General features: G+C 31.7%; 6 protein-coding genes and 2 pseudogenes across 15 annotated transcripts; 3 read left to right on the top strand and 5 right to left on the bottom strand.

Annotated features, from left to right (window-relative positions):
- Positions 1-4,232: 4,232 nt before the first annotated feature.
- On the bottom strand, positions 4,233-7,951 carry LOC106395849 (indole-3-acetic acid-amido synthetase GH3.17-like). The gene is made up of 4 exons (XM_048762430.1): positions 7,513-7,951; positions 7,302-7,403; positions 5,803-6,641; positions 4,233-4,930 (listed from the first exon to the last, which is right to left on the bottom strand). Exons 1-4 carry the CDS (start codon positions 7,806-7,808, stop codon positions 4,341-4,343), a joined length of 1,827 nt encoding a protein of 608 aa, XP_048618387.1. The 5' UTR covers positions 7,809-7,951; the 3' UTR covers positions 4,233-4,340.
- Positions 7,952-25,161: 17,210 nt separating this feature from the next.
- On the top strand, positions 25,162-26,971 carry LOC106446148 (annotated as a pseudogene).
- On the bottom strand, positions 26,827-30,019 carry LOC106446147 (protein NEOXANTHIN-DEFICIENT 1-like). 10 transcript variants are annotated; one of them, XM_048762436.1, is made up of 12 exons: positions 29,730-29,995; positions 29,100-29,141; positions 28,920-28,998; positions 28,755-28,838; positions 28,591-28,654; positions 28,439-28,485; positions 28,239-28,293; positions 28,093-28,131; positions 27,662-27,830; positions 27,499-27,562; positions 27,335-27,415; positions 26,827-27,268 (listed from the first exon to the last, which is right to left on the bottom strand). In XM_048762436.1, the coding sequence occupies exons 3-12, from the start codon at positions 28,982-28,984 to the stop codon at positions 27,070-27,072; spliced, it is 867 nt and encodes a 288-aa protein (XP_048618393.1). In that variant the 5' UTR covers positions 28,985-28,998; positions 29,100-29,141; positions 29,730-29,995; the 3' UTR covers positions 26,827-27,069. The 10 variants fall into 10 exon arrangements, with proteins under 10 accessions (XP_048618393.1, XP_048618395.1, XP_048618397.1 ...); XM_048762438.1 differs by having other exon boundaries at positions 27,359-27,415; positions 28,734-28,838; positions 29,730-29,984; XM_048762440.1 differs by having other exon boundaries at positions 27,359-27,415; positions 29,730-29,976.
- A 3,856-nt stretch (positions 30,020-33,875) lies between these two features.
- On the top strand, positions 33,876-34,265 carry LOC106448319. The gene has a single exon (XM_013890222.2). It carries the CDS (start codon positions 33,876-33,878, stop codon positions 34,263-34,265), a length of 390 nt encoding a protein of 129 aa, XP_013745676.2.
- A 6,587-nt stretch (positions 34,266-40,852) lies between these two features.
- Positions 40,853-44,824, bottom strand: LOC106446146 (protein argonaute 2). Its single transcript, XM_013887832.3, has 3 exons — positions 44,261-44,824; positions 42,725-43,922; positions 40,853-42,586 (listed from the first exon to the last, which is right to left on the bottom strand). The coding sequence occupies exons 1-3, from the start codon at positions 44,703-44,705 to the stop codon at positions 41,125-41,127; spliced, it is 3,105 nt and encodes a 1,034-aa protein (XP_013743286.2). The 5' UTR covers positions 44,706-44,824; the 3' UTR covers positions 40,853-41,124.
- Positions 44,825-52,795: 7,971 nt separating this feature from the next.
- LOC106448318 lies at positions 52,796-54,328 on the bottom strand (annotated as a pseudogene).
- Positions 54,329-63,116: 8,788 nt separating this feature from the next.
- Positions 63,117-63,775, top strand: LOC106448317 (glutathione S-transferase T3-like). The gene is made up of 2 exons (XM_048764075.1): positions 63,117-63,391; positions 63,436-63,775. The coding sequence occupies exons 1-2, from the start codon at positions 63,117-63,119 to the stop codon at positions 63,773-63,775; spliced, it is 615 nt and encodes a 204-aa protein (XP_048620032.1).
- A 2,168-nt stretch (positions 63,776-65,943) lies between these two features.
- On the bottom strand, positions 65,944-71,367 carry BNACNNG38790D. The gene is made up of 4 exons (XM_013891354.3): positions 70,144-71,367; positions 69,960-70,010; positions 69,786-69,858; positions 65,944-66,222 (listed from the first exon to the last, which is right to left on the bottom strand). Exons 1-4 carry the CDS (start codon positions 70,842-70,844, stop codon positions 66,046-66,048), a joined length of 1,002 nt encoding a protein of 333 aa, XP_013746808.1. The 5' UTR covers positions 70,845-71,367; the 3' UTR covers positions 65,944-66,045.
- Between the last annotated feature and the right edge of the window lie 722 nt (positions 71,368-72,089).

The raw sequence follows: 72,089 nt of genomic DNA on the forward strand, positions 1-72,089 counted from the left end.
AGGTCAACATGGAAGAAATTTGCTCATAAATTCTTAAAAGTTCAGTTACAAAAAAAAAATTCTTAAAAGTTTCCAAATCATATAAAACCATTATTCTGCATAATTCAACTGATATTGGAAGAACTGTTTATAACAAAACTTTCTTGTGTGTTTTTTTTCAACTTAAAACGAATTATCGGTAAAACAACGGTGATTTCATTTACATAACTTTTTTTTTCTTTTTTTAACACAAAAATATACATAATTTATTTTCTAGGTTTAGAAAAAGAAGGTGAAACCGTTGACGAGAGAGTTGAGATTATGAAAAAGAATATGATGTAAGAAAGAAATGTGGATCTCAATGATGTGGTTGTGTGTTGGCTGGCAAATTAAACCATCACCATCTTCATGTGCATCCCTACGTCACTGTTCACCTCTCTATCCAATTATTTCAGTCTCCTCATTTTGATTACATCTATTTCTATACTAAAGTAAAAAAAATATTTTTAAAGAGAATTACGAAAGTTTATCTTTTAAAATATTATCCATTTAGTAGATTTTCTTATATTCAGTTTCTATTTAATTTACAATTCATATGAAAAATATTTTCACTTTCTTCTAGATTGTTGGCTTTTTATATATATATAATTATAATTTAGTTAAACTCTCTTTTATTCACCATCAAAAAATTTAAATGAACCCACTACACCAATCATATTGTTTTGTATTGTCGATGTTGTCGACTTGTAAATTGTAATATAACAAATACATATATGGAAGATTGATGGGAAAAAATAATATATAAGTCTTCTTTTTCCCCCATAGATGAGACTTTACGTAAAGGGTTTGGTACGAATTTAGTACTGTCAAGTATTATATTCTTACAAATCAATATCAGATTTTTTTCATATTTTCAAAAAACTTCATCAAATGAAAACGAAAGGGAGACAGAATAAAATAATAACAAGACACACAACAAGTATACATTCACAAGTATACGATGAATGGTCTCTGAGCTTTCCCTTATCTTTGGCTATCTTTGGGGAGCCAGCATTCTCTGATCACGCCTCCATCAGCCTGTCTCTCCAATCTGGTGATCCGAGGCAGAAGAAACCGTTTCGCTTTTTCAACTATCTTCTTCAAGATGTGGGCTTTATTCCTCTCGTGGCAGATCACTGGTTTTCCTATCAGGTTAATGGTCATTACATGTTCCGAGTTGTTAAAAAACTAAAAAGTCTGAAGCAGAAAATCAGAGAGTTTAGCAGGAATCATTACTCGGATATTGAAAAGAGGGTTAAAGAGGCATCTGAAGCACTTGCTACGGCTCAGGTGCGAACACTTAATGACCCATCTACCGAAAATGCAACCCTTGAGCTCTCACTTCAGGAGAAGTGGTTAATTCTCTCCAAGGCCGAGGAATATTTCTTTTTTCAGCGATCCAGAGTTACATGGTTGCAAGTTGGCGACCGTAACACCCCTTACTTCCACCGCATGGCAAACGCGAGACAAGCTATGAACCATATTCACTATTTGGAAGATGCTGCTGGTAATCGCTTTGAATCTCAAGCGGAGATTCTAAACCTTTGTGTCGAATATTTCTCTGACCTTCTTGGAAAGCCGGTTGACCCTCCTTTATTCATTCAAGACGACATCTCTGGCCTCTTCACGTTTTCTTGCTCTGAAGCTCAGCAGGATTGTTTGACCTCTCCCTTCTCTTGTGAAGAGATTAAGTCGGCATTCTTCTCACTGCCCCGTAACAAAGCGAGCGGGCCTGATGGATATTCTCCGGAGTTCTTTACTACTGCTTGGTCTATTGTCGGTGGTGAGGTATCTGCAGCAGTTTCTGAGTTCTTCTCTACTGGCTCTTTGTTGAAACAGCTAAATGCTACCAACCTGGCCCTCATCCCAAAAATCCCTAACGCCTCCAGGACCACTGACTTCCGCCCGATTTCATGCCTAAATACTATTTATAAGGTGATCTCTAAACTTCTCTCAGACAGGTTGAAAGGGATCATAGGTTTGGCAGTAGGTAATTCTCAATCGGCCTTCATTCCTGGGCGCTTGCTCTCTGAGAACGTGCTTCTGGCAACTGAGATTGTTCATGGTTACAACACAAACAATGTCGAGCCTAGTGGAATGTTGAAAGTGGATTTGAAGAAGGCCTTTGATTCCATTAGGTGGGACTTTGTTCTTGCAGCTCTAAAGGCTATCAACGTCCCTGACAGGTTTATCAATTGGGTCTCCACGTGCATATCCAGCGCCTCCTTCTCTGTTTCCGTTAATGGTCTTACGGGAGGCTTCTTTAAAAGTACTCAAGGTTTGCGCCAAGGGGATCCAATGTCCCCCTACCTCTTTGTGCTTGCCATGGAAGCTTTTTCTGGACTACTCCGATCTCGGTACAGATCAGGGTATATTTGTTATCACCCCAAAACCGAGGAACTGGAAATCTCTCACCTCATGTTCGCAGATGATGTTATGATATTTTTTGACGGTAGCGGCTCTTCCCTACATGGTATCAACGAGACCCTTGACGACTTTGCTGGATGGTCGGGGCTTCATATGAACAGAGAGAAGACACAGCTTTTTCATGCCGGGTTAAGCTTAGAAGAAACTACTGAACTTTCGGCTTACGGCTTCGCTACGGGCTCGCTGCCTATACGGTATCTGGGCTTACCGCTTATGCACCGCAAGCTGAGAATTTCAGAGTACTCGCCTCTCATCGACAAGCTCACCACCAAATTCAATTTCTGGGCCACCAAAACCCTCTCCTTCGCAGGACGTAATCTACTTATCAAGACGGTGATCACGGGGTTAGTCAACTTTTGGATATCTACCTTCTCGCTGCCTGAAGGTTGTATTCGCAAAATTGAGTCTCTCTGCTCGAGGTTCTTATGGTCAGGCTCAATAGATACACGGGGTCAGGTCAAAGTAGCTTGGAAAACGGTTTGTCTGCCTAAAGAAGAAGGAGGACTTGGTCTGCGTAACTTCAAGCGCTGGAACACTACGCTGCTGTTGAGGTTTGTCTGGCTCCTCTTCTCTGGTAGCGATTCTCTTTGGGTGGCATGGCACAAGCGGCATAATAATCTTCGCTCCCCACACCACTTCTGGACCCAGCAGGAAGCACAAAGCCATTCCTGGAATTGGCGCTGTTTGCTCCGTTTGAGGGACCTTGCTTCTCGTTTCTTATTCAGTGATGTTAAGAGCGGTAAAGATACAAGCTTCTGGTACGACAATTGGACCCCCTTGGGCCCTTTAATCTCTATTTTCGGCGAAGATGGAACCCGCAGGCTCAGGACCAGATCTGACGCCTCTGTGGCTGATGTCTGCAACTCTACAGGTTGGACACTCCCTCATCCTCGTTCTGAGGAGGAAGTAGCTCTACACACTTACCTCTCCTCGATCCCTGTTCCCTCACCGGAGTTGGGTACAGACCGTTACAGCTGGACGGTGGAAGGTGATTCCTGCAGCACATACTCTTCCTCTAAGACATGGGAGGTCCTTAGACCTAGAGGAACAAGACAGCCCAGCGCTAAGCACATCTGGTTTAGTGGGGCAACTCCGAAGCATGCTTTTCACATGTGGGTTACTAATTTAAATCGGCTTCCAACTAGAGATAGGTTGTCTGCTTGGGGTATGCAAGTCCCTATTAATTGCTGCATCTGCTCTCTTCACCCAGAATCTAGAGACCATATCATGCTCTCTTGTCCCTATTCGATTACTCTGTGGTCTGAGGTTGCTCGCAGGCTACGTTGCGTGGTCCCTAACTTCTACGACTGGGCTGAGCTTATTCGTTGGGCTTGTAGTACATGTCCTACCGCCCCTTCTGTGCTACGAATGCTTGTGGTGCAGACTCTTCTCTACACGGTTTGGCAGCAGCGCAACAATATGCTCTTCAACCAGACTTTGTCTCCCCCGCTTGTGGCGTTTAAAGACATCAACAGGCAGGTTGTTAACTCCATCACAGCACTGCGGACGAGGAAGAAATTCAGAGCCCTCATGCAGCTTTGGTTAATCTGATCTTATGTGTTGGCTCATAGGTCTTTTTTTGGGCTTCTTAGGAACTCCATGATGTCGCTTTGTATCAATCCCCTGTTTTTTACTTTCTTTTTGCCAGGGAATTGATTTTGTATAGGTTAACTACTTATGTAGACTAATCTTCATCATTTATGATATTTACATTCTTAGCAAAAAAAAAAGTATACATTCACAAAATGAGAGGACTTTGCTGAAAGTTTGTTACAAAAGAGACAAAAGAGAACAAACATTTAATAATATTAAAAAAAAACACCAATTAGCAACTTAAATAAATGAGGATCTTACTTAAAATCAAGACTGATATATTAAAAATAAAGAAAAAGAAACTAAGAATCTAAACCAAGTGGTTCCCATTGAGGAACTCTCTGACTGAAGAACCTCCCAATAACTCTGGAATCAAGAATCTCAAGAGCTCCTCCAGATTTAACACATCTTGGAGTCTTGTACTGATTCACCGAAGATCCTTGCGAGACACAAAAATCCATCAGCAAATCAAAAGTCCCCAAACTCACAACTCTTATCTCCAATGGCCCAATAGATTTATCTTTGTTCCTGCATCTCCTGTACACGTAATCCAAACGATCCTCAACCTCAGAACAGCATTTCTCCATTGTCTTGTCGTCTAGCTTTGGTGGGTCGTTGTTGTAACGTGGCTTTAGCTCCCAGAAGAGCACGTAATGCCCCGGGATCGATGACGTGTCCGCATAGCTAGTGTACTCCGTGAGCAAGAGGCTTGAAGGTTGTTGGAGATGGTTAAGTTTAGCTTGTGTCACCGCGTTTAATAGATCTTCCTCGCTTGTTTTGTCGGTATCTATGCTTAATACAACGTTTCTTCGTTCCACGAAACGAAATTGAGGCGCTTTGTTGTAGAAACCGGTCACTTTTAGAATATCACCCACTCTGTATCTGTATAAACCTAACAAGAAAAAACATTCCGATAAGTTACTTGTGTTACAAGTTTCTAGTTTTGTTAGGAATCCTATATAATATGAGACGTGGGATTAGGACCGAATCTAAGATTTAAAGGACCATAAATCTTTTTAGACTAAACTTGTAATACAAAAGAAACTTCGAGAATTTTAGGATCATGTGACTTATAATATATAACTCTTTAAATTTTAAGGGTTAACTAGATTTTGATCCGCGCTTTCAAAGCGCGGGTTTATTATTTTTTTTTTTTCAATAATCAAAATATTTAGTAAATGTCATATTTCATATATTTGTGTTTTATTTATAAAAGACTTAAACTTTTTATCTTTCTTTATAAATGATTATTTATGTTTAAAAATTAAACTTTATTTTTTTAATGAATTAAGTTGGTATAACACTGATAAATTAATTTTATTATGTGGTTAATATTTTTAATAAAAATAATTATATACTTTTAATAAAGATTTATTCTTTTCAATGAAAAAATCAATTTTTTTTATGAATGCTTAAATTAAATAATTAAGAATGGTTGAAAAAAAATTATTTGAACTTGGACCCAATGGCCCAAAAGAAAAAAAATGTGAGAATTGAATCTGATTTCTTAATCGGCCCAAATGGTCCAAGAGAGATCTGATGTGGACAATGGGTTGGATCCAAAAAAAGGTCCAATATAGATGTGTTATTAATATTACTTGATTGCCATTAATGAAACATGCAATGTTAGTAAAGAAAGGGCATGCTAAGGTAAAAAGAACAATATGATCCTGCTTTAATAGTATAGATGCGGCTAATGTTTCATCCGGTTGTGTTTAGAGCATAGATAATATACTGAGATTGTATTCATAGAGAGACACTAACCTGTGAACGTAGTAATGACAATTTCGTAGTATCGACCAACTTCCACATTAACAAGGTCGACAATAAGATCTTCCTTGATAGAATCATCATCTTCGGCGTTAGACTGCGAAGCAAAGTGAATCTCTTCATGAGATTTGTCATCAACAGGCAAGAACTCGAAGTATGCCATGTTAGGAAGAAGCGTATACGAAACATCCGAAGGATCACAAAGCGGATTAAGGTTGATACCAAAGTAACACTCAGAGGAAGCATACATGGTTGAAACCAAAGGTAAACCACCGCTATAAAACTCTAGTGTTGGAATGTATTGAGCCATCGAACCTGTCACAATCACCTCAACATACTTAGCCTTAGGCCATAGCCTCCTTAAAATCCCTTCCCATGACTTCTCAGCACACTCAGACTCAATTTCATCAGCCAGTTCTTGATTTGGTCCTTCAAGAATCAATAAAACCGAGTCTCTGCAGGCTGAGTCAGTGATCCAGCTGGTGATAGTACCGGTTCTAATGTCTGCGCAAAGCTCCTTGTAATGATCTTCCAAAAACTTGACCGCTCGAAGAAAGGCAGAGGCAAAGACAGCTCCAACTCTTAGGACATGAGATCGTTGGACTAAACCACAGAGAAGCTGACAGTACATGCTCTGTTTGCTGTCTTGACAGAGAATTGTCTGGTCAGGGCTTGTGTAGATGTTGTACTTATTGAATGGTCTGTTCCTGAAATGCTGACTTTTGTAGTAACTAGTCAACACAGGACGTGCCATTAGACCTGAAGGAGTCTTGATCTCAGGTTTTATGAAAAGAAGATACATCCCTTTTCCTTCACCTAGCCCATTCACATATCTGCAATTATACATGTAATACAATTTATTAACAAAAAGCTTTTCTTCACTGTTTCATTAGTTTGACTAAAGAAGACCAAACTTATTAATAACAAAAGACAAAATTTATCTATTAAATTATTTGCTATGATGTTTATACCCGAGGAGAGAGCCAAATAACCAGATAAAATAAGTATATTGTTTATAAACAAAAAGCAAAAATATGATAAATTTTTAATTTTCTGAATGATGTATTTTTGAACTATAATCAATAAAACATAGATTAACGTAAAAGAAAATCAAATCAGAAAAAAACTAAAATGCTTTAACTATAACAAATGTAAATCAACATTTAATTACTCGAAAACATATAATTACTTAGAGCATGATTATCGCAGAACTCAAAATGGATTTCTGCATGAAATCAGTGTGTGGGCCCCACGTTTTCTTTAAAAAAGAATCACCCCAATTACGGATGGCTCTTATCAGTTTCTTACGCTATTTTGCGGGTCCCACGACACTTGGCGGCTCGCGATTGGTTTTGTTTTAATTTTTTATTTTTTTTAATCAGATAAAACAAAAAAACAAAAAAACAAAATTTAGAAATCCAAAATAGGTTTCACCCTCTTAGTTTTATATTTTGACGTTAAGAATATAAAATAATAATAACTCATTTATTTACTTGTTCATGACAGGCACAAGCATGCTGTAGAAAAATGTTTTCCTGTCCAATTCTTTAGCTGTAGAAGGCATCAACTTCGGCTTTCCTGCAGAAGTCCCCGAGCTGCATCCAATAATATATAGTCAAATATATATTAAATGTGACCAAATAATCATTTTTTTGTAACCTATGGTCGAATTTAAACTATATGTTCCATATTAATTATATTTACCTAGTGAGGAGCTCTGTGATGGGTTGAACGGAGACGATATCAGAGGATTCTCCATCGGCGATTCGTTGAATGAAAGGCTTTATATCGTCGTAATTTACCACAGGGACTTTGTTCTTGAAACTTTGTTGATTCTTGTCGGATTCTCCATCAAGAAATGCTCGGAGATATTGAGTTCCAGAATTTTGAGAGAGTATTTCGTGGAGAACTTGTTCTTGAATGGCTTCTGCATTTGAGGTTAGATCCTCGAGAAGCTTGAGACCAGCCTCTGTATCATTTGGGTCGTAACTGGGTATCATTTTTTTATGTCTGAAAGCAGACACAAACAAAGCCTATGTTGCAATGATGAGTTCAGAGAAGAAAAGAGAGACTTTATTTATTTTTTTGCTAAGAGATATCGCTTCTTCTCTATTCTTGAAGGTTGGTTTAGTGGTATGAGGAGAAGGGAGAGAACATGGTTATATAATAAATTGGGAAATGATGAAATAATTATTAAAAAAATATATTTGGGAGGTCCTACAACACACATGGCCTTGTCTAGTTAGAATGAAGCTATTGTTGGTCAACATTACCTGTGCAGGCTTTCCTCTTATTTTATGTGTTATTTTGTTTATTATCATCTTTGTTTATATGTTGGTTAATCCTCCAATCAAGCTCTTTCTTTATGATCCGTTGAATAATTATCATTTCAATCATATTCACAAGATTTGCATATGTCTGCCAAAAGATATACTCACTTGGTCTTCACTTAACTCATCTAGTAATGATATTATTGGCTCTTAGATTTTATCTAGGAGCTTGCATCCCTTTATAAACTCACATGCATATTTAAAGATCAAACACAAATTTAAAGAAAATTAGATATAAATAGAAGTATGATAACTTCAGCTAACAGATTATTCATATTGGCTATGTAATTCTCTTTAACTCTTCCATTTACATGTAGTTTTTAACATGTATTATAGCAATGTCATTGCTAAGGATTACACGAACTCTTTTGGAATTTCACATACATCTATGTTCGTATAAATGTGTACATATAGTCATATATAAATTAATTAATTAACCTTTTATGTGCGATAATTGGACTCCATATAGCAATAAAAAGAATCTTAAGTTTGACTTATGGTAATCAAGATTAAGAGAGAGAAGGACTGTTAAATCTCTTGGATGATAAAGTCATCATGTAGGTGATGCAGATCCAAATGCATAAGAGAGGTTGTTACGTTGATAGACATAATATAAATTGATCAATTGACTAATTAACCACTATGAAAATTACAGCATAAAATAACATGCATCAACTTAATTCAATTGGAAAATCTATAAATAACGTGGAAATTTTGGATTAGGTTAATGTATATATGTCTTATGGTGACGAGTAAACAGATGTGAACAGAGGGAAGAGGCGTGAGAGATGATGGAGAAGATGATATTTTTTCTCGTGAACAAAATTTCATTCAAATACGCTATGTCATACATTTTAGGCATGTTCCGTCAATTCCTATGCTTTAGGCTTTTTTATATTGCCATCTTTGTATTAAATCTACAATATATAGCATATAGGCTTAATATACCCTCTAGGTCCTCTACCACTTTAATTTTGAAAATAACTTTTAAGAATTGATGATATCTACAGGCAATGAGTTTTTATATTATGTATCAACCACATTAACGGCAAAAATGATTTTGTGCTACTGTAGATCAATTATGTATTAACGTATCATTTCATTTGATGTTTCGAAACATATCTTACCCATAAATAATTTAAATTGTTCTCCGAAAAGCATACATTTTGGATCTTGAATCCGCGGAATGTTACAATATATGTCTTACACGTTTATTCGCCTAAATTGAAAGTTAAGAAAAATATATTTATTATTTCTTAATTTTGAACTGGAAACCATAAACTTAACCCTAATCTCCTTGGTTGGTTGTGTTTACTACAAAAATAAAAAATCAATACAGTTTATATTATAAATTTCACTTCAAATAGCATGATCTATAAAGCTGTGTATATAATTTTTTTGTTAAAACTATTCCACTCACAGACATGAAAGAGCGACATTAGTTAAAGTTGTCATATTTCATTCCACAAATATATAGACCGGTCCACGAAGCTTTGGAGAGATGCAGGGAATGCGAGATCAGCTTAAAAAGACATGCACTCTTTCGAATATTTTCGAACTTTAATATTTTGTTTTCGTGAAGTGAGAAAACTCTTTTGATATTGCTGGCAAAAAAAATCTCTTCATATTTTGCTGACCCCCCCCCCCCCCCCCCAGTTTTTTAATTGTCTTTTAAAATAAAATGTGTTCCTCAAACGTAACACCCTCCTTTTTCTTTTATTATGCTAATTTAGGAGGACAAATTATCTGAAATGCTGATTTGATAAGGATCACTGCTTTGGAAGTACTAATTAATATTCTTCTTATTAGTTAGTATGAAAGTGGTAGCTTAGGAAATTAACATTTTAAATGATATATCGTCCTCGATGTATTTCTTCGTGGAACAGTAACTACTTTATATATTTTTATACATATATCCGGATTGGTCATTTCAGTAGTTTTTTAACAGGAAAACTATTTTTATTTTATCGTTCCAACTTCCAATTCTTTATTAGGATATATCATATACGTCAACCGATTCTAAGCATTTTTATTGGAAACATCAGTCACAGTAGAAGTTAAAGGATCAAACGTTGGCTATAACGTAAGTCATCTATACACACGCACAAAAGTATATTATCAGTTTTCTCAAGTCAACAATGAGCTAAAAAGCTTAAGTTAGCTGAAGTTCTGGTTCTAAATAGTAGGTATGGTGGAAATATGTTTGGTATGTGCGTACAGTTAAGACAAATAGAAAAAAACTTACAATTGAAATTTTACTTTTAAATTCGCCAAAATGGTTGACATGATTTTACTGAAAACCTAGAGTATGTAGAAAATGTTGTAGTTGCTATTTTTTTAGTTTTCGGATAACAAGGTCCTGGATGTTGCAGATTAAATTTCTCCAACTTTATTGTATGCTGCAGGTTATCTATCAAATGTAAATTAATCGATTATTTTTCAAGAACAAGGTTATAGTTTCCCTTTTTAAAAATAGGGTTAGAATTTACCAAAAAGTTTGACGTAACCAAAAAAATTAAAATATATATACTTGCATTTGAAAACATATGAATTTAGAAACTGTAATTGAAATTCTTAAAAATAAAGAAAATACTGTTTTAAGAATATACATCTGTTGTCGACAGCTTGTATAAGTATATATGTATATGTATATTTAGATATTGGAAATAAGAGAAAATAATTGTGTATAAACATGGCAAAAAAAAAAAAAACAATCAAACAGTGTAATGGGACAAAAAATTAGGTCAAAGTTACGAGCATCGCAATTATTGCTCTTAGGGTGGACTACTTCAAACCAATACGCACAACACAAATACTTCTCATGGGCTGGGATAACGTATCTAAATTGAAATCAAATCGTGCATGACGACGTGAATTAATTACTCCAGATACACGACAAAACCTTATGAGAAAATAAGTAAAATAAAGTGAATTAAATTTAAAATATTTTTTTTCAGAACAGTAATTGAAATTCTAAATTTAACGAAACCAGTTCTGAGTACTCCACCTGTTTCAGTAAGATACATATTTTTAAAAGAAAAAAAAAATATGTTAAAAATATATTAAAAACATATTTTCAATACATGTTTTATAAATTAAAAATGATTAATTGTACATTTCGAAAGATATAATTGTATTTATTAAATTTTTCTTAGTTAAAAATGTTGGAAATAGATAATCACAAAAACAAATTATACATTTATAGCTGAAATTTAATATATATGAAAACTCTAATACGTGTATCATTTTAAAACAAAAAGTATTGTTTTTGAGTTACATACACAAATTAGATATCCAGAATTTTAACTATCCGCGATTCGATTTGTCCGGACCAACACTTTAATTACTGATTTGTTATGTCACTATGATGGATATTCAGTGTCAAGATATATGAATAATATATATTTATATAATCGGTATTCGATACAAATAACAATAAAATAAAAAATCAAATAAGTCAAAAAGTTTAAATTTTAGTATAAAAAAATTTGTTAGTTTAATAAAATTTAGCAACTAAATAATTAATTTTGTTAATAAAACATATTTAAATTTTGTAACGTTAAAACTATTATACAATGTTATATATAATTATTTATACACATATATACATATATCGGAGCATTACAACGTGTTTTTGTAGCCACGTGTCATTACTAAAATAATTTTTAGAATTCTTAGAAAAATTAGTTGGTCCATATTAATATAAATTAAATTTTTTTTATCAAACTAACTATCAAATTGATTAGTAGTGTACAAAGAAATAGTTTCAATCATTTACTTAAATAAAAGCTATGAAATTACCTAATATGATTAGCATATATATGACAATGAATGATTATGAATAATACATATTTGATAACAATTTTTGTATCTTCTCTCTTTTTTGTTTAATTTTATATTATTAAAGAAATTAAACAATCACATTAAACATATAATAAAAAATTACATATTTTTTATATGTTATATTTTGAATTTTTTAAGACTGCTATAACTTGGTAAAAATAGTAAAATCTCACATTGAAAATTTTGTGATTAATGGTTTAATTTTTTTTTGTTCAAGCAATATACAACTAAATCATATGAATGCGAAGTCTCATTAATATATATTCATATATATATATATATATATTAATATCATTTAAATTAAATTATATACTATATAAAATATAAAAATATGTTAATTCAAAATTTAAATTGAAAAAATTATTGGGATCATAAAATTTTAATTTTGAAATTTGTATTAATAAATCTCACGCTAAAAGAAGTTTTGTGATTAATGGTTTAAATTTTTGTTATAGCAAATATACAAATGTTAATCAAATCATATTAGTAGGAAGTGTCAATAATAAATATTTATATTAAAATAATTAAAATGAGTTGTAATACGTTAACTTTTCAACAACGATGATACATTTAAGATTGTACAGATGCAAAATGTTAAAACCATTTAATCAATACAAATATTAGTATAAAAACTCACTCCGCGCATGCGCGCAGGTTATCATCAAGTTCCCTATTAAAAATTATAACATATATTTTGTAATAATTACAAAAGAGGTTTGATTATGTGTCACTTAATTATGATGTCAATTTGGCTTACAAGACATCATAAGAATCAATTGAATAATACTTAGGTCCAAAATCCAATTGTTAAAGAACATTATATTAACCCAAAATATAAAAAGCGTGTATTCTTTCCTTAAATAAAAGCAACAGTGTTACCTAATATGATTAACATACATATATATATATATCAATTATTGATTATGAATAGTAAAAATTTGATAACAATTTTTGTATCCTTCCTCATTTTCAGTAAAGTTTATATTATTAAAAGAAAATAAACAATCACATTAACCATATAATAAAAAAATTTAGATTTTTTTCTTATATGTTATAGTTTGAAATTTTTAAAACGACTTTAAATCACAAAAAATGTTAAAATCCCTTTGAAAATTTTGTGATCAATGGCTTAATTTTTTTGTTATAACAAGATACAAAGGATCATAAAATCGTATTAATATGATTTTTAATTATTAGATATTCATATTAAATAATATATATATATCTATTTAATATCGTTTTAATTAATCTATGTACCCATTTAAAAAAAATACATAAATATATTTTTGAAATTTGTTTTGAAAGCGTATTGAGACTAATATTTTAACTTTAAAATTTGCATCGAAAATATCACATCGATAACTTTGAGATTAATGGTTTAAATTGTTTGTTACATCAAATATACAAATGTTAATAAAAACATATGATTAGAAAGTCTCAATAATAAATATTTATATTAAAATATTCTATATATTTATGTCAATATCATTGAAATATAATTATATATCATATAAAATAAATAAAATGATTATTTTGATTTATTTACCATTAATATATTGTAAATAAACAAGAAGTATTATGTTGATTTATATGATTACTCTAATTTCCTATATATTAATTGAGAAACAATTCATTACTCTAGCAAGTGTGAGATTTTATTAATTAATATTGTTCGAAAATCTTACAAGAGATCAATACAACTAAGATTTATTTAGAAGCTATTAAAATCACCTAGCGAGAACATGGATTGCACAACAAATTTGTTTTCCTAATCCTAACCCCTTTTCTATTCGTCAAAACACCGACAAAAAATATTTGGAAGTGTCGATTGACAATCTGAAATGGTAACATTTATAAGTTCATCTCATTGTTTTCCTTAAATGGGCATAGAACAGTTTTTAATGATTAACTAAATTGGTCACATACATAGTAAAATGTGTTTTAGTTTAAAAATTGTTGCATACCCAAAATCAATAGGAACTATCATCATTTTTTGTTTAAAATTTTGTCACAATAAAAATTTAGAGTTGCGCGAAAAAATCCAATCCAAAAAATCGAACCAAAGCCGATCCAAAAAATAGTTGAAATTTTATCCAAAATTTGTTAGATATCCGAATGGGTTCAAAATTTTGGTATTTAGAGAACCAAAACCGAACCCGATCCGAATGAAATGTTTCGGGTATCCGAATATATCCGAACAAGATTTATATAATTAAATATATTAATTAGTTTTAAATTTAATATTTAAAAGAATATACAAAAAATATAACATTTAAATATAACATTTTTTAAGTTGTCCAAAATACTTGAAAAAATATATAAATAGTTATAAGTACATGTTTAAAATAGCTAAACGATACTTAAAATACCTAAAATACTTTAAATATCTATTGATTTTTTATCCAAATATTTAAGCTAGAACAATTTTTATGTTAAGTTTAAGTATTTTTGCATACATTATTCAAATTTTATGTTATATATTATTTTTATTTTTAAACTTTGAAAAATTTAAAGTATTTATGAACTTTAATTTTTGAAAACAATTTAAATAGGTTATCTGAACCCAAACCCGAACCAGACCCGCAAAAATCCGAACCAAACCAAACCGCAAGGATCCAAACCGAACCGAACCAAATGGTATTCGAATGCCCACCTCAAATCAAATGTAAAAAGGTTATTGAAAGCAAAATGTATATTATTTATAATATTTAGGTACAATTTATTTTTTTAAAATTTACTCCGCGCAGGGCACGGATTATCATCTGGTTACATAATTATGTCTTTCTCAAAATTCAATATAATACAAATCATATAAAAATTTATTAGGCTATTTCAAATCTGAAAATCTATCAATAGTATCTCAACTAAAAAATTATTGGGTTAAGCTTCTCAAATTTGAGATACGTAAATAATTTGTTTTATTACTTTTTATTTTGTATTAATTTTGCAGAACCCATTGAAAGTGGATTATCTTCTATGTTTTTTTGCTAGGACTTGTAAACATAAGTATGGCTGTTCAAAGCACTAAAACCTAACCGAAATATAAAAAATGGTTTAAATATAAAAAATGGTTTGGATTTGGTAATACCAAACATACCGAATTGATGTTATTTTGAGAAACCGCAATATATAGATATGGTTTGGTATATAAACCAATCAAACCGAATAAACTAATTAATTAAAATATAATAGAATAATTACATGTAAATTATATAATAGTAATAAATAATATATGCATAATTTCATTTATTGATATGATCTCCATGTTTAAAATGTTGATTTTAGTAATTTAATATTTTGTTTGAAGTTAAAATTTATTTTTCATTTTATCAAATTAAAAAAAAATTTACTTTCTGTTGACAAATTTATGTGCTAATATTTAGTTATTTGATAAAATTATATATTATTATTTTTCTTATTTTAATTTTATAAAAATATTATTATTATTAACTTAATATATTTACTAATTATTTTAAATAGTAAATAAAAATAGTCTATTTAAAACCAAAATATCTTCATGTTTTATTAAAACCAATATCTAATCATATAAGTAAAATTCACAAAATTTAGTAAGAATAAATGTATTTATGGTTTTTAGTATAGAACCGAATAAACTGAAAACCGGCGGTATATAAACTGAACCAAACCAAAATATATATAGTTTAATATGATGGATTAGCTTTTAACACATGACATATGAGGTAAAATTTGCCAAGACGTACTGAGGGTTAGACATTAATGTATTTATAACTAAACTGTACATAAATCATGAGAGTTGGTGAGTTTATGAATCACGGAAAATATGCTTTTAATTAGTAACATATTCGTACTAGTGTCGCAATTTGGTTTTTTTTTTTCCATCAGTGTGTGTGCAAGTTGTAAATAGAAAGAGAAAAGATAATCAAAGAGGATAATTGGATAGCAAAGTATATATATTAGAAATTTTGAAAAGTAAATGAGATTTTCCAAATCGTTAAACTATACTTTGTTTCCCTTCAAGAAACAAAAATATATTTAGAAATTCACAAAAAGGTATGTTGCACTATTTTCTTTCAAAAGTATCTTCCTACTTTCCTTCAACATTAATCAACAAAGTATCTTCTTTTCTTAATATTTTACACCCAAAAAAACATTAAATAACAAATAAACTGGTAATGCCCTAAAAGGGGGATTAAATAAAACGGACTAATAATTGTTAAATGTTACTATATTATATAATGCTTTTTTTGGCTGCTAGTGGTCACACGAAAATTTTATAAACCATATTCCTAGTCCATATCACGAAGAGTAATACTTTAATTAGGCCACTCCTAAGATTGTTATTCCATCCGCTTAATTTTATTGATAAAACGTAGATAAATGTTTATTAATAGAATCTTACTTATTTGTTAGTTGATAAACAAAAATCATGCATAGATATTTATTTTAGTTTATATTTTGTATGAAAGACAAAACAATATACAGTAGAACCTCTATAAATTACTAATGTTGAGACTTTGAAATTTTTGTAATTTATAGAAATATTAATTTACAAAAATTTCTTTATTTATATTTTTTATTTTAAGATATACTAGATCTTGATTCGCGCAACCGCGCGGATGTTTGATTTTATTTTTATATACGTAAAAAGAATTTTACATTGTTAATGAAAAATATTTTTAACATTAACCATATTTTCAAACGTTCAAACAAAATAATGTTATAGTCAACATGCATGGTCTAAAATAAACGTTTATGGCTTTTTCACAAACACAAACATATATCACAACATAAAGTTGTACCTTTTATTCATAAATTTAGATCGAAAACTAAACTATGCAGTTATAACACAAACGTATATCACAAAATAAAGTTGCACCTTCTATTTATAAATTAAAATTTTAATTAAATATTCTGATATAAATTTCAATAATCCTAATTAAAATAGTATAAGGGTGGTTCATAATTCTTTCCAATTCCAAAATTTTAGCACCCCTTTCAAACTAATAAAATAAATTTTATAAATTAGCAAAATATAGAAAAAATATTTGGGATTATAGTTTCTTTTAGAATAAATTTGTTAAATAAAAATGGTCTCACACTGTTATTGTTTATTCTCAGAGCTTGACCCGTTACCATCTGAATATTTGTTTTAACTTAAATTCATTTTTTGTACTAAATGGTATAATATATATTTGATAATTTAAATGTATTACATAATTGTTTATATAACATTACAATTTTATTTATTACTTTGAATAGTTATATTTTTTTTTTAATCTTCTATTATATCAAATTGTATCATATAAGCAAATAAAATATTTATAATGAACTGGACTTATATATATGAATACATTATACCAATAATTTATCAATAGTTTATTTTATATTTTATTTATATATTATATAAATTTATTATGATATGTGGTTTTTTACTTATAGTTTATTGCTAATGAATATTTAAAAATATTTAATATGTTAATACGAAATATATTGGGAAATCTATCTTTGTTTTTTTTTTTGGTCAAAGGATTACAAACTAGAATTGAACCATAAAGAGAGTACAATGATCTTTTCCAATCCTAACACAGAAATTGACATTTTACCAAGATCCATTGCTAATACCATGCTAAGAATAATCCAAGCTTTTCTAAGGATCGTCAAGAGGAATTCACGCACAACAAATGGTGAAGACGGGCAGCAACACTGATGACGATAGCTTGAAAACAAAACATGGCATCGTCTGGAAAAGATGAGTGAATCTCCATCTAGAACTGATGCAGTCCAAAATGACCTGGAAGAACTATTTTGGATTCTTTTCCTGCAAAACATCGATCAAAACCATGTCTAGAGTAAATTTTACTTCACACTGCTTGCTCTTCTGTTATCCACAATAGTGGCTTGAGTAGAACGCAGCTAGAACATGAAGAAGAATCGTAGCCAGAAACATGACAATATCCTTAAAAAGGAGAGGGATCTACCATACAGCATAGTACGGATTGAGATAACACAGCCCGGATATAACAAGAGCACATTTGACCAACACATCTAAGAAAGCCGAGAACCAAGGAGAACAAAACAGGAACAAGGATAACCAGAGGACAAGAGGGCTAGCCACGACCGTCGATCGAACAGATCCGGACCTCCATCATCACACCAGAGGGGATCTGGTCATGATAAGAAGAAACAGCCTCATCCGCTTCAAAAACGCTTTTCCACAACAACTTATACCGAACAGAGACAGCTATAGAATCACACAAACAAAAGAGAGAGAGTAAAAATTAGGCTTCTCCGGTGCCGACAAAGGACGATCGACACCGGAGAAAAAACGAAGAACACTGTTGGCGGCAAGGTTTTTTTTTTGTCAGAAGCAATAGTTTAACCAATATGTACCAATCTATCTTTGTTAAGATTCAATTAAAGAAATCTATTATTCAAATTAGGAAAGACATTAGATGATTAAATATATTATGTAAATTAAGAAAAGACAATCAGATTTAAATATAGTTTCAATAAGGGATATTTATATTTTGTACTTCTCTTTTAATAATATATATATATATATAGTTTACAAATGAAAAAGATATGGCAATGCAGTTATTAACTTCCACAGAATTCGTTGTCAAAAAAAAACCTCCACAAAATTAACGTGGGCTATAAGATTGTGATCTTAGTTTAAATGATTTGTGTTTGTCTTATCTAAATTTTGACCCGGGAGGAACTAATTAATATACCAGTTTTTAATTGGAGTTCTTAATCCGGTTTAGCATTGGATATCTCGGACGGTACAATAAAGTTTCGGATTATTTATCAATATGTTTGTATTTACTGATTTTAAATATAGATCGGGTTAATTTCTGCAATTATTTATCAATATGGTTGTATTTATTGGTTTGTATGGTTCGACAACACATAATAGTGTATTTATAAATTAATTTTTGAACCAGTTCTTATGATAACAGATTAATTGCAACGGAGTCAACCGCATTTGTCGTCGGTATAGTCAAGTTTTAGAGTATTTCCAAAAGAAACTCTATAATTCCAAATATAGAGTTTTTTGCTCTTTAAAAAGAAACTTCAAAATATAGAGTTTCAAATTTGAAGTTTCATCTTTTTATTTACATTTTGGTCCTTACAACTATACATCATATTTATAATTTTTAAATATTTTTTGTTTATTGTTTTAATCCTTAAAACTTTTATATCTCATAAATATTTCAAATTTGTTTTATAAATTTAAGTTTTACACATGAAATTAAATAAAAAATTTAAAACAAGATTTATAATATTTTAAAACTAGAATTAAACAACAAAAATATTACAAAAAAAAACATAATAAAAACTTATTAAAAAGAGACATGAAAACATAATTATTACTCAAATTTAAATATTATAACAGCACTAATAGTCTGGTAAATTTGCTCCAGAACCTCCCAAATCTCCAAAATATTGCCCAAACAAATTTTGTGTAACCGAAGATGATTGTTGTTGTTGCTCTTGACGCCTTTTTCATACGATTCTTTCTTGTTCAGATCGAATGTATTCATGAATATTAAAATCATCGATAGAAACTAAATTTTTAGCAATATTTTATTTTCCTCTTTTACTTCTTTAAAAGCTAACTTTTTTGCTACATTTTCCAGTTGTAATTCAATCATCTCATGACCTTTTTCCGTGCTTGTTGTACTTTCGTTTAAAAGATCAAGGATTTTTTCGTTTGATGATATCAAACTATCAGCGGGTATATTATGAGGATATCCGATTTCAGCAATTTTTGGCTCGTAATCAACAAATAAAAAATAAAGAGAATCATTTCTTACTTCGAAATGCACTAGTTGATCATATATGGGAGCATTACGGAAATAATTTTATGGAATGATGTAGTATTTGCTTGAAGTTTAATATTTAATTATGTACTTTTATTTATAATTTTATATTTTAGTGTAAGATTTTTAATTAATATTTCTGTAATATTTATATATATGTACTAGTTATTTATAGAAGTTTTATGAATTTACATCAACTATGACAAATATAAAGACCATAGTGTAAAATATAAATAATTTTGAAGTTATCTTTGAAGTTTTACTTTTGGAGACGAACACATTGAAACTTCAAATATAGAGTTTTGGAAACTTCAAAATAGAGTTTTTTTTTGGAGATGCTCTTAAGGTAATTTAGTTTTATTTAAAATGAAAAATATTAACCCAGTGGCAAACACTGGTAAATATTAAGAAAAACTCATGGCTAAGTTCAAAATGTACTTCCCCTTTAATAGATTAGATTTATTCTAAGATAAAACAAAATATTTGATTTTAGCGTGTAGATATTAATTGTTATTTTTAAAATTTTGATATTTATATTAATTTTATTATATTATTTGGTGTATATAATATATACTTAAATGTAGTTTTAGATATAATATTACTAAATATCATCAAAATATATTAAGTGCTAAAAATATAAAAATAATATTATTGTGAATATAAAACAAACAATATAGTAATAGGTTATTACTTATATAAAATATATAAATTATTAATTTATAATTTTAATGGGACCATATATTTAGAGTTTAACAAACATGACCAGGAAGTAAAGATCTTTAGAGTTTACATACTTCACAGGCAGAGCCGGTTCTGGATAGAAGCATCTCATTCAATGACTTAGCAAATTAATTACGTGTTTAGTATACAAAAAAAAATTTGATTACGTGCCGAAATTTCTTGAACTCTCAGTCATTATAACTCATTCACATAAGTTTGTTGTACTTGTACTCAATGAAACTCTATCTTGACAGCTTGAACGCAATAGTTTTATGTAGTTTGTTTGTACTTATAAATATATGTATATTTATTCCTTAAATGTACTTATGGAAATATATACCTTAGATCTTGAGGATTCCACATCATCATTCGGAATGTCGTGTATCTATTAGAGCTCAACCATTAATGGGTTGTTAAACAAATTCTAGAGAGAAACTTATATGGAGTAGGCAACTTAATTTAGTTGTGTACCACATTAACAAAGTGGTATACGTTGCTTGGAACTGAAGAGACATGAGCAATGATAGTAGTATAAGTTAAAACTGAATGAAATAGTTCCACTGATTAATATAAGCACATCACTAATCCCAAAGTATATAAGATTATTTTTTGTCTAAAGAGTTGTTTGATTTTTGGCAAACGCATTGCGAGCGAAAAGTAACTACATACTAAATTGTTGGTTAGGACATTTGTTCAGGGATTTGCTTAGATTTGGTCTTTAGAGGTCTTTTATCGCTCAGATTAACATAATGTAAAATACAAAAGAAAGTGTGTATACGAGGGCACATGTAGTCTTGAAATGAGGAGAGGAAACAGGAACAAAAAGGGTATACCAAAGAGTAATATTATTCAACTCATATTAATCATAGTAATTAGCTCAAGTGTATGATGAAAAGACGAGACATGCGTATATTTTGAGGAAGAGACTGTGGGAGAAAAAAATTATAGATGAGTAATCGAATTTGTTTATTTTACTTGAAGACATGCACATATCAAAACCGAAAACAAATCAGAGAAAATTGCTACAAAAAATCAAACAATATACTCTTTTTAATAAGTTGGTGTGTTTAGTTAAAAATATATGTATCGGATTCTAAAACTAAGATATTGTCAAAAATACACGACTTTTAAGAATCATCATGTGATGTTACTATGATCTAGAAACATGAATATATAAAGCTAAATATAATTATGTTAGAAATTTCGATGTTACTATTCTAAAATTTCAATTAAAAAGAAAAGCCTTTCGGATCTCCACGTTTATCAAAAAAAAAACTTTAAGTTTAATTTTGTAAGAAACTTATGCTTGATTTTTCCCAATTGGCTGAATACAGTTACTTTTATTTGTCACTAATTATCGACTCTTGCTTGAATACTAGCTCTATTATTAAAAAAAAAATGTTAGAACCTTCAGATAAATCGAACACTAAATGTGTTGTTTATGACACTTACAAGTGATTCAAATAAAAATCTAATCGGCCGGGTCAAACAAAGTTCCGACAAGCAGACTTATAAAAATGTTCCATAATTTTAAGCAAAAAAAAAAATGTTCCACAATGCATAAACCAATTAATTTTTCTTAGGGGGTAGTGACCAATAATTAGTCGGGCAGTGTTTTATAAAAAGAATGTGGCATAAGTTTAAGGTTATTTAGTCGTTTGGCAAGGCGCTACATCATGGAAAGATAAGAAAAAGGTAAAACTAATACGTTTATCTCCTTATATTAAAATCGTATGATTACTTTGTCGTCTAACTAGACACACATAAGTATAAAATAGTAATCTAGATTAGGGTGCATGTGAAAAAATAATAATTTGGTTGACGAAAATATGTTTCGGTGGCCTTTTAACATCTCAAAACAACAAATGAATTAACATTACATAATTAGACAAAACAAACAAACATTGTATTAATTTCTATTTGTAGAGCGCTTAACTTTTGTCATAATGCAAAAAGTTAGGCAAGAGGACTTTCCGCACTCTAGACTTCTTGGACTTTGGCACATCAGTTTACAACCACAACAACTTTTAACATTATAGGCAAAATGACTTTCTTCTAATTAAACAAACCAAATCTCCCTTTGTGAAATCCACAAACCATCATTTCTTTTCTAAATTCAATTCACTATTATACTTAATATATTCAATTTAATCAAAACCAATATTTCGATCTGGTTCTTAACTTTTATTATTGTGAAAGTGTATTTTTTTTCAAATTCCCAATGTTTCTGCATATCATATGAGCATTTTCCAACTAATTAATATTATCTTCCACAGAGTTTAAGATATGCTGATTAAATTTAGCTTATCACAATTTTGACATAACTCGGATCCTTATTACAGTTTTAACTTTTTATAATCAAAGATAATTTAAACCATATATCGTATAAAGACGGAAAACTCTATAATATGGTTTTCTCTCAAATGACATTGCATTATAGATCTATGATCTTTAGCCTTGATATTTTTCTAGGACAAGTGAATGACCTTTGGTGACTTTTTTTTACATATGAAAGTTGATTTATGATGACTTTTATTTGTAGAATAACAACTTTTAAAAAATATCACAATGCTTTACGAATATAATTGCCACAATAGCCTTATCTCAAATTAGACTACTTCATGAGACATGAGCTAACCTCCAAGCTATCGCATGTTGGTTGATTAGCACAACATTTGTGATGTCATCAATTGGTACTAGAATCATGTTGATTCTTTACATATTAAGATGATCGTTGGATCCACCCCACCTTAGGAGAGTAATAATAATATAACAACTATCTGGTTGTCTATTCAGCGGAAGGGCCCAAACTTTTGGCCCAATATAGAGCTCAACATTTTGTCGTTCCATTATTAACGAAGCCACATACACGTCGTGTTTATGGCCAAGAAACGATTCGGCTTTTCTCAGAGCATCATTAATAGAGGATTTTTTGGGTAAGATTTTTATCGGAATATAAGCGATCGTTTCTTAACTTTTAACTAAAAGTCAAAGAACACTTCGTTAATCATGTTCTTACTAATGACTAATGTAAAAAATAAATAATACTCCTTCTATTTCTAGGAAATCCATTTTGAAGAAAAAAATGTTTCAAAAAATATTATTTCCATTCCGAAAAAATTCACGATAAAATAATTATTTCAAAAAGTTGTAATTCTATATTTTTAATGTATTATTTAATGGTTACTGTAAACTTCAGAAAACATAATTCTATTTGAAATTGGTTAAAAATATGAAAAATAACTAACTTCAAAAAATAATATAGTGACCGTTAAAAATTACTAATATATATCTTATATATTAAAATAGAAGTCACAACCTTGATTCATGTGTGACTTTTTTAAAAATGGACTCTCACTAGAAATCAGTTATCATATTCATTTATTACTAATAATATTGATTAATAATATATCATTCCTAATATAACATCGACTCCTAAGAATCCGGATTGGTTAACAAACTCACTTTGATTCATGTGTGATATTTTTATTTGGATCATCATTTAAATTTTTTATTAAATGTATTTCCTTAATGCTAGTATATAATCTTTTAACTACTTAAATCATAATATAATTTGATATCTTTTAATTTAAAATATAAATATATATATATATATATATATATATATGTTTTTTAAACAAATGTGTTGAAAAACATTATAACAATATCTTAATTATCAAAAATTGTATATAAATATTTTCACTAATTTTGTAATTAGTAATGAAATTAATGTTATTATACATTAATATATATATATATATATATATACTCAGTTATCTTTTATAAACATTATATCTAACTAATTTTACTATTTTATAGTTATATCTGTCATTTTAAAATAAAACATTGTATTTAACTAAATATGATAAAATTATTTTAAACTGATAAATTAATATATTTTATTTTCACAAACATTAAAAATTTATGCTAGAAATATAATATGTTGGTAGAACGGGTTAACATTAGTAAATTAGATAATTTATGTATAAAATTAACTTATCTTAAAATTATATATATATATATATAGTTATTATCTTAAATGAATAAACATAAAAAATATTGATAAAAAAAATCTAACGCTTTGAATTACGGGTCAGGATCATAATAATTGAATAAAAAATAATTTAAAAATATATATAATAAAAAATATCAAATATATGTGATGTTTACCGCATGAAAACTGTCAAATTGTTATATTTAAAATAATTATATATAAATATTTAAATATATAAGTAACTTAAAAAATATATTCTAATTATGTAAAATATATATAAACATGAAAATTAATATCCACACGGTTGTACGAGTCCAAATCTAGTAAATATTTTAAAATATATTTATTTTTGAAGTAATCCAGTTGAGTATACACACTTGGGGAAAAAGCGAAACGTCTGTTTACCTTTTTCTACCCTTCCAATCAAATTGATTTTTTTGGTTTCCCCTTTCTCAGAATATTTTTCCTAAAAGTTTTGCGTTTTTATTTTTCTGCTTAGAGAACAGTGCAGGTGGGAAGATCAGAAGTTTTGCGTCTTTGAATCGATCAGGTAAAATCCATTGTGTCATCTCCGTTTCTCTTCTTCTGAACATTTTGCTTAGAATGAAACTATCTTTATTGAGCTTAGTCACTCTTTTTTTTTTTTTTTTGTGTAGTGAGGATGCATAATCATAATGATGCAGTGAAGGATGATGAAGCGGTTAAAGTTGGGAACTGTTTTGTGGAAAATGTTCAATCTTTTCAAGAAGAAGCTGCTAAATTTCCTTATGTTGGTGATAAAGTTAAAACTTAGATGGAATCAACTTCTCCCTTATCACATCTTCTTATCTATGGGTTTCATGGAATCTACATGATGTTGCTCTCTCTCTCTCTACTATCTTCTTTTTGGTTCAATCACTGTGCAGGAACCTCTCTCTAGTTTAGCTGCAGAGTACCAAGCAGGGAGTCCCATTCTGCTCGAGAAGATCAAGGTTGTCTTTCTTCTTCCTTATTTGTTTGCTTTATATATGTTTGTTTTGTAGATATTAGACAATCAGTATATTGCAATCAGACGAACTAGAGGCGATGGAAATTGCTTCTTTCGAAGCTTCATGTTCTCTTACCTTGTATGTTCTTATCTCTAATTGTTGCTTCTATCTCTATCTAAAGTTGTTGTTCTTCTTCTTCTTCTTCTTTTTGTTTATTAGGAGCATATTTTGGAATCACAAGATGGTGCTGAAGTTGATCGTATCAAGGTCAATGTTGAGAAATGTAGAAAGACTCTTAGATTTTACTTTTGAGGACTTCTTTGCGGTAAAGAAAACGACCAAACCTTGTTTTGATGATCATTTAGAAACGTTCAATCTCATTAATCTTATTGATACAGTTGTTCCTCGAGCAACTAGATGACATTCTCCTAGGAAGTGACGAGTCTATAAGGTAGAGAGAACTGTTATTTTATGAAATGGTTAGACGTCTCTTCTCATAGTATATCATCCTTTTTCCTCATTACAGCTACGAAGAGCTGGTTTACAGAAGTAGAGATCAGTCTGTCTCTGACTACAGTAAGCCACTCTAAAAAATCTTTGATGACGTATAGATCCAACCAAACGTAGTTTTTGACTGATTCTGATTTGTGTCTCAGTTGTAATGTTCTTCAGGTTTGTTACTGCTGGTGAAATACGAACTCGTGCAGAGTTTTTCGAACCTTTTATAACAGGACTATCAAACTCAACAGTGGATCAGGTTCGTACACACACTTATAATAGAAAGCTTTGAATCCTCTCCCTAATAGTTTTTTTTAATCGTAGTTCTGCAAGATATCGGTTGAATCGATGGGAGAAGAGAGTGACCATATCCACATAACGGCTTTGTCAGACGCGCTTGATGTTGCAATTCGGGTTGTGTATCTTGACCGTAGCTCGTGTGATAGTGGAGGTGTCACTGTGAACCATCATGACTTTGTTCCTGTGGGCACTAATGAGAAACAAGAAGAAGCTTCTGCTCCTTTTATAACCTTGTTGTATCGTCCAGGCCATTACGATATCCTCTACCCCAAGCCATCTTCTAAGGTATAAACACTTGATCACCATATAGCCTTCTCTTCCTTTAGATTTTTACCTGGTTTTAAGTTAATGGTTGTGTTGTTACAGGTATTGGACAATGTGGAGAAAATGATCGTTTGACATCATAAACTGGTTAGAAGATGTTTACAAAATTGGAGGTAATATGGATGAAACACCATGGAACAACCAACAATTGCATCATCTCTTTACTCCTTGATTATGATCAAAAAACCTTTTTTTTGCAACATCAGAGAATGGACTTTTTTGTTTTGCTGTTGATATTCATCAAAGTCTTCTTTCATAGTATATCAAACTGAACCAAATGGTTTGTCAAATAATCAAAAACAGAGGTCTAAGTTGTTTTGATGACTTGATTTAATGTCTCTAAACTGAATTTGAATATATTCTTGATAGAGAGACAAAGCTTTTGGACCATTATTGGTCTTGTGTTACTATAAAAGAAATCAGAACTCCCCCAAATATTGTAGGAAGTGTATGTTCTTCAAATTTGAGTGGTTGTGTGTTTACACTGAAGGGTGAACTACAACTGGAGCTTCTACTTGCATTGTTAAGTCTTTAAACTGAAGAGCTATGATTGGTTTTGATAGCATCACTGCTACACTTAACCGCCTTTCATTTTCAAGCGACTCTTGTGATGTGTGATTCTTATCTGCCTCATCTTCCAAAGGCTTTGATACTACCGCAGGACTCACAGGCCTCACCCTGCAAAAGATTTCAATATATCTTCCTTCTAATAAACGTTGTCTGCTATGTTATTAAGAGATTGACCTTAAGTAGTAGCAGAAGCATAACCTGCAGTGGATGTGGCAAGAGTATTTGAGCAGGTTTGGGTTGAACTTTGTATTGCCACTGACATATTATTTGACATTCTTGATGAGCTTACTGAGCCAAGAAGTCTCCCATGGAAACAATCAAATGAACCAAACTTTTACCTAAAACTCGGAAGCGACATTTTGATTGCTGGTCCCATCCATTTTCCTAGTTTGGTCTCTGATTCTGAGGTAGCCAGTTAGACCATTACTTAGATATCAAAACATGAAATGAGTTTTCTCATTACACAGATGCAAAAGTTAGACCAACAAGCAAAGAACTCACCGTTTGATCTAATTTGGATGTTGCAGATATTTGCAGAAGCAGCACTATCAACTTCACTAACTTTAACCTCCATCAAATCCTCAGGGTGAGACAGAGTAGTTCCCAACCCAAATGTGTCTAAGAAACCAAAAGCTCTTTCCCTTTTTCTCTTTGGAACTGCAGTGATTTTCTGCTCCCAACCAAAAAAAAAAATTTAATTTTACTCAAAGCAGATCATCTTGTTTTACACATGTTTCATCCCATTCTCCAAGAGTTCAGGAAGAATTATTTTGGTAGTTAATGATTGCAATGTCTCTACTTTATGTAGACAAGATTTTATCTTGTTTTCATCATTTGGTTTGGTAGTTAAAAAAAAAAGAAAACTTATTGGGAGCCTAATCAGTAATTATTACAAGGTAAATCACTTTTAAGACCAAAGTATAGGCACTAACTTTAGAAAATCTTGCAACTTGGCTTGGGAGTCCTACTTCCTGCAACACCACCATGTTATTTTTATAATAAAATGCATTATTATCCTCCAGTCTCTCAAAACATTCCATTGATATAGAGCAAAGAGAACAAAGTAAGACCCACCTACCTTGCGTCCGTGATGACAAGCCTCGTTGCTGTTCACAAGCACCCTCGCCGCCCATCTAAAGGGATATAAGAGAAGGAACGATCACTTAATAAACTCATGTGTTTGATAAGCATGAATTAACTAACAGAATATTCCCAATCACTTGAGTCAAATTTTGCTTTACTAAAGAATGGTTGGAGGAAGGAGAAGAATGAACATACGCGCATGATGTAGGAGGGTTCCATACAATCCCTGCAATCATGACAAGCTGTGAAACAAAAACAAAAAGCAAGAGAGAGAGTCGATTAAAGAATGTTGTGGGATGATAAAGTTTGAGTAAGTAGGAAGTTGTAAAGGAAAGGCAAGAAGAGACCTCATCGAAGACACCAGCGGGACTATCATCGTAGCTAGCCAGGAAAAACCCTCCAAGAGTGTACCTGTATAAAAAAAATCACATAAGAAAGACATTTGTTTAATTATTTTTGAAAAAGATCATTTAAGCAAGAAAGGAACAACCCTGTAGAAGCTTGTTTATACCCAAAAGCTTCAACAAGTCGAAACTCCTTGGGGATGAATGCTCGAGCAGTGGAAGCCTTCACAAGATGAATCTGGTACAACGCACTGAAAGCAAAAAAAGAAGCCAAGTTAAAAGCAACGAAGAGACATTTTTGAAAAGCTACCCAATTAAAAGAGGTTACTTGCCTTCCTTTGAATATCCATGGAGGTTTAGCATAACCAGAAGAAACATTCCTTTCTTCAACCTCCATGAAAGTGATGCAATCTACGCCACAAAAGAGAAAGAAAAAAAAACATACCTTAGGAGACAAGTTATGACAAAACCTGAGTGTAAATGGAACTTGCACATATCAAAGAGTTCTTAACTAATTAGCAAATATCCAAAAGTGACATCAAAGCATCAACAATCTGCACACCATATTCAAACAATAAAGCTACAGCAAATACGGTACATATAAAACATGGCAGATAAAACCCAATCAAACCCAAATTGCCAACTTTTTTTTACATGTAAGATCTAATTTGGTAATATTTTCATTTGTAAGAAAAATCTAGAAAATGAAAACCCAGAAAAGGAAACAAGCACTATGCTCAATAAAAATGTAAAGATGAGGACACAAATTCAAAATGTCTCCTCTTTAGAATTAAAAGAGAGAATAAACAAAAAAGGGTTGAGGCAAGTGGGTTTATTTAACCGTTTATTTACTTTAAAAAGTGGATTTTTCCAAAGATATTTTCTTATACAATTAGCAAGAAAAAAAATAGCAAAACCATTGGCGGAATCTCTTATGAAACAGAGTGTAACCCAGAAACTGTTGCATTCATTTGTAAACAGAACCATCAAAACTAAATCCAGCGATTGCCTAAAAAATCTATAACCATGTAAGATGAGTAACACAAGAAGATTCACAGAAACTGCTACCATTACAAATGGTAATTCAAACAAAATTATAGAAAAGAAACTAAAAAATGTTAACTAATGAAACAAATCCAAACCGCGTTCCAAAGCCTTCGGCAGAATGAAATCTTGATGAAGATTCAGATGGAGCGAAGGTTTCGGTGTGTAGTTGAGCCGAGTTATTTAAGAAAAAATAAAAACTTTCATGGAAATAAAAATGTGGATTTTCCCTTATCTGAATTAAAATAATAACAATAAAAAAAGAAGAACCGACAGAGATTTATGTGAGTGAAGGTTCTCGTTGGTAATAAGGAGAAGCGATTGAGAAGTGGATAGGCTTTGGTTCTTCTTGGACCAATCAGTGAGACTTTTGTCTCTCTTTCTTTTCTAAGCTTTTATCTTATTTCGCGCCAATCCGAAGTTAACATCATCTCCCACCTTCTTTCACTTGCTATCGTTTTAATGATTGCCCTCATTTGTCTATAAATTAAAGAGCAAATTAGCTCAATATACTGAAAAGATTGAAAATACCAAGGATGTGACAACTATGTGTCTGTGGAGGAAGGCATAACATTGGGGGAGTTAGGGTACTTGATTAATTAGGGTAAAAGTTTAAGGTATGGGGTGCAATTTCTCTAAATTAAACTTGGCATAGTTTTTTTTTTGAGAAAGAGCTTAAAAAACTTGGCATAGTTAGTTGTTTTTTTTTTTGCTTAACTATAATTTTTATTAACCAAATATGTGAATACAAATATTTTAACTTCACGGAGATTTAAAATCCACATACAACACCGAGATATAGTATCACCCATGAATACTTAGAAGGATCATATGCTATCCAATCGAAACGGCATTGTATTTTTCACCACAACGAAAACAAATTTATCCCACGAGTCGAAATAAACTGTCTCTTGCACCATCTAATTCTACCACACGAGACAGAGACATACAAACCTAAACACAATAAAATCTACACAAGATGACTTCATAAGACCATAGCATTGTCTTAAGATATGTATATTAATATAGAAAACTCTTTTATATCTTCCTTATTATATTTGAAAATCAAATGCAAAAGTAATATATAAATTTGAAACATATATTGTAAGTTAATTATTAATTATTTTATCAATTATAAATTTGGTTCTTAAAATTACAAGTACATTTTAATCTTTTATATAATTAATCCCCATCTAAAGTGTACGCATCAACAAAAAAAACATAAAATTGTATTCACAATTTTTTAATATATAATAATATATAGTCATTGATTTTTATTTAATATTAACTGAAATAAGATATTAATATGAAATAACATTTAAATTAATATATAAAATCTAAATATTATTACATCGAAAATATTAAAATATGTTTATATAAAATAATATATAGAGTTATATTTTTAGTCAAAAATTTTCTTCTAGGGTTAGTTATATACTATATATCAGAATGTGGATTAATTCTATAATAATTATATTTGGATATAATCTAATGATTATTACTTTATTTTACTATTGTATACATTTTAGATGAAGAGAAAACTCCTTAACTATATATAAAATTATAGCTAGTTGGCTTATAAATATAGCACCAAAATATTTTTGAACATTAATATATCACCAAACTTTACTCCAAATCCAAGTCAAAATAGAGCAATCTCTTTACTATTATTTGAGGAGCATTCTAAATAATAAACCTTTGCCTCATGTGTTATTATCAAGATTGTCATTACTTATGTGTCATCATGAGAGCTTTTCTCATAGCATTTAGTGAATAACCCTTGCTTGTCTAGACTAATTACATATAGTGTCATTGGACATTTAAGTTTCATGTTTATGCATAGTATAATTGGTTTTGATGGATTATACATATATCTCTTATTTTCATGCGAGTTTTAAAAATGTATTTATTGCTTTCATGCTTATATCTTCTCATTTTTTCTTGGCTGTATCTTTTTTTGCAACCTAACAATACTAGTCAACTGTATTGTAATCATTATCGCATTGTAAACAAGTTTTTATTTCATATATTTCTTATTGGATGATTTACATTCTACAAAATATAATATTGGTGTATGAGTTTTATATGGAGTGATAACACATTTCGTAGTTTGAAAAAAATAGGACCATATATTGATCGACGTTGTAGAAAGTTGCTATATTTCTAATAAAGTATAGTTTACTACATAAATATAATGCATAATCTAACTTTTTTTTTAATGGTATACGTACTATGTAAGCGTATAGTTTAAATATTATATATAATATAATGCATAATCTAATTCTTTTTAATCTTCTATGTACTAGGTGGTGCCCAAACAAATTTAGTGACTATATATATGGCAATTTTTCAATGCAATTTAATAATATTTGCCCTATATTTCAAATCATTGAATGTATAAATTAATTGCCATATATATTGGGCATTCGAAAAATTATTTCTTGATTCACACTAGAACGCGGAAGACATTGAATGCCATATATATTGGGAAAATATTATTAAATTTATTTACTTTCCATTATATATTCACAAATTAGCATTCGAAAAATTATTATAGGAAAGTTTTGACTCAGACCAGTATTCGTATAGAAATTAGAACAATTTGTGCTACAATTATTTATTAATTTAAAGTCTTATACAAATTCTATTCAATTCATTAGATTAAGCACCAAGATTCTGAAATTAAGGACTCAACCCATCAAAACACGTCAATCTGGTTATATTCGATCAAGTTAATTTACAAAGTTAATTTTGTTTCCTATATTTTGATTTCTTAATTATATTACTTTCCATAATTTTAAGATTGGCAGCTAAAAGTTAGGGATTAATTCGATTTGATTTAGGTGAGATAATACTCTTTTCTCTCTAATTTTTCATAAGCAAAACCCTATAAGTGATCCCTGTATATAACATTAGACTGAAATTCATCCACATCAAAACCTACTATTTTTCTACATACAAAAAAAAATTCATGAATTTCGTCTTTGATTTTGCTTACATTGTTTTTTATCATGATAAGGTCGATTAAAGAATGTGATTAACAATGATGGGTTTCAAAAATTATTTTTGAACCTAACGATGTTCCAGAAATCGATGTTTTCAGAAAGAGGTATAACATTTCGTTTACTGAATTTGGTAAATATATGTGTTTAGTTTGGTAAGTTGATACTTTGTTATGGCTTTCTATAGAATTGCAAACCACGAGTTCTGAAGACACTTCTAACAGTAGTTGTGGTTTTATCAATTTTTTATTTGTTTCTTTATAAATTTGTTTCTTTCATATTTTATTATTCTGTTGCATATGTTTCATTTTATTTTATATTCATAATTTATATTATGAAAACAATAATGCTCTTGCTTTTTTTTTCATCTTAAATTCATAATAAATTTATATAAGTCATTACTTACTCTTTTAGATGTATTTCCATAAAATATAATTAAAATATCCAATAAATTAGTCTATATAGTTTTAAAGTTATAATATCTTTTAATCTATATATCACTCCGCGCAAGGCGCGGGCTACCACCTAGTTATATAGTAAAAATCAATTTATTTGCTACCAAATCTAGTAGAGTAGAATATTTCCTTACAATACAAAAATTTGACTTTATAAAGAAGTAAGATGTCATCATAACTAATCAGAAAAATCCAAAACAAACAATAAAAATCCTCATATCATAAGAGAACAAATGGATTGCAAAAGATCTTTACATGCTTTCATTGTGGTATCTTCATTGTGGTATCAATCATCACTATGTTCTTGATTTCAGGTCAGTCAACCTACAAATGATATCAATTATTATATTCACTAAAGAAGCGTCATATATCATTTTTTTTTTTAATTTACAACCTTATATATATATATATTCAATTGTTTTATATATTTCATAGAATAAATTAGTTTTATTTTATTCAATTGTGTAAGATTTTTGTTTCATATGGACATCTGAAACAAAATGAATAAACGCGTGATATTAATAACCCAAAAGAAACTAATACAAAAAGAATCAGTTAAATCTCATTTCTTACCTACACATTCCAAAACATTCCTTGAAGAACTGTGTATATTTTTGTTGAGACTATCCAGGACATGTAGATGCTGATGGTGACTCTTGCAAGTATAGTCCTGGACATATAAGGTGATGCACAACTAATACAAGGTGTGCCTCGGTATGGCTTCATTTCTTGGTTGGCCATAAGGGATAGGCTCGCGACAGGCCACCGCACTCGGCAATGGGGCCAGATGCAGTGTTGTGTCTATTGTGGGGAGGCAGATGAGACAAGGGACCACCTGTTCTTCGCTTGCCCATACACTTTCACACTGTGGTTAAATGTAGTTGGCAATCTGTTTGGTCCAGACCCGGATTCTGACTGGAAAATCACGTTACAGAGAATGCTTGGGGGCACTTATGAGCGCCTTACCTACATACTTTTGAGGCTCGTGTGGCAGACCACGATCTACTTCATATGGAGGGAACGCAATGATCGACGACATAATGGGACTGTGAAGTCTGTGGCTCAGCTTGCTCGATTGATCAAGAAATCAATGAAGAACAGAATCTCCTCCACGAGGTACTACTTGAAGCCAAGACTGCAGGGACTAATGCAGAGATGGTTTCAGGCTCATTCTTAATCTTTTTCCTTAAAAATCTTAGTAGTAGATTCATACGAACTCATTCTTTGTACATATAAATTTTCCCAAAGATGATCAATAAATTTAAAATTCCATAAAAAAAAAAGTATAGTCCTGGACCATGTACAAAACAATGCAACTTTGTTTGCTCAAGATTTGGCTTTAAATATGGAGGAGACTGTGAGGGTACCATATGTTGCTGCAAGAGTGATCTACAAAGCTCAGCACCAAATTAGTTCCCTTTAGACTTCTTCCCTCATTCTGTTGATGTAATCTTAATAATATATTTTGTTATATTGGAATGATGCATGAGATGATTAGAATAATATATAATCTTGTGAAACTTAAAATTAAAACTCAGAATAAATTTATGTGAAATTTAAGTATCATATGTATTAGTTCATATGAGAAATCACAAAAATATATAAACCTACACAGACGGTAAATATATTTTTCTCGGAATGTAACTTAATTATATAGGTATATAATATACTCATTCATAGAAAATGAATTATAATATAATCATATATATATATATATACATATTATTCGAAGTAATTTGATTCAATGGTTTAGATTCATAAGAACATCTCTAATGTATTAAAGAATTAAATTTGTAGATGTTTTGTGATTATTTCTAGCTAGAAAAATGCAGCCACAAATTTTTTGTAGTTGATTTGTGACTAATTTCAAATTTTCTGGTAGTGGGTAGAGTCTTTGTGGATGGAATGATGGAACTGTAGCATTCATATTTTGTCTAGCGTGATTCTTTGAGGACTCATTTTGTAGAAACTGTTATTAAAGAGTTATTTGGATTTTTTCTAAATTTTCACCAAGTATATTTATCAAAATTTATGGATTTTTGCTTATAAATAAATTTGGATTCTCGAAATTTTATGGTGTATTTGATTATATAATACAAAATTAGTTTTGTTACAAAGAATGGAAAGACGAATAAAATGATAGAAAAGGAACTATAAAATAGATAGAAAAAATGATTTTAGAGTAAATGCAGAGGGGTATTTTTGAGAAATTAATATAAAATGCAAATAATTTATCACATATTTATGATGTTTTATTTCTCAGTTAATTACAATTCTCATTTGTTATTTTGTAGCTATTTGACTCATGAATATAAATTTTGAACATTAATAGATCACAAAATTTTACTACAAAACAAAATCAGTATAGAACAATTACTCATTTACTACCAAATCTAGAAGACTAATTATTTTTAACAGATAAATATTCAAAATTTTGCTTTTGCAACTAAAAACTACTTTAAAATTTGAGAAATTATCATGAAGAATTGCTCATTTAAATAAAACTCCAACACAAACAATAAAATCACAATATCATAAGAAAACAAATGGATTGCAAAAGATCAGTTATTATCATTGTCATTTATTAGAGGCTTTTCTAATGTACATCCAATCAATCCATATATTCAGTTGTTTATAATTTTTGTAGAAGAAGAAAAATCAGTTCTTTAACCAAGCGAGGACGGCCCAGTAGTTTTGAGGGAGCTTTGGCCCCAATACGGACCTGAGTTCGAATCCCGCTGGCCACCAACGATTAAAATGAGGTGAAAAAGGCGGCCCTCCAGGATGCTTTCTGCGGAGGTGTACTTAGGCGCTAGTCGGGTTCTTTCCGGGGTGTCCGGATTACCTGGATGATCAAAAACAAAAATCAGTTCTTTTTTACAATTGTGTAAGATTGTTGCTTCACATGGTCATCCAATAAACACGTGATATTAATAACAAAAATTTCAATTGTGTCTCGTTTCCAACATTTACAAAACATTCCTTGAAGAACTGAGTATATCTAACTTGTCTTGTGACTATGCAGGTCACGTACATGCTGATGGTAACTCGTGCAAGTATAGTCCCGGACCTTGTACAAAACAATGCAACTTTGTGTGTTCAGGCTTCGGCTTTAAATATGGAGGACATTGCAAGGGGACCAAATGTTGCTGCAAAAGAGTAGCTTCCGATCTACAAAGCCCAACATTAAACTAGACCTCCTTTATACTTCTTCGCTCAGTCTGTTTGATTGACTCTTAAAATTCTGTTTTCATCTTGTTATCAGTTTGATTGACTCTTAAAATTCTGTTTTCATCTTGTTATCATTCGATGATACATGAGATGACGAAAATTATATATAACTCTGTGAAACTTAAAATTTAAAAATCCAGTTCTCAACTAGCACAGCACAAAAACATCATTAAAATTTTAAAATAAATTTAGATGACATAGACAGTAAATCTAATTTTCAGTAACTTATATAGTTATATATAAGACTAAATGGAACTTGGTGGTAATTTAGTGGTTGAAGTGTTCATATTTGTTTCTGGTAAAATTTGTATCATCCTACTGCGTGATTTCAAATATTCAGTAATCCTTGATCGTATGTATAAGTAGGTGTGTGATTTCATTATTTCAACCTTCATTGACCAAGCATGTAGACGCTTTCTCTTCACTGGGAACAAAATCCAATTCTATGAACCTCAAAAAAAAATTAATCAGAGATTCGGTTTGATTTTTTTAGAACAATTAAGGTCGCTTGCATAATAGCATCTCCAAAACACACTGTATAACTTCAAATACATAGTCTTTTGTTCTTCAAAGAAGAACTTTAAAACATCCAATTTGAAGTTTCATCTGTTTATTTATATTTTGGTCCTTACAATTACACATCACATTCATGATTTTAAAATATTTTCTTGTTTATCGTTTTTATCCTTAAAAATTGTATATCTCATAAATATTTCAAATTTTTTTAATTTAAGTTTTAGGCATAAAATTAAATAAAAATTTAAAACTAAGATTTCTAATATTTTAAAACTAGAATTAGACAACAAGAATATTACAAAAAGAACTTAATTTTTTTTATTCAAACGTACATGAAGACATAATTATCACATAAATTTAAATATTACAACTACACTAATTATATGGGAGCATCACGGAAATAATTTTATGAAATAATGTGGCATTTTGGTTGTAGTTTAATATTTAATTATGTATTTCTATTTATAATTTTATATTTTAGTGTAAGATTTTATTAATTAATATTATTGTATCATTTTTATATATGTTTTAGTTATTTATAAAAGTTTTATGAATTTACATTAATTATGAAAAATATAAGGACCATAGTATAAAATACAAATAATAACGAAATTATAATTGAAGTTTTGATTTTAGAGAAAAACAGTTTTTTTTTTGTCATCTGAGAAGAAAAGAACACTTTCAAGCTTCAAATTTAGAGTTTTTCAAAGTTCAAAATATAGAGTTTTTTTGGAGATGCTGTTAGAAAATCTCTTAGAGACATTCTATAACTTTAAATATTTAGTTTTTTTGCTCTACAAAAAAAAATTTGAAGTTTCATAATTTTGTTTGCATTTTGGTGTTTACAATTACACATCACATTCATGATTCTAAAATATTTTTTTCGTTTATAGTTTTAATCCTTAAAAATTGTATTATTCATAAATATTTCAAATTTATTTTATAAATTTAAGTTTTAAACATAAAATTAAATAAAAAAATTAAAAGAAGATTTCTAATATTTTAAAACTAGAATTAGACAACAAGAATATTACAAAATAACATAATAAAAAAAACTTTTTTAAAAAGTACATGAAGACTTAAGTTTTACACAAATTTAAATATTACAACAACAACAATTATATGGGAGCATTACGGAAATAATTTTATGGATAATATGGTATTTTTCTTGTATTTTAATTATGTAATTATATTTATAATTTTATATTTTAGAGTAAGATTTTATTAATTAATATTTTTCTATCATTTTTATATATCTGCTAATTATTTTATAGTTTTATGAATTTATATTAATTATTATAAATATAAGGAGTATAGTGTAAACACACAAATAATATTGAAGTTAAGTTTGAAGTTTTAATTTTGGAGAAGAACACTTTGAAGTTTCAAATATATAGTTTGCGAACTTCAAAATAGAGAGTTTTTTTTGGAGTAAATCATTTCTAAAAGACACTCTATAACTTCAAATATTTAGTTTTTTACTCTAAAAAAAGGTATTTATTCACACTACACAAAACTTGAAATTTCACTACACAAAACTTCAAATTTGAAGTTTCATTTTTTGTTTGCATTTTGGTTCTTACAATTATACATCACATTTATAGTTTTTGAAAAAAAATATTGTTTATCATTTAATTCTTAAAAATTGTATTACTCATAAATATTTTAAATTTGTTTTATAAATTTAATTTTTACACATAAAAGTAATTAAAAGGTTTAAAAGAATATTTCTAATATATTTAAACTAGAATTAGACAATAAAAATATTACAAAAGAAACTTGCGAAATTGCCACAAATACCACATTCATAGTACCACTTTTACCCTTACTTTTAATGAAGGGTAAAAGACACTTATACCCCTAGTGTTAACTAATCTAAACTTAGGGTTTAGAGTTGAGGGCTGATTTAGGGTTTCTGGAATGTGAAATTTAGGATTCTAATAAATATATAAATAAATACTTAAAAAATATAAAAAATTTTTAAAAATAGTTGCAAACATAATTTTTGATTTTCAAAAAGCAATTTTGAAAAAAATTCCAAAAAATCGAAAAAACAAATTCAAAAAAAAAATTATAGAAAAGTTCGAATTTGAAAAAGTATAATTTTTTTTTTATTTAAATAATGATTTATTATATATATAGAGAGAACATGGGTATAAGAGTCTTTTGCCACTTAATGAAGAAAATATTTTTTTAAAATGTCATTTTAGTGGTGGTAAATATTAAAAGTTGTACCATAAAAGTGGTAAACATGAAATTTCCCCAAGAAACTTAATACATTTTTTAAAGTACATGAATACATAATTATTACACAAATTTAAATATTACAACAACACTATTTATATGGGAGTATTAGAGAAATAATTGTATGAAATAATGTGGTAATTTCTTATAGTTTAATATACAATTATATATTTCTATTTAAAATTTTATATTTTAGTGTAAAATTTTATTAATTAATGTTGTTGTAATATATTATATATGTGCTAAGTTATTTATAATGAATTTATATTATACACATAATATTGAAGTTAAGTTTGAAGTTTTGATTTTGGAGAATAACATTGAGAAATTCCTTAGGATAGACCTAAAAATTTTTTTGTCACAAATATAGCACTTAAGGATCAAAATGACCAAAATATTTTATTAAGGAGTATGTTTTTGGGTTTATGGTTTAGAATTTAGGGTTTAGGGTTTATGATTTAGGGTTTAAGGTTTAGAGTTAAGGGGTGGAGTTTTGGAGGTATGATTTCAAATTTTAAAAACTTAAAAAATATTAAAATTTTCAAAATAAAAAGTCTATTTTGCTCATTTTATTTTTTGAGGTATATTTTTGTGACCCAAAACTTAAAAAGGTATATTTGAGAGAGTTGCCTAATTTTTGAAACTTCAAATATAAAGTTTTGCAAATATCAAAACTACATATAAACCAGTACCAATATTTGTTGATATTACATATAAACACAAAAAAAAAAGAATACATTTTTTAAAGAAGAAGCTGGTAGGTATCTTATTAGATAATAAATTGAATTACACCGAAAAAATATGATTTTCGTTATATAGCGAGAGAAAAGTTAGAGAGATACATTGGAGAGAGATTTGTTCGAGAGAAAAGTTAGAGAGAGAAAAGTCTTTACAAAGGGGATCCGGCGGTCGGCCGGTGCGTGAGCGTCCGTGCTGCCGCCGGAGCCCTTTTCCTTTCGATAACATCATCCGGTCCTGTCGTTCTTCCTCTTACTCGGTTTCCGTTTGTCGGAGCTCCGATCAACCACCAACCGGTGTGGCTCTGGTCCGGGAGTCACGGCGGGGTTTGCGGGTAGGAGGGGGGGGTGTCAATAGTTCGAGTTTTAGCTCCGGGAGACGGAGGCTCTCACAGATCCGTCGCCGCCGGTCCTTTGTCTCCGCGGCGGGGAAGCTTCCTTAGTTCCGCCGTCGTCGGATCCAGCTTCCGGGGGGGGGTAAAGGCTATCTCAGCTTTACGTCGCCGGCTTCCGTCCCCTAATCTTTTAGGGTTTAGGTTTTTCGTTTGTTTTTTTATTTCGGGGATTAGTTGTGGTTTTGAGTTGTTTCTGGTCGCGTCGGAGGAGAGGTAGTTCTCCGACGGAAAGAGTGAGGTTGCATGCGAGGCTTTGGGCGGCTGTGGTGAACGGGGATGGATGAGATCTCGCCACGGCGATTGATTCTCTCCGGTTTTAGAGTCCCATAAGCTTTTTACGGTGAAGAGGTTCGGAACGACGGAGTTCCGGTGTGGCCGGTTTGATCCGAAGGTTGGATCTCCGGTAAGTACGAGAAGCGGGTGTGATGCGATGATCTCGCGACACGTGACCCTCGACGTCGAGGATGTAATAACCACAAGCGAATTCTAGCAGAAGTGGTAATTTAGAAAATGCAGAAAGCCAATCAGTGAAGGAAATTCAGACACAAACAAACATGGAACAGCCTTCGTCCATCTCCCAGACTCTAAAGCTTTAGCAAAACTCATAAACAGAAATGCGAGGATGATAGCACAATATGAACTAATTACGAAACTCAGATTCTTGATTAAAATAAAACACCATAAGTAGTCTCCGCTCAAAAGAGCAATACAATACCAAACACAAAGTGCTTTCAACACAACGACCGAAACAAAAGAGAAAGAAAAGAAAAAACCCAATTAGATTCACGCACAAACTCCTTGAGATAAAAGGAGTATAACTGCGTTATTGGGACTATTCCGATATTCAATAGTAGCAATTTTAAAGTTCAGCTTAGGGACCCAAAACACAAATATATAACCCCAAACCTTTTGTTCACACGAAGAACATGACGCTCTCCAGCTCTTTGTGCAGCTTGAAAATCGCTTTGTCGTCCACAGTCAGAGAAGAGAACGAAGAAGCGAGAGAGGAAGACGCTCCCCTTGGCTGCTGCCTAATGTTCTTCTCCCTTGAACTCGCCTCGTGGTACATCCTTCCTCTATACGCGACCATGTCAGCATAATACACCGGAGGAACGAGAGAGACGGGTTTGGTGCAACGAGTGAAAGTAAAGCACATCTCGAAGATGAGCTTCTGAACCTGATCCGAAGTGAATCCAAGTTCATCCCACAGAGTATAGTAATGCGTCGGCTTGCTCGTCCCAATGCCTCCATGGTGACTGCAAAGGTAGAAATCGTACTCAAACGGATGAATCACTTTGGTATCGACCACCGTACCCGAAGGCACATTCCCCTTGTCGCTTCCATCATTGTCCGTAGCAGGGAAGAAACGGGTCTGATGACGTTTCTGCGCCACGATAACAGTTATCTTCGGATTGTAACCATTCTTCTCGAAAGTGAGCTTCACATCAAGCAACTCCACATTGAGAACCATATCGAACTGACCATCACTGACACCATCACGGAAGATCACAATCTTGTTAGGCCGTTTCCCAGTGGACTGAACATGCGCTTTAACAAGCTCCAAGCAAGTTTCGCCAAATCCTTGTATCTCCTCTTTCCGGTGCGGCTGGGCGATGACTCTCGCTGCGTAACGGTTCGCTTCAGGCCAGTTTAGTGTACCCACTACAGCAACAATGGACGGGCTCAACTTGTCGCGGGAAGCTGGATGGTTGACGTCAGCGCCGATGAACATGACCTGATCATCTTTTCTGAAGAAAGAGAAAGTATCCATCAGCTCAACGTTGCTTCCACCAACCTTGGCGTTGATCTTGAGCGCAAGGTTTGCCCGGTACTGATCACCTCCTTTAGTCGCGGAACCGGTTAAGAAACACTGTGTCACCAGACCAAGTTTGGTCTCAGCTATCCATTTCAGAGTCTTGTACCCATCGACTCTCCCAGTCATTGCACAGAGGATAAGAGTCGGACGAGCACCACCATGGTTACGATGAGCCTCGTCAATCACGTTTCGAAGCAGCTCCTCGAGAGCATTAGCATTAGAAAGCGTATCCATTCTCGACGATTTGTAAACGATGGGAGGCTCCAGCTGCATCCCAAGCGTCCAGCAACGGTTGATAAGGTTATTCACAAAGTCATTAGGCATCTTGTTGAACCTCTCAGACGCAGTGAAGTCAAGCACAGCCCAGTGTTTGATTACCGAACCCCTCGTGACTCCTTTCCTCATGAGGTTCCACTGATTGTTCTGCCTCGGGTTAGGTTCCTCCCGGACAGCTCTGCCTCTCTCTGCCAACTTCAACGCCGGTGCCTTGAGAATCCGACCTTCTACACGTGTCATGTTTGTGTCAACTTTCATTCCAAAGTTCCCAGTGATTTCTCCACTGCCATAGAAACAAATACATAATCATAAGACTCATACCACCCCAAATTAGTTAATCTTTAATAAATAGTCTACGCCTACGGTCTCCTAAATCTCTCTGAATACGCACAAACTATAGGATATAAACAAGTACACATACCCGCTTGGTCCTTCTTTAGACTTAATCATCTTGAGTATATTATCCTTCCTTTGTCGTGGATTGACTAGTGACAACTTCTTCAACCACAAGGCAGAATTTTTATCCAAGTCGTCCTTTGGATAAACCTGTCCTTCGACCAAAACGCAGAACTCCATGGGAACAAGATTTTGCCGACCGTTTTTCCCCAAATCCAAGCAAGGGATGTCCTTGTGAACAATGTCTCTTCCGTACTTGATCCTGAAATACTCAACGATGGACGTTCTCCTCGGCGGCTCGTTACCCTCCGGATCTATAACATCGAACTTGATATCCTTTGTGTCTTCTCTACTCAGTCCTACGATAGTGAGCTTCTGCTTGTTCTTTCGATGAGTGACGGTGACTTTCAACCCAGTCAGTTCTTTCTCCACGTTACGTCTAGCATTCCTAAACTGACGCAAATCAGGCCAGTCAAAGTAGAGTTTCAGATACTCGATCACTGACATTGACTTCCGGAACGCCAACACTGAGTAGTCCAAACACAAGGATAAGCCTTGTTGTGTCGGCTTTAGAGTGTGTCTGTACCCTTTGGCAGCTGCAATACCATACCCAAGTTCCTCATCTCGCTCAGTTTCACGAGTGAAGAAGCTTTTACCGACGGTTATCATACACTTCGAAGGGTGCTCCTTCATCACAACATCCATCCCTTGAAACACGTCACGAGGGTTGAAAGAAGAACCTCCCGACATGTACTCTTTCAAGTCACGGAGCTTAAGCTCATTCACCTGCTTGATGGTGAAAGTATAGCTCCGAGCTCTAGTCTCATCCGTTTTAGGGAAGTCCACCTTGTATGACCCCGTAGGCAGTTCAGCTGCGCTGAAGATGTTCTTCTGACCATCGTATGCTGTCATGGCAAAGGGAAACTGATGGGGATTGTCGGTGAACAACTTGTCCCTGACCATAGATAGCTCGAATCTTGATATCTTCTTGGTGGGATTCTCTCCTTTGATCTCAACATCGTAATGTCTTATGACACTTTGGGGATTAATGTTCACTTGGAAATGGTTGACAAGGAGGTTTACACGTCGCACAGCTACAACACCGCCTTTGTCAGGACGCTTCATCGGTTCTTTTCTAGCAGAAGATGAAGAAACAACTTGAACTTTCTTGTCAGAAGATGAAGAAGCAACCTGAGATGGCCTTGGATTCGTAATTTCAGAACCTGTCAGATTAAAAAAAAAAGAAGATAAACTCGCTTGAAAAAATATATTCAAAGAAACATTCCTCAACGGATAACAAAAGCTATATATGGACTGATTCATATAAATATACTGAATCAGAATAAGTTCCAACTTCCAATGTGTATCAATGATTTGCTTATCAATGTCAATTATTTAATTCCTCAGACGGAATATAGGTTTCCTATGTACGTGTTCTTGTCTTCCTCACGTTTTTTTTTAATTAAAAAACCGTGCAACAGTTTTTGTAGAATAATCATAATGAATCAGCTAACTTTTGAAATAATAATAATTAAAATTTAGGTTTATTGTGCATACATACCACGAGCCGTTTCAGAAACCGCGACGGTTGACGATGCAGAAGGTGGAACCGCCGCCGTATCAGGAGAAACCTGTAGCTTACGACCCCACGCGCCTCTACCTACGCCTCCTCCCGCAACGGATTGACTCACTTGAGCCTGTGGCGGCTGTTGAACCACATGTGGTCGAGGTTGCTGCTGCAACTGCGTCCCAAGGCCAACTTGACCCGGCGGTGGTCCCCACTGACCCTGGCTTCGGAAATCCTGTTTATCCCCACCACGGCCACCGCCTCGCTCAGAGCCACGACCTACATAACCACGACCTCGGTCTGCGCCGCCGACTCCGTAACCACGACCCCGGTCACCACCGCCGCCATAACTACGGCCTCCACCATCCCCGTCACCGCGACCTCGGCCTCCTCTGCCGCGGCCGTCAGCACGTCCTCCTCGGTAACCACCTCTCTCCATTCGATTTGTAGATTGGATCTGATCGGGAAAACACTATCGTACGACAATTAGAGGAAACTTGTCAGATCCCTTTTAACTTGTGAAGTAACGAATCAGATTGTTTATAAAAGGAAGAAGACAAAAGTGTGTGAGAGAAGCTTATTGGTTCGTACAAGAGGAGTAAGACTTCGTAACGTTTCTCGAATGTTCCTTGAAATACCCAATAAGTCAGGGTAGTACAACCGTCTTTTAAATTTTGTTTTAAGCAAAAAAAATTTTCTCCCTCCGTTCCTTAATAATCTATGTTTTAGAAAAAAAATTTGTTTTTAAAAGATCCATATTTTACATTTTCAATGCATGTAATAATGATAAATTGCAAAAACATTAATCGTGTTTACTGAATTTTGATTGGTTAAAAATCATAAGTAAATGCTAAACACAGAAAATAATGCATTTATTGGTAAAATTTTGCGTGTTTTCTTAATATGTGTGAAATCTCTAGAATATGAATCTTTTAGGATCAGAGTATGACTTTTGTAAGATTAAGAAGTATTCTCCCAAAGTACTTTGGAAAGTGTTTGTTGTGTGAGCTCAATTAAGCTAATTACGTTGGAGTTTGAATTACTAAAGGAACATGAAAATCTGATTTATCTACATATATATTTTGCTTTTAATATTAATCCTTGCCAGCAGAGTAAAATATAATCACCATACTTAGGCCTGGACGTTCGGATACCCGTTGGCATTCGGATCGAATTTTTCGGGTTTTCGGATTTACGCTTCTAGGTCCCATACTAAAATTTTATTAGTACGGGTCAGGTTCGGATAATAACACTTCGGGTTCTGTTCAAAATTGTATTACATCATAAAACCCATAAAGTAATCATATATCTTTTGGGTTCGGGTTATATCGGTTCGGTTCGGATATAACCAAAGTAAAAAACAAATTTTTTGAAGTAAAACATAAAGAACAACATCTAAATTAAATAAAAATTAATTTATCACATATAAAATTGATAAAATAACAATAAAATGTTAAATCAAGCATGAAAACAAACATCATTTGTAAACAACATGTATTGCCTTATAGAGAGTAGATTTTTTATTTCAATGAGCAAATTATAAAATACTTATTTATAACTAATTGTGTATTTAAAGCATTTATTAGAATTTTAATATTTATTATTATATAAAATATTACCACAAATATTGAATTTAATAATTGGAATACTTATATATATTTCAAAATATTTATATTGACTATTAATTTTGGATTTTTCGGGTTATCCGTTTGGGTTCGGTTAATAACACTTCGGGTTCGGATATTTTTTGTACCACCCTACAAGACCCGTTCGGGTATTTTTACGTTTCGGGTCGGATAACGGTTCGGGTTTTTAGGTTCGGGTTCGGTTCGGATTTCGGGTTCCGGATTTTATGCCCAGGCCTAACCATACTACTGTAAATCAACTAATACCACACAAGGAATTTTAAAGGTCTCTCTCTCTTCTCACCTCAAAATCTTTGAGAGAGAGACTATCATTTTGGGGGGTTTTTGTGGTGGCTCGTTCACCGTTGGTCAAACCCCTCATCGGCTTACTCCGTCGTCGTCTATGTCTTCATCGACAGACAGTTTTTGCCTCCGTGTCCTCACCTTTCTCTCCGGTAAATAATGTCTGTCTCTTTTCTCCTCGTCATACTCTGTGTTTGGTGTTGACGGCGGTTTCATGGAGTTTTCCCGATTTAGGGTTTAGTCAACGGTTCATATGGCTCCTCAGTCCAATCGACTCTCATTCATTTCCACCATATGTTTCTTTCCCCTCCTCGTCTGAGGCTATTTCATCTTTGAGCTCTTCCTTTATTATTAAAGGTGACTGGATTGCATGCCAGAAAGGTGATAGGTGGTTGATCGATTGATGTTGATTGGTTTCTTTCCGAATCGTATGTCTAATGGGAAACATGGATTCAATGAAGACTGTTCGGGTTGGGCAGTTCTTCTCCATTAAAACTCCGAAGGTTCATCCTGCCACTTCTTTTCGCGGGAAGCATGTTTGCCGTCATCTTGATGCGTGTTCATTGGTTAATAGGCAACCAGACATGTGGTTGACTATGTCGACTTGCTTCCACTACGGTTTTCTTCTATTGGGCTGAAAGCCCAAAGAATTTTGTGTAGTTGACCCATTATTGAGGCATTTTGCTTTGGTTTTATTGTATTGGATTTTCCAATTGACAGAAAAAAAACTAATACCACAACAACATATTACATCCAATATTACATCCAATATGAATCTCCGATTCATGTGTGTTAGTAAAAACATGCACTTGGTAAATGAAAACCATTGACTAACAATATCTTTAGAGGCGGGGTGGGCACAAGCCGAAAACTTGGTATTTTGGTATACTTGGTACTCAGCTTGATTTGTATGAGTAGTAAAATTTTGGATTTGTAGTTGGTTTGTTGAAAATGAGTATTTGCAGTTTCAAGTATTTAGTAAAAATGACGGATTTGCAAGTTATTTATCTTGTTTATTACATGTTACTTGTAAATTGCTTGCAAGTTACTTGATAACTAGGTGATTCTTCAGTGCTAATGCACGAGTATAAATATTTATAAAGTTAATATATTAGAATTAATTGATATTTACTTTTGGTTTTAAATCAGTTTATAATTTATATTATTAATAATATATTATTTGAATTAGACATATGATTTTGGATATATTATATCTAGTTGGTTTGGTTGTCTTTTGGGTCAACAATCGATTTGTTTATCTCTTGGGTATATTGGATTGCATCTATTTGTACGAATTCAACTATAATATTTTTATTTCAAATATAGTTAATTTTGATTAAATACTTATTTGCATTTAGATTGGTTATTTTCTTAGATATGTAAATATATTTTAGTAAGATTATGTATAATGTAATATATATTGTGCTTAGAATTAAACAAAAAAATAAACTGAAGTGTTTGATTCAAAATTACATAAATTAATATAACGATAATACTCTGAAGTCTCATGCATATATATATAATTATATTGTAACAATTAGTTAATATTTTATTTTTATTTATTAATATGTTTTGAGTCATCCTGTAATTTATATGTATAAAAATAAGTAGATTCATATTATACAATTATATTATCTTATTGTAGTTAAATCTTTGATTTTGGATATAAGTTGAATTAGTCGAGTCACTCATGTTGTGAGTATATTGAGTTACATATATTCTTTCAAATTAAAACTCAAGTATAAGTATTTTTGATTTTAATTAAGTCAAATCAAATTAGTTTTATTTCTCGGTTAAATGTGCATGTATGTTCATAATATTTATAAAAATTATATTGATAATTATAAATATATAAACACACTAGATGGTGTTACATAAGTAATATCTAATGACGGCAAGTTACTTGATAATTCTTGGTAAGATATTTGTTGATTCATTATAATTCAAAGCTAAATAAATTTATTATTTTTAAAAACTATCTCATTTATTTTTTCTATCTTTCAGTTATTTAGGGGAAACCGGCGACAGAAGAGGAAGTACGTCATGCTCTTTTCATGATGCATCCGGAAAAAGCCTCGGGTCCAGATGGAATGACAACACTTTTTTACCAACACTCTTGGCACATTATCAAGAAGGATCTCCTGGATATGGTTAATAATTTTTTTCTCACGGGAAAGCTGGACACAAGGTTAAATATTACAAATATTTGTTTGATCCCGAAAACTGAGAGGCCTACACGAATGACGGAGATGAGGCCGATTAGTATTTGTAATGTGGGCTATAAGATCATCTCAAAGGTTCTATGTCAACGGTTAAAGGGCTGTCTTCCGAAGATTATTTCGGAAACACAATCGGCTTTTGTCCCAGGAAGACTAATATCGCATAATATTCTTATTGCTCAGGAAATGTTCCACAGGTTGAGGGCTAATAAATCTTGCCAGAACAAGTTTATGGCTATTAAGACGGACATGAGCAAAGCGTATGATAGGGTGGAGTGGGCTTTTATTCAAGCTTTACTTCATAAAATGGGATTTGATCCCCAGTGGATTCAACTGATGATGGAATGTATTTCCTCGGTGCAATACAGAATTCTGATAAATGGACATCCACAAGGGAATATTTTTCCAGAGAGAGGTTTACGACAAGGGGATCCTCTTTATCCATATTTATTTATTATGTGTACGGAGGCGCTAATTGCGAATATAAATAAGGCAGAGAGGCTGAAACAGTTAACAGGAATGAAGGTTGCACGGGCTTGTCCATCGGTATCACATTTGCTATTTGCAGATGATAGTTTATTTTTTTGTAAGGCAAAAAAGGAGGAGTGCGAAACAATCCTCAGAATACTGAAAGAATATGAGGCAGCATCGGATCAAATGATAAATTTTCAAAAGTCTTCAATTCAATTTGGTTTTAAGATTGAGGAAACACTTCGACAGGAGCTTCTGGACATATTAGGTATTCAGAATCTAGGAGGTATTGGCTCATATCTAGGTCTGCCTGAAAGTTTGGGTGGATCAAAGATTCAAGTGTTCGGTTTTGTGCAGGAACGTCTTCACAAAAGAGTAAATGGGTGGACTTTTAAATTTTTCTCTAAAGGAGGAAAAGAGGTTGTAATAAAATCGGTGGTTACTGCTCTCCCAAATCATGTCATGTCTTGCTATCGAATGCCAAAAGCAGTTATTTCAAAATTGATAAATGCAGTGGCACAATTTTGGTGGAGCCCAGGGGGAGGTGTACGAGGCATGCATTAGAAATCTTGGACAAACTTTGTATTGATAAAGATGAAGGAGGTTTGAGATTTAAAGATCTATTGGATTTCAATACAACTATGTTGGGGAAACAATTTTGGCGTTTGATTGAGAAACCTAAATCATTATTTTCTCGTGTTTTCAAAGGAAGGTATTTCAGCAATGCTTCACCCCTTGAACCGATTCGTTCATACTCTCCGTCCTACGGATGACGCAATATTGTATCTGCTAGATCTTTGGTTAGCAAAGGACTAATCAAAAGGGTGGGATCAGGATCATCCTTTTCAGTATGGAATGATCTTTGGCTCCCAACCACTCGCCTGAGACCAGCAAACAGTAATCAACAAAATCTCTACCCACATCTCACAGTGGATTCTCTCATTAATTCAACATCACACACGTGGAATTCCCAGGTTATTCGGCCATTGTTGGAACCATAAGATGCAAAGATCATAGAAAGTATTCCTTTAAGTAAGCATCGTTTGGTTGATCAAGATGGATGGCATTTTACCATCAATGGAAAATATACGGTAAAATCAGGATATCAGGTGGAACGAGTATACCCAGATAGAGAGAAATCGTTGCCGTTCATTGGACCAACAATTAACTCTTTAAAACCATACTCTTGGAAAATACGCTGCCCACCAAAAATAAAACAGTTTCTTTGGCAGTTAGTATCGGGCTGTATATCAGTAAAGAAAAAATTGCGGAGTAGGGGTATGCACGGCAATATTCAATGTGCAAGATGTGGAGATAGCGAGGAATCGATCAATCATGTGTTTTTTGAATGTCCCCCGGCGGTTCAAGTGTGGGCTCTCTCTAAAGTTCCATCGAATCCACTTACCTTCCCTTCTCCGGCCACAAATTTAGATTATCTATATTGGAGGGCGTCTCCGTACATGGATGATCATCAGTTTGCTTAGATTTTATGGTATATTTGGAAGGGACGGAATAATAAATTGTTTAGTAATCTTGATGTTGATCCTCGCGACACTTTGAAACTAGCAGAGACTGAATCTCTACTATGGGAAGCGGCTCAAGCCTCCGTAAAGGATGGAGCACCCAATGTGCAACAAATGGAAGCAACAAATTTACCTTTAATCTCGGGTGGTTGGTGTTTCACGGATGGATCATGGAAAGCGCATCATTTATTTTTTGGGACAGGGCTGGTATAGCACGCTACCGGGTTTCGAGGGACTGATGGGAGCCAGGAACACAAGAGCAAGTCTCTCGCCTCTACACTCGGAGTCGGATCCTCTCGAGGCTTCTGATTGGCTTTCTGCATTTTCTAAATTACAACTTCTGCTAGAATTTGCTTGTGGTTATGATCATTCGTTTGATCATGCAATGTCTATCACATTGAGGATGAGTCTATGAGAGGCATGCACACAAAATAACACATTTGCCTTAGATTTTATTCAGTTATGGGCTCTGTTTTTTCTGATATTCCATGGGACCATGAACCATGAGGTAGATGTTGACTTCATATACATGACTGATGGTGGTTTTGGACTATCCCATAAGTTTTATTACTGAAAATTTAGAACGGGGCTAAAAAGAATCTCATTGATTGGTTGGTTTGTTGCATTTACTACATCCAAATCCCATCATCAGTGTACACCAACTTTTTATTCTTCTTAACATGTTATACTTTATGCCCTTTTTCAAAGAAGCACCTTATATTTTCAGTAAGATTCGTCATATGTTTTTTTGTATGTTATAAGAAGTGTCACATGCCATTTTTCACTCGCTATATAGCGAAAATCATTTTTTTTGGTGTAATTCAATTTATTATCTAATAACATACATACCAGCTTCTTCTTTAAAAAATGTATTCTTTTTTTTGTATCTACATATAATCAAACATTATTATTTGTGAGCTGGTTTATACCCGCAGAGAAACATAATAACTATTAGTAACCAGTACCAATTCAAATGTTAATGGTGGGTGTGTGGATTTTATCAATGCCCAATTATGTTTCAGTTCAATTCTGGGTTTTCGGTTAATTTCATAATGATAGGTAAAACATATTGGATAATTTTGGGTTTTCAATTTAAATATCGGGAAATTTAATTTGTTCGAATAAAAATATTAAATGATTTGGATAATTTAAAATAAAAAAATATCTGATATTTTGGGTATTTCAATTTTGGGTAATATCGAATAAAAATATCTGATATTTTTAATAAAAAATATTAGGGTAATTCAATTTTGGGTAATTTGGTTTATAAATAGTAGTTTTAGATATTTGGTTATTTAGAAATCAAATATAATAATTATTTATTGGTATATAATTTGTATTTTAAAACTTAGGTACCCATTTGGTTCTATGTTCGGTTTCAATTTTCGGCTTCAGAGATATCATATCTGCTGGGTTCTTTATGAAATTAATTTTAATTTCAATTTTGATTTTGTGTTTTTCTGTTTGATATGGTTCGGTTCACGGTTTCAGTAAATGTACCTAGACCTATACACTATATTGAAATTCATTTTAAAAAATTATTTAATTTCGAAAACAAATCCACGTTTTTTAAGCGCAGGTCAAAATCTAGTAAAGGTTTCTTAAATTGTAATCTAGTCTCAGTATATAATACAACTTGATTATTAGTTGTCTCAATAACTTTACGCTTACACTATAATTTCTTACATAATGTTATAAATTATAGTTTATTATTTTGAAAGTTTGTTATATATATTTGAATACAGATGATGACATAACGATGGTATTAGCATAAACCATATGTTAATCTATAGTCTCAGTATAATTTTATAGTCTAAGAAAAGTCTTTGAACACAAATATCAAAAAGTGTTATGTTAATCTATAGTCTTCAGTATAATCTATGGTCAGTATAATCTATAGTCAGTATACTCAATAGTCTCAGGAAAGTCTTTCCACACAAATATCAAAAACTAGTTTGGTTAGTGATATTTATTTTGCAAGTAGCATTATCCCGGTGGGATAAGGAAGTTTAGACAAAATCATTATGATACTAGGACAAGCAAAGACTGGATTTTAAATAGAAGAGGTCTTCACCAACAAGGGATCGTCAGGGTAACAACGAACAACGAGAGAGAGAGGCATCCAGAGTTTAAGCAAATTAAGAGAGAATGTTCTTTTGCGTATATAATTAATTTGTAATCTCTATTTTGTTCTTGAAAAACACTTTTTCTTTTGAGAGTGAATAAAATATAAATTTTGGTAAATTTGTTTCATCCTAAATTTGTGCACAAAGTATAGGTTAAATCCTTACAAAAGGTACGAAAAGAACAAAGTCACCTCGTTCCGCAACATTAAAACTCAAGATGAAAGAATTCAAATAAATATGCAAGACTTCCTCAAATAAACCATTACACAACTTGGACTACAGACGGGTTATCATGGCCGGAGCGAAGGTGATCGGACGAACGTTCACCAATGTTGTTCTTTTCAAGAAACAACCAATCGATCGAACGGTGATTTTATTGAACATGTCCGGTACGGAGGAGTTAAGGAGAATGGTCTACGGTCTAACCGACCATCTTAGTCAAACCGATCATCTTGATCAAATCGTACGTTCATAGAAATAGTTTGCATCAGTCTCTAGGTTTCCGGTTCTGTACCCTTGCGCTGAACTCATCATCTGAGGAAACGTCACGTGGCATTTTGAAAAGCTTGGGTCCACGAACTTATTGTGAATGTCTTGCGGTAACCTAAGCGTGAAGCGGTCGAGATTCCCCTCATGTTGACGGGTGGTGAAAACTCCGGCTAAGCTCCATCCGGTAAATATAGACCTACGTGGCATACTCTGGTTATTACAGGTCAACGCCACCGAGTCAATCAATCTTGCATTCGGAGGAACAAAACCCGTATTCCGGTCACCTGTTGATTCAGAGCGGAGAGTGTCATCAGCTAAACCGGGTATCTCAATAGAAAAAAACGATTCTCCCGGTACGGGCACGAGATTGGCGCGGCACAGAGGACATGTGGCGTGAGACTGGAGCCAAGCATAAATACAATCAGGATGGAATACATGGCAACATTTAGGAATCAAAAGCAGCGTTTCGTCGTCTTCAAACTCGTTTAAGCAAATAGGACACTCAAGGGCCTCTTTGCTTATCATGAGCATCTTCACCGTTGAGTATCGGAACGTCGGAAAAGTCTCAATGACTGATGCGTCAATTCCAGGCGCCCGCGGGCGGTTCAGGGAAAGCCTGTTACCGCCCGCACCGACGGAGTGTGCGTTGTTCATCCCGATGAATCGCTCGAGCCACGTACGGAGACATATGGAGAAAAACCCGAGGGTGAAGAAAACGCTGATTAGGACAATCATGAGTATTACCATGTTTGGGTCAAACCGATAGCTTTCTCCAGACATATCTGAATCGCCATCAGTCGATTGAGCCGAAGCGTGGCCGGATAAGAGTAGCAGAAAGAGGTGTAACTGTAATATCGAACCATGATGACCAGTGATTGAACCGGTGAGACCTCTGGGGTTCATGAGGACCAAGCTTCAGCCGGCCTGAGTCTCCAGTGTATGCAACAACCCTATCTACTTTCAATTTTTGACGAAAAGAAAATAAACAATACTGGTATGATGATCAGAGGAGATGTTTCTAAGAACAAGAGAAACATTGCTGAGATTTTAGATTTGAACAATGTCCTATTTAAAAGATGTTTGCATCATAACTAATTAATAAGTTATATACACTATCCATTTTCTAATATATAAATGATGTTTACGATCATGCACATAATTTAAAACATTTAATGTTAAAATATTTAAGCCAAAAAATTACTAACTATCTATTTACCGTGATTCAATCAATAAAAAGGGAATATAAAATGTCATAAACACACACAAAATTATTAAAAATTAAAAACATTTCCTAATTTGGAATTTTTAAAATTTCTTAAACGTCAAATACATTTTTTAAACGAATAGAGTACAATTTTTTTACATAAATTATATGGCATGATTGTGATTTACTGATTTCCATCCAGAAGTTGAAATGTCTTTTATGATCAATGAGACAACCATTTAGTGCAAATATCCCCGATACTTGTTAATGCCCGGGATCTACAACTTTTCAGTTCCTTTTTTTTTTAACTGTGCAAGTCCTTTCTATTTTCCAAAGGATTTCAAGCCTATCCCACTTTATAAGTTAATGTATTTTCTTTTCGTTTTTGACCAAATTTTTGCATGTTAATGTACTTTCACAGTAGAGTTTTTATTATTTTAGTTATGCCAGACTAGTAATCCATCAACTTTGATATACCAAAGTTAAAATCACAATGATCTTACACAAATATTTTGATGTGTCACAGAATTATAATGGTAGTTTATTGGTCAAGTTAGAGTTAAAAAGGATTTGCATTTTGCAGAACGGGTTTATAACGCCATGACGCATGAAAATTTCACGTTGAGTGGCAAAATTAAATTAATAAGCGATACTAATCTGGCTCTGCATCGTGTTTCATGCCATGTCCTCAGAGGCGGATCTAGAAAATATTGCAACATGGAGGACACTATTAAATAACAGAATTTTCAACCAAAAATGCATGAGGCATTAAAAATCTCTTTAAATAAGACCATTTGAGTTTCTTGATTTTCAATAATACGAATGAAAGTAAAACTTATGTGTGTGGCACTTACCCCGCCTAGGTCTGCTCCTGAACTTTTCATCACGTCGTTTTCCAATTATACGTTTATGTTCTTAAAATGCATGTCGGTTGATTCATGCTCTCTTGTTGATTATATCAAGGGAAATTTATCGTATGACGTTCAAACAATTATAAATTAAATATATGATCAAATTGACTTAGTTTTTCTATATACTCTTTTTATTTTGTGTATTATTACCGAATTACCTCCACATCAACCAGTGCAAACTGCTGTGAACATAATTTTAAATTAGTTATAATTTTGTTAGAAAGTGGTGTCGTGACAACTGCAGAATCACACCCAAGCACAAAATAACTTTCTCTTTGTATCTTTTGAGAAGTTGAATAGTTACAGTCAGATATTCACTTCACATAAACTTTCACCTCTTCCCATCCCTTTGCGATTTTCTCCACCCATAGTTTCAGCGGCGTGCATCCCAGCGGTCCCAAGAGTTAGAAGATTTTGTTTATAAAGGGTATTTCTTTTGGAGATTTTTCTGTTCAGTGCTTGCAAAATCGATAAAGAGGAGCCGGCGAAGTAACAGACACAACGTCGAGATGCTTCAACGATTCACATTCACATCAGTGATTCTTGGTAATTGTTTACACATGTGTAAATAGAATGGACTATTTATTCTGTACTATTTATGAGTATACTATTCTATTGTTTTTGTACATAGAAGGTAAGTGTTCACATTTTAATATTTGTTTAGTGATTAGGATTTATGGTTTAGTATTTAGAGGATGGATGAGGTTAGAGTCAGCATTACATTTTGATATTTGAGTTTATGGTTTATATGTATATAAAATCCCCAACAAATATTTCGTGTTTGCCTCGCCCACCTAGATCACAAATAATAATGTTTCTTTGCAAATTTCAAAATAGAGTTTTTTGGAAATGTTCTAAGCCCCAGCTTTTGAGATTAATTGTTTTAGTTTTTAAAATTGTTTTTTTGTTTTTGTTTTTCAAAAATCATTTTATTACCTATCAAGATTTCTTAAACAAAATTGATTCCCTAAAAGTAAGGGAAACAAAAACTCTTGTAGAAGAGCACGCAGCTTCTTATGTTACTTGAAACAAAAATCTATTAAAAAATTATGTGTCTGATGTTGAAAAGAAAAAAATACCCATACAATTAAAATAATTTGTATATGAAAGTTTTCTAATTAGTTTCTAATTTGTAAATATTTTTAATTATGTTTATTTTTTATATATATTATGATTTATATTTTACTATAATATATATATTTTTTATAAAATATAATAATTAAAAATGTTAGTGTTTTTTTTATTTTAAAATAATCATCAAAATGTTTTGAGAAATTTTAGTAGTAACTTCTAAATATTTTATAGCTTTTATGTTGTATTATTTTAACGCAATGTATTAATTAATTTTTCAAAAATTAAAACATACAGCAAAACCAAAATATAAAAATCAAAAACCAAAACGAAAATCTGAAAATTAAAAAGAAAAAATTGAAAATCAAGAACTAAAATCTAAAATCTAAAACTAAAAACTAAAAACTAAAAACTAAAAACTAAAAACTAAAAACTAAAAACTAAAACTAAAAACTACTAAAACAATCATCACCTTTATCATTTGTCTGTTAACAAAAGGTTAGTAGAACTTTAAATATTTTTGGATGATATATTTTGTATATCCTAGAGCAATCATTTTAGAAATTTACATCACATTCAATCACATGGATGTGGTGTAATCTAGGTTTAAAAGTAATCTACAACACTAAATTTGTGTGGTTACACAGATATAAGATTATGTTTTAGACCTTATTCGATTATCCAAAACTTACGTCCATTCAAAAATTGCACATTCCCACAAAAATTAGTTTGGGTCCTTCGTCATACCTAAAATAACTCTATATTAATAATAAAAAATTAAATATATATATATCACTATTTTCCATTAATAGAAGTTTATTAAGATTAAATAAATATATTATAATAAGTGATTAATATTTTATTTTTAATTTTAAATATTTTGATAATTTAGTTGTTTAATTTCTATTAATAAATTCTTTTAAATTATTTTAATTAGACATATAAATTTTGATATGTAATATCAAGTTAGTTTGGTGATCACTTAAGTATATTAGATTACATATACTTATTTTAATTCAACTATAGTATTTTGTTCTAAATAGTTATAATTTTTGATTAATTATATTATTTATAGTTAGGTTGATTTTTCTTAGATCTATAAATATATTTTAATAAATTATGTATAACTTAATATATATTGTTTTGAGAATGAAACATAAAAATAAACTAATTCAAAATTACATAAATGAATATAACAATAAGATTTTGAATTATAATGTGTACATAAATATTTTAGAAAATAACTAAATCGTAGGATACTGCCTAAATGAACATAACCGATGAAATTTTGAAAGCTCATGAACATATATCGATATTTAAAATAATTTGTAAATTCTAACTAATTTTATACCTTAAATTTATAAAAATAGATTAAAAATTATTTCAAATAATATTAAACATGAGAATTTCAGATTTGCTTGGACATTTTTTATTATGGGTATATTTAGTTGTATATATATAATGTCTTAAGGGGGAAATTATTAATGTTTAATATGAGAATTATTTTTTGAACTTTCCTACCTTTTCAAATAATATTTCAAGTACACCTACCTTTTTCCCGGCATGAACGAATTTTAATAGCAAGAACTTATAAATTATAAATAAGATTAATAACGACACGAAAACATACAATTTTTTTAATTTATCGGATTCTAAGGACATGAAGACTAGTGTATAAAATTTTGGATTTGTAAATCATGTAATCTATTCTACTAACACCAAATTACCTTTAAGAATTAACTCTTATTTTATCCTAATAAATCACAACACGTGCACTGAATTAATAACTACTAATTAATTAATTAAAAATCATTGTTTCGTTAAATTTCTCTAACCAAACTTACGATTATTCTCTAACAAGTTTTTAAAATAAAATTAAACAGATTTATTTAAAATGTGATATACAAACATTTTTTATATATTCATTTATATTATTATTTCATTTCGCATACAAAATATAAACTATATTTTTTTATTAAAAAATATAAAGTTATTTTCTCAAATATATGTTATATAAAACTTAGAGAAATACTTATATATCCTATTAAAATAGAAGTACATTTTATTTTAATCAAAATAATTTACTTTGGAAATTAAATAAGCTTTATTATTATATGTAATCATAGTAATTCATGTTTTAATTTGTCTATAAATACATCAAAAATGGTTAATGTAGTTAAAAATATGAATTGACGAATATGTTATATAACATATTATTTTGATTGGTTTAATATCCAACCACCATATGAGCACCCAACAAATTACAGAACATTAAAAATTGTTTATTTATCATATATGTTATATATTACAAACCGAACAAACACTCATACAGGCGCATGTTTGTGCAACCATTATGTTTTTGTGTCGTGAAAAATTGTATATGTCTATTTTATGAAACAAGACATTCATACGCTGTAATGTATTAAGCTCTAGTATAGATTAACTGTATATCTTTAGAATATCAATATTAAATTTGATCAATGGGATGATGAAACCGAAAATATGTTTTATTATTATTAAATAATTTTTTCAATTTAAGAAATAACATTTCTTACCAAATGTGGTTTTAAATCCAAGACACAAAATAACGAATTTTCATACATTACCAGGAGTCCACCAACACTTTAATTAATCAATAATATAACTAAAGCATTTTTATTTAGTTATATTATTCATGTTCCGCCGGCTTATGTACTGCACCTTGTATCTTTTTAGTGAACAAAATTAATTTTCGAGGTTAAAGAAAAACCTAAAGCATTTTGATTTTTTTTCTAGAAACAAGTAGTGACATTACATGGTTTGGAATTTTGCAAAAAGGTCTTTGATTCTTTTGCGTTTTGCGTTGACTTGCTAAGCTGGGCGTGTTAGACTTTTTAACTTCGAAGTGGGCTTTGACCTTCGTGGGCCTATGTTTTCTTCTTGAACATTTATGTCATTAGATTTTGGGCTTTACTGCATTTGGATTGAAATATCCAACCATGTTTGGATCAAGGTGAAAACCGGCTCTAACAATGATGTCATTGGGGAAAAAAAGAAAAGAGAAAAGATTGTACTGAGAAAAAAAAAATATAGGTATAGTTCAAGAAAGAAGAATTTATATATATATATATATATATATATAGAGGAGAAGATATTATGCTTTTGGGAGAGAGAAGATTTAGGCCTATGTAAAATTAGTTAAAGTCTGAATATCAAATATCGTGTTATGTTTCCAATACTAAACAGTTTTTTAATCTATACTATTAAAAGGGAAGAAGTCCTAAAAAATCTACTTATGTAAGGTTGTTGGACTTTTTCCTTTTAACCTACAAATTAAATTAAATATATCTAAACTATTAATATGTCATATTTTCTATTTTTCTTTTATATCCTATTGTTTATTATCCTATTTTTTTGACACCATTATTAGTAATTATTCAAAATGTCATATAAGAAAATTTTGATGATGGGGAACAAAATTAACAATACTTTTAGTATAAACAAATCAGTAGAAAAAAGTTTTAGCCACATATGTTATTATTTAAAAATAATTACTCAAAATTATAGTGTAACAATGTACTACAATAATATGACTATAACCCATCAGGATCATATATATCGAATTTGACCACGTGATATATCATTTTTAAGAAATTAAAATTTATTTATTTGAGACTACGGGGGTTTTTTTTTTTTAATTTGTTACATTCAAATCTTTTTTTATAAAGACTACCTCCAATAATAGTGGGTTCTTCGGATTTTTACCGGATTATATCAGATTTTTAATTAACATTTTTTTACATCCGAACCAGAATATATACAGGGTACCAGGTCTACTGTTTGATCACGGCTCCGGGTCGGATAGGAAAACGCTTCTTAAAATTCAAACATCATAATAGAAAACTCTTAAATTATTTTTTTCTAATAAAATTTAATAAATTCATGCAAATTTTACCGAAATTGTCAACAAAAAGATACTCGCGCTTTGAAAAATGGGCAAAAAAGTAATACCTTTTAAATTGAATATAGATAAAAAAAAATAGTATATATTGATGGTTAGAACTATGATACAAATATGTAACAATAGAAACTCATTTTCAATTTAAAATCAACAACTCATATCATTACTACATTTCAATAATGAAAACACATTGTTCTTCGAATCTTTAAATCTACTTCGAATAAATAACACACTTTGATTTTTTTTTTTGAAAAAACATAAATTTTAAGGTTCGAAACAAAAGATAAATTTAGTTTTTCAATCAATATTGGATCAATAGCTAAAAAGCAAACCCGCACTTAAAAGTGCGGGTTAAAATCTAGTACTGTGTTAAAATTTAAAACCAATAATTACAAAAAAAAACAGAAAAAGAAAAATGTTCTCAAACACTATTATGTTCAAAATATACAGTGACACGTGGTATCATTGATTTTGTTTGAGTTAAAAATGTTACCATGCATTAGATTTCATTTTTTTATTTTAAGATTGAGTTAGTATGTGTTATCTTTGAGTTACGTTTTTGAGTTATATCATTTGTTAATTTGATAACTCAAAACTTAATGCAATATCAAAGAAAAACCCATGTTTTAGAAGTTTACTTAGAATATTAGTTATTTTTTATAAGAAAAAAGAAGCTGACGTAAAAAAACAATCGAATACTACTTCACTGAAAGCTGAAGTTAGATTATTTTGTATATGTGACTATCAAATTTTGTTATAGTTTTAAACCCGCAAATTTAATAAAATCAAACTAAAAACAACAACAACAAAATCAAATACTGGTGTTAATAAATCAGTTATTAGGTACTTTTGTTTGTAAAATTCAAAAAGATTACGTATGGTTTTAAACCCAAAATTTTAGAAATATCTATATTAAACTAAACAAAAATATCAATAGTAGCGTAAATAGTTAAGTTGCTTTTTTGTAAATTTCAAATATTTATTTATGGTTTTAAACCCAAAAATTTAGCAATATTTTATGAAACTGAAAACAAAAATAATAATCAGAAACTAGTGTCAATAATTAAGTTAAGTTACGTTATTATTGCCTTTGGAATAAGTAACTAATGTTATTAGTAGTTATAACTCTAGAAAATAAGACGTATTGCAATTTTATTTTATCACAGTTAATTTTATACATATTAAAAATAAAAGAGAAATTTTCAGGAATAACCATTTTTAAGTTTTTGTCTTAAAAATAGCCTTCAATGAAAAAAAATGACCAAAATAAGTTTTATTAAATGGTAAAAATGCATTTTTATCCTAGGGTTAACCAATCTAGACTTAGGGTTTAGAGTTAAGGGGTGAGGTTTGGGGATTGGGTTTCAAATTTTAAAATATTAAAAATAAATATTAAAAATTTAAAAATAAAAAGAACTATTTTGGTCATTTTTTTTCTTGAGGGTTATTTTTGCGACAAAAACTTAAAAAAATGTTATTTGAGAGAATTGCCCAAAATAATAACTATGATTATTATTTATTTTTAAATAAGTTAACGTTTTCTTTGTTTTAATAAATATTCATTATATATATGTTTACATCTTTAATTATTTTATCAAAAAACTATCTTGCTAATTATACATCAAAAATTTACCAGTCATCAGTTTTAATAAAATGATAATTTTTATTTTTACTGCAAACTTCCCAAATAAATTTACAGTTTTTACCACATAATTTTTATTGCAAGTTACATCGAATTATAATAAATAAATCAAAAGGTGTTATGTCACAAAATTAATAATAATATAAAAATAGAAAATAAGCCATGACAATTAACCAAGCATATATAGGAACCTAAAGTAAAACTAACGTCTAGACCAGTTGGTTGGATCGTACTACATTTGGAGTTAGCACTTAGAGCATCATTATTGGTGGCTCTTAAGTGTGATTATTAAGTTAATGAGTAATTAAAATAAATGGAAAATAGGATTTAACGTAAGAGGCGGGTCTTAATTAGGATGGGGAAGAAACGCCTCTTAAGGGACGTGTGTTTAATGGGTATTGGATAGGCGATTTTGGGAGCAAAAGAAAACATCAACCCCTTCTCTCGTCCCCGAAGACATGCGGAGTTCGCCTCAACGAAGAATCTCGCCGGCGGTTCTGGTCGATGTCTGAGCATCGGTGGCTCTCCTCGACGGAGTGAATCGGTGGCTCTCCCCTCATCGAGAATCGGTGGCTCTCCTCGACGAATCTTGGTGACTATCCCCGACGAATTTCGGTGGCTCTCCTCGACGAATCTCGGTGGCTCTCCTCGAAGAATATCCGTGGCTATGATCGACGGAGTCAATCGGTGGCTCTCCCCTCGACGAGAATCGGCGGTTGTTGCTGAGTTTAATCAAAAGGTAAACTCAATTTTATTTTTGAATTTCTCATTTTTGCATGTCTTTGATTTTGATCATTCGTGTTCTTGTCGATTGTTTTCTCTGTTTATACAAATCTCGAAATTGATAATGAGATGTTGATGTAGAGCTTTTATGCATCTCAGTTTAAAAAGTTCCTTTCAATGATCATCATGTGTGTAACTTCATGTTCGTAATGGTTTTGATTCGTGTATGTCTTTCTGTCTTAAGGTGGATGATATAACGAGACATGACCACGGTTCAGGATGATCAAAGAGAAATGTGGCTTTTACCTTCACTTGCAATTGTTGTGTGTAACTTCATGTTCAAAACTCTTTCTTTCCTCTTCTTCTTCTCTTTCTCTCTTGTATTTCACACGCTCAGATATGGATTATAATCCATATAGGAGTGGGTCAAATTTCATTGACCTTCTTCAAAGTCAAGAAGAAAGTGTCTTCGGTTCATCCTAAGTTCCTTTTACTGGAACTCAAAGTAGTGAAGAGACAGTTGTGGAGCGTAGAGAACGCCGAAAATGGACGCCTACCGACGAAATTGTTCTCATCAGCGCATGGTTGAACACTTAAAAAGACATGGTGGTTGGCAATGAGCAACAATCAGGTGATTTTTTTAAACGCTTTGGAGCCTACTTCGCGGCATCACCGAAGGTTGCAGGAAGCGAACGGAGAGAGCCAAGCAACTGCAAGCAGCGTTGGCAGAAGATCAACGACATGATGTGTAAGTTTTGTAGAGCTTATGAGGCTGCAACAAGGGAGAAAACAAGCGGACAAAATGACAATGATGTTCTGAAGAAATCTCATGAGATCTTATACAATAACCATAAGAAGAAGTTCAACCTTGAGCATGCGTTTATGGAGCTGCGTAATGACTAAAATGGTGTGATCTTTCAAGCTGTAGAAATGAAGGAAGCTCAAGAAAGAGGAAGTATGAGGACGGTGCTCAATCTTCAACCTCTAGAGCTACTGAAACCAACACTTCTGATGCTGATGAAGCAAGCAATCGACCACCGGGTGTTAAGGCAGCTAAGGAACGGGTTAAGAAGACGACGGTGGATGAGAAGGGGCTGTCTGAGTTTCAGACGATGTGGTCCATAAAACAACAGGATCTAGCCATGAAAGAACGGCTTTCCAAGATGTCTATGCTTAACAGTCTAATTGGAAAGCAAGAACCACTGTCTGAGTGCGGGGAAGCTTTAAAGCAGAAGCTCATCATTGACTTGTTCTCTGTTTGAATCAAGAATCACTGACTTGTGTGTTGTTTGTTGTATTGTCATCGAGTTTAAGTCCTTTTTTTGTCTTTGTTGTTCTAGTTATTTCTTTTGTATGTGTTTGTTATGTCTGTCTGAACCACTTTCCTATATGTATTTCAGAAGTATTTAAGTCCAATGTTGTGTTTCTGCTTATTGTTCTTCAGCTCTTCAGTCTGTTAGTATGTGTTTGTTTTCTTGTTCTCTTCTGCGGATCGTGGCTAAAGTTGATTGCTGCTTTGATTTTCAGGTTGCTTGCTGCTACAGAGAGCTTCGTGGCTAAAGTTGATTGCTGCTTCAGAGAGCTTTGTGTTTGGACACAAGACACAGGCTGAAGCAAAGCCTTGTATTCTTCGACACAAGACACAGGCTGAAGCGAAGCCTTGTATTCTTGGACACAAGACACAGACAGAGTAAGTGTCATATAGTCACGAACTGAAGCGAAGCCTTGTATTCTTGTCTGCCACGCTTGTCATATATATTTAAATTTTACAATACAGGAGAGGAGTGGAAGAATCACAGACTTATCTGCCACGCTTGTCAGTGTTCTGTAAAGTCATGAGAGTTTGTAAAGGCATGAGAGTTTTGTCAAGTCACGAGAGTTTTGTAAAGTTATGAGAGACTTGTAAATCATTGTCATGAGAGTTTGTAAAGGCATGAGCCTTTATTCTTGTAAAGAACCATCACGAGAGTTTGTAAAGGCTTTTATATTTAAGGATTGTCATGAGCCTTTACTCTTGTATGAACCAAACACATTCTCCTTCTTGTTTCTTCTCTCTTATTCCTTGTTCTTCATTTTGTTATTCGTGTGTTGGCATATGGTACTGCAGCTATTCGTGTGTTGGCATATGGTACTGCGGCTGATACGATCGACGAATACCTCCGACTCGGTGAAACTACTACTCGATTAAGTGTGAAACATTTTGTGGACGCAATAATAAATTTGTTCGGAGATGAGTACCTAGGAAGACCAACACTAGATGATCTTCAACGTCTACTTCATATTGGAGAGCTTCGTGGATTTCCCGGGATGATAGGAATCATCGATTGTATGCATTGGACTGGAAGAATTGTCCCACCGCTTGGAAAGGACAATATTCTCGTGGTTCGGACAATCGTTTTAGAGGCGGTTGCTTCATATGATCTCGGATATGGCATGCATTTTTTGGACCTCCGGGTACTTTAAATGATATCAATGTCCTTGATCGTTCACCTGTTTTTGATGACATAATAAATGGTCAAGCTCTGCAAGTTAATTTCTCGGTCGAGGGAAGAGGGTATCATTTGGCTTACTATCTCACCGATGGTATTTATCCAAAATAGGCAACTTTTATCCAATCTATTCCAATTCCACAAGGACCGAAAGCCGCTTTATTTGCTCAACGTAAAGAAGCTGTCCGAAAAGATGTCGAGTGTGCTTTCGGAGTCTTGCAAGCTCAATTTGTCATTGTCAAAAATCCAACACTCTTTTGGGATAAAATCAATATTGGAAAGATTATGAGAGTATGTATCATTCTCCATAATATGATAGTAGAAAACGAACTAGATGAATACGCTCAATTTGATGTTTCGGAATTCCAACAAGGAGAAGGCAACGGAAGTTCACATGTCGATCTCACCTATTCTACAGATATTCCTACAAATATCGCCAATATGATGGGTGTCCGAACTAGAATTCGTGATAGACAAGTGCATCAACAACTCAAAACTGATTTGGTTGAAAATATATGGCGTAAATTTGGACGTGATCAAGACAACTACTGAGCTTCGATGCATATTTTAAATTATTATCGTTTTTGTTGTAATCTTTGTTTTTATGTTTTTATGTTTTTATTTTAAAATCTATGATTAAAATATTATCTTTCACTATGTTATATTTAATTAAAAAAATTAATCTTTAATTAATTTATGTTTATTATTATTATTTTTTTAAGAACCCTTACTTAAGATACAACCATTGGAGCATTTAAACAATGTGGTTCTTAAGAAAAGTTCTTAAGTGTACTTTATTACTATAATAATATTCCCTAAGAACCCAATTAAGGGTACCACCAATAATCATGCTCTTATAGCACTCCACTTCCTTAAGTTAAATGATTTTTTTTTTTAATATATTTGAGAAAAAGAGGGAATTAATTATAAAATCAATCGAAAACCCAAACGAAAAGGACTGTGATATATATAAAACTCGGTAGGTACACAATGATCGGAAAAAATGTTACACGTAGAGCAAAAACTATTAAATAAATTAAACATTAAGCAGTCCTACCATAATGCAAAATCATGACATGATCACTAGTTGATGACTCCCGAAGCAAAGTGAAAGGAGATGATGATGGTGGTAATGATGATTTTGGGCTCCAAATGGTATCCCTTACATGCTGCATCGTCAACAACGGCGATAACTGTTCTCCTCGGCATCTTATTTCTATCTGTTTTAATAATTTGCATCCATCAAACAAACCAAAAAGAGTAAAAATCACACATATATATATATATATGCTAAAAAGGTTATAGAGTACGTGACACGGTTAGAGAACCTGTTGAGTTTTGAAAACATCACTCTGTCTGTGACTACTAAATTAAAGTCTACTATAACCACTTATAACTTTGTTGGGTTTAATTATGCCTTGTCTATATGCTTCGTATGTTTGACATATTGTGAAATTTTAAAGAAGACAAAATGATATGACCCCCTAGGTTGTATATATTATTTGGTTAAATTATTAAAAGATTCAAGTGTTCTGTTATGTTATCAGATAAAGTTTTGTATTATTCTGCTGTTGACCTGCTACGCTCAAAGCTAGTTTCAGTTCTCTATAAGAAATACGTTGTTTTGTGTTCTATTGTAGAAACGTGATTGGTTGGTGAGAAGATGATCAAGTTATTTCAAAGTGCACCACTTGGGATTATGATGCGACATTTTGCACAACTTCAAGCCCCACAATAAAATTCTACCCATGCAACATTATGTGCTATTGGAGGAGCCAATTAAGAGAATATCTGACCTTAGTAAGCACAAGTGTATATCGAGCTATCCTACGGTTAATTACCATATGGATCCTGCCGTAATTAAAGAGAAGATTTTTGAAAAAATAACCCAAAGAGATACTAATTAACTGACGAGGGAAACTTTGATGTGCTGGTAAGTGGGAAAGACGATTCTTTTGGCTTGATGAAAAAGACAAAGCTAGCCATGCATGCATCAATGCTTTCAAATCACGTTTTTCATCAAATGATTATTTGAATAATAATAGTATTATATATCACACATCTGTCTATCATGGTGCTATGTAGTTAAAGTATCAAATATCAATATACAATGCTATATCCACTATGCATTAATCCGTGGGATCAAATAATGCTCTATTCACTATGCATTAACTAGTCGGACCAAATATCAATATACTCTTGTGAATACATGCATGCTCTCAAGAAAACAAGCTAAAACATTAAGAACTAAACATAAAACAAATTTTTCATGGTTATGTATTTTGCGTGAGATCCAACTTTTTTATAATTGATTTTTATGAAATAAATTACTCACATCAATTTCATGATATCTTATTACCATGTTTAGTCCATAATTTCTTCCCGTACATCAATTGAAGTTGAACATTGGTACTGGATGAAAATGAAATATTTTGTTGTCAAATCTAAAATCATACTAATTATATAAACTGATGTCGTACATATTATATTATCTATATTATTAAATCTGAAGTACTTTTTGATACCGTTTGGAAACATAAATACCAGTATAAATGAGAATTCTTTGGAAACATAGATAGCTGTATAAATGAGAATTGTTTAGAAACATGAATAACAATATAAAAAAAATATAGTTTTTTTTTAGTAATTTCATTAATTGTATTTTCATATTTCACCTAGTTTAACAATTTCATTAATTATATTACCTTAACAATACATCATATCATTAATTATATTATCATAATAATAATAGTGCATATTTTAATTCATTAGTTTTCAACAATAACTCTGTGCAAATTATAAAATCAAAAATGTAATATAACTGAGTTTTGCATATGATTAAACGTTCGGTTTAATTTGTTTTACTAATAATTTTTTTTAGTTTCAATCGGTAGAAAATTACGTACCCAAAAACATAATTCAAATACACGTTTTCTCAATAAAATAATAACTTAAATCAAAATAATGAAAATGTATTACATTTATGTCGCTTAATTTTTCATTCCATATAATTATTTTATTAAATAAAAAAAATCTTTATATTTCACTTAATTTAGCCAAACACATAGGAAAAGTCTCTTATTAGTTTATAAAATCAGTTAGGCATGAACGTTGGCTATCCATTTAGGTATGGGTTGCTTCTTTCGAGTATCATTTTTTCTGTTTGAAATTAGGCTTTAATATTATAAATTTATGTGCGGATTTTGAGTTGAGTCATTCTGGGTCTAGATGAGTTCGGTTCTGATAAACAACAAATGTATTTGAAATGAGTTCGGATATATGTACAAAAAATAACCATATTATCCGATTCGGTCTAAGTCTTTTGAATACAATTAGTTATATTACAACACATCTAAAATATATTATATTAATTATAAAAAAATAAATATCAATGTATAAAATGTAAGAATCAATATCCAGAAACGCGGATCAATCTCTAATACTAGAATTAAAACTCATGATCGCCAATCTCAACAACCAAGATGACATCAGCTAACACAACTAAAGTTTTAAGAGTTAGCTGTACTTACTTATCACCACATAGAAGGTTGTTTAGACGTTAATTTACACAACTAGTGTTTAAGAAAGTGTTTGGCCGTTTACTAGACATTCGTTTTGTTATGTAGAATAGTTTCATGTATATAACAAGTCAACGTTTTCGTTAACATTTTACACGCCTATATACATGCAGTTGATTCTTGTAGGGCAAGACTTCATAGCGCATGAACATGTATTTGTGAGCCTATCTTGACTCCATAGGAACAGCCCTCTTTTTTTTGAAAAAGGACTCCATATAGGAACATGCAATATATTTACTTAAATATTATAAATTCTGATTAACGAGAGCATTTACACACACAAGTACGCATGTAAGCTTTTCGAGGTTGCATTAAGATATCCTTTCTCTCTGTTTTCTACTATTCTCAAAGCAAGCATGCCTGATGACTCAGACTTGTTTTATTCCATAAATAAAATAATTACAAATTATTTTAATATAACTATATTATTATGGCCTGAAACTAATGAAAAGACATAGTTCTTCTCTCGATTTCCAGTTTCCTATGAGAATTATTAAAATGGCAACAATAATGATAGTATTATTGATAAATGATCGATCAAAAACCTAATTAAGCACTTTTTGCATATGAGATATGCAAAGAAATTTTGAATGACTACGTCGGTTTCAGTTTAATTTTCATTGTAAAGTTTCGTTAAAATAAATATCGTTTTAAAATTTCAATGCATAATTTATTAACAATACTTTCTAGTTTATTTTTTTTGAAACATGGTTAGGTGTATAGGTAATGATATTTTATTTTGAAAATACACAAATTTAAATATTTTCTTAATCTATGTGCACAAATCTAAAACGACAATTAAAAATTTAAAATGAAAATGAGGGAGTAGTTACTTAAAGAAACAAGTCATCTGATGAATAACTTAGCCTAAAATCATGAACTAAAACTGATCGATAACTCAGGAGAATCGATTTACATAAATTCGAATCATATGCAATTCATCATGAGTATTAATTAGATTTCACCTAATTAATAAAGGATGCCGTGTAGCTTTCAATAGTCAGAAAGTGGTTTCACTCACTTATAAGTTATATTACTTCCATTTGAGCATCTCCAGCTACCTAAGATCTAACTGAACTAAGTTATATGAGATAAGACGTGTGACCTAATTAAGTTGGGGATTTAGATCTAATGTCATTTTCATTGATCATATTACAAATCTTCGAAGATTAAAAAGCATTCGAAGAGTCGTCTAAGGTATTTACCTCAGATTCGCTATCCAGTTGAAGCTTCTTCATAACGTACTTAGTTAGCAATCTAACTGTGATTCTCCCATCCCTTATCCATGCAAATAAAAAAAAAAGCATATAACAGAAGTTATGGTTCGTAACTACCCTTAATAAACAAGTTTAATTAATAGTGCATGAGACAAGATTTACTTGATTCTCAAGTAGCCTTTGTTTACTTGAGGCAAGAACGGTTCCTTTTCCCTGCGTTCAAAAATCTTATGATAAAATATATACACTCACACATATGCTAAAAGATCGAGTATAACCCACTAATATAAATTGAACCAAACTTAGAAAGGTTTTTAAAAAATGTAATAAGAAAGGTATTAGTTACTGATATTGTGAAGCTTGAAGAAGAAACCAAAGACCAGAATGTGGTCTTTTTGGAGGATCAAGAACCCTAAACTCCGAGCTTGGTCCAGCTCCTCCCTCCTCCACACAATAACTCCTTGTAACACTATTATTGTAAGTGACGTCACGATCACGCATCATTCCTAATGATGACGGTCTAAATGGCGCCGTATATTGAGGCATCTTTGAAGATGGGAACCAAAAGCCACGATTTAATAACGTTTGAGATCCAATTAGCGGCTGCTGCAGCTGCGTGTTATCTACACTACTACTAAGCGCTCCTGCCAAGTTTGACGATGAGGAGAACAAATTGAGCTCTGAGGAATTTTCTCTTCCATCGAAGTTTTTGCTACAACAACGCTGGAACTTATATGACGCCGTCTTATTGCAGTTGCTTTTCTCCTCAGGGCCTATACCTAAGCGGAGCCAAGATTTATCTTTATTACCATCTTCTATGTTAATATAAGAAACGACGTCGTTCTTTGAGGCGGATCCATCGTCTTTATTAGCCGGAGGAGAAGAAATGTTACAATAGTTTGCAGAAGCTGCGGTTTCTCCACTAGAATCTTGATTGTTTATTATTTCTCTTCTCATCATCATCACCTCCGTGAAACCGCCTCGGCCGCCGCTGCAATCACGGTAGCTGGAAACGCCTAAAAGTGGTGAGGATTCAGGAGGAACCATGTTGACTATATGATCTCAGCATGAGCCCATATATTGAGGGATTATTGAAAACTTGAGAAGGGAGCTAAGAGAAAGCATGGTTTTGTGGAGAGGAAATGATTCTCATGAAGAAGATAAGGGTTTCATTTATTTATTTATAAATATATTTTTTTTGCCAAATATTATTTATAAATATTTATACATGTACTTTTAAAATACGAGTGTAGGGTTATGAGTGAGAGAGGACGAGGAGGAGAATTATTCCTTTACAAATCTTACTTTCCATTTATTCTCTTTGTTTGGAAGCTTGTGGGAATGTAAGAAAGAGAGAGGAGTGTGATGGTCTCTCTGCCTGTCAGATTTGTATTCAATATAGAAGTATCTGAAATTATGAATGTTTTCATGTACGTATAGAGATCATATTTTTGAAAAAAACGTATAGATCATATATATACGTAATATATGTAACAGCTTATATAAATCTCCTTGTTTTTGCCACTGAATTTCTGCACTTTTCCTTTTTCCCACTCAAAATAATTTTAAAATATAATTATTTCTGTAAAAGTTTATTCGGGTTTTATTGACTTTAAAAGGACGAAAGGTATGCTTGTGCGAGGAAAGGGGATAAAAGGTGTGATCGATCCAGCTAATCGCTTTTCATGCCATGTTCGGGAGACAAATATAATTGCCAGCTAGGGTTATAACTTATTAGTTTGTGTTCAAGGAAATTAAATTATTAAAATCCTAATAAAGTCTATTTTAGCCCTAATGGTTGATTCTTCTTTTAATGGGATTTTTAATCTGTAATTAGGTTGTAATTTATCTCTTCCAACTTAGGTTTCTCTTTTATTTGTAATAACAAAAGCTATTTACTGATGTGGTCTTGTCGTATTTGATTTTTCATTGTATATGTTCAGAGCTTTAAATCCATGCTGTTTTAGTTTTGATGTTATTCAGTCAATTTATTAATTTTGCTATTCAGCAGAGTCCATCCACATCACTAGTGGAAAAACCGCAGCTTCTACAAACTATGGCTTCGAATGCTAACATCGGGTTGGGCGGTGCGGAACAAGCGGATTGGTTAGTGCAGTGTGGTTTAAGTACCACTACAAAAAAAAGTGGTATTAGTAACACATTATGATAGCATTGTTTTCTAAACTGCTATGAATGATTAATTTTTTACTTTTGTTTATATTGATAGCAGTTAATTATCGCTGTTGTGGAAAATTAGTGAACGGAAAGCGAAAATCATTGATACCGCCAATA

This window comes from Brassica napus, chromosome C7, assembly GCF_020379485.1.
Source record: "Brassica napus cultivar Da-Ae chromosome C7, Da-Ae, whole genome shotgun sequence".
Taxonomy (NCBI): Eukaryota; Viridiplantae; Streptophyta; class Magnoliopsida; order Brassicales; family Brassicaceae; genus Brassica; species Brassica napus.

What these genes read in the sequence shown, in the direction of transcription:
- LOC106395849 (XM_048762430.1), bottom strand. Translation starts at nt 7,808, where the DNA reads ATGATACCCAGTTACGACCCAAATGATACAGAGGCTGGTCTCAAGCTT. An exon ending in ATCACAGAGCTCCTCACTAG is followed by an intron (nt 7,404 to 7,512) that starts GTAAATATAATT and finishes TATTGGATGCAG; the next exon opens with CTCGGGGACTTCTGCAGGAA. An exon ending in CTTGTGCCTGTCATGAACAA is followed by an intron (nt 6,642 to 7,301) that starts GTAAATAAATGA and finishes GTATAATTGCAG; the next exon opens with ATATGTGAATGGGCTAGGTG.
- LOC106448317 (XM_048764075.1), top strand. Translation starts at nt 63,117, where the DNA reads ATGGTGGTTGGCAATGAGCAACAATCAGGTGATTTTTTTAAACGCTTT. An exon ending in AAGTTCAACCTTGAGCATGC is followed by an intron (nt 63,392 to 63,435) that starts GTTTATGGAGCT and finishes TGATCTTTCAAG; the next exon opens with CTGTAGAAATGAAGGAAGCT.
- BNACNNG38790D (XM_013891354.3), bottom strand. Translation starts at nt 70,844, where the DNA reads ATGGTTCCTCCTGAATCCTCACCACTTTTAGGCGTTTCCAGCTACCGT. An exon ending in AAAGGCTACTTGAGAATCAA is followed by an intron (nt 69,859 to 69,959) that starts GTAAATCTTGTC and finishes TGCATGGATAAG; the next exon opens with GGATGGGAGAATCACAGTTA. An exon ending in AACTGGATAGCGAATCTGAG is followed by an intron (nt 66,223 to 69,785) that starts GTAAATACCTTA and finishes TTATTAAAACAG; the next exon opens with ATAGAAATAAGATGCCGAGG.
- LOC106448319 (XM_013890222.2), top strand. Translation starts at nt 33,876, where the DNA reads ATGCAGTGTTGTGTCTATTGTGGGGAGGCAGATGAGACAAGGGACCAC.
- LOC106446146 (XM_013887832.3), bottom strand. Translation starts at nt 44,705, where the DNA reads ATGGAGAGAGGTGGTTACCGAGGAGGACGTGCTGACGGCCGCGGCAGA. An exon ending in GGTTTCTGAAACGGCTCGTG is followed by an intron (nt 43,923 to 44,260) that starts GTATGTATGCAC and finishes TTAATCTGACAG; the next exon opens with GTTCTGAAATTACGAATCCA. An exon ending in TCTAAAGAAGGACCAAGCGG is followed by an intron (nt 42,587 to 42,724) that starts GTATGTGTACTT and finishes TTTCTATGGCAG; the next exon opens with TGGAGAAATCACTGGGAACT.
- LOC106446147 (XM_048762432.1), bottom strand. Translation starts at nt 28,984, where the DNA reads ATGGAGGTTGAAGAAAGGAATGTTTCTTCTGGTTATGCTAAACCTCCA. An exon ending in CCATGGATATTCAAAGGAAG is followed by an intron (nt 28,839 to 28,919) that starts GCAAGTAACCTC and finishes TTTTGCTTTCAG; the next exon opens with TGCGTTGTACCAGATTCATC. An exon ending in ATGTCGCTTCCGAGTTTTAG is followed by an intron (nt 27,416 to 27,498) that starts GTAAAAGTTTGG and finishes ATAATATGTCAG; the next exon opens with TGGCAATACAAAGTTCAACC.